Source organism: Dendropsophus ebraccatus, chromosome 13, assembly GCF_027789765.1.
Source record: "Dendropsophus ebraccatus isolate aDenEbr1 chromosome 13, aDenEbr1.pat, whole genome shotgun sequence".
Taxonomy (NCBI): domain Eukaryota; kingdom Metazoa; phylum Chordata; class Amphibia; order Anura; family Hylidae; genus Dendropsophus; species Dendropsophus ebraccatus.
This window is the reverse complement of record NC_091466.1, coordinates 47,230,689-47,302,777: the sequence shown is the minus strand read 5'-3', so window position 1 is coordinate 47,302,777 and position 72,089 is coordinate 47,230,689. Positions and strand designations below refer to the sequence as shown.

The following is a 72,089-nucleotide window of genomic DNA, read 5'->3' as shown; positions in this document are numbered from 1 at the left end:
AAGTTCGAGAATCAAGGTACCACTGTACACTCACCGGCCACTTTATTAGGTACACCATGCTAGTAACGGGTGGTCCTCTGCTGCTGTAGCCCATTTGCCCCAAAGTTGGAGGTACTGTGCGTTCAGAGATGCTCTTCTGCCTACCTTGGTTGTAACGGTTGGCTATTTGAGTCACTGTTGCCTTTCTATCAGCTGGAACCAGTCTGCCCATTCTCCTCTGACCTCTGGCATCAACAAGGCATGTCCGCCTACAGAACTGCCGCTCACTGGATGTTTTTTCTTTTTTGGACCATTCTCTGTAAACCCTAGAGATGGTTGTGCGTGAAAATCCCAGTAGATCAGCAGTTTCTGAAATACTCAGACCAGCCCTTCTGGCACCAACAACCATGCCACGTTCAAAGGCCCTCAAATCACCTTTCTTCCCCATACTGATGCTCGGTTTGAACTGCAGGAGATTGTCTTGACCATGTCTACATGCCTAAATGCACTGAGTTGCCGCCATGTGATTGGTTGATTAGAAATTAAGTGGTAACGTGCAGTTGGACAGGTGTACCTAATAAAGTGGCCGGTGAGTGTATATTGAAAACCAAGCTGGAAGCACTTGGCAGCGGATACTTGAAAGTATAGTACTCCTGTAAGGTAAAGGTGCTCATATAAGTTAAAGGGGTGGTTAGCTGATTTTAGCAGGATAGGCTACTCTTTACCAATATAAGATGCCAGGGAAAATAAGAACGTGAAAAAAGAATTTTTGGCAGTGGCTTGATTCCCTAGCCACATTGGCAGAGGTAGTTGGGAAGAACAGCTTTTAGCTGAATCACGCTGTAGTGAAGACTATTGATAACAAACGATGACAAAACCAATGAAAAGCAATCATCTACTATAAGCGGAATAAAAAGTTCCTGGAGACCCTAGCAACAGGCCCAGCACCGTGCTGTGGAGGAAAGAGCACCGGCTGAGGTGATTGGTTGCTGGATAATATGCACTACCCGGCTGTAGTACTCAGAAGGCCAGCCTGTTGTCACGGTAACTGACCACTCAATACAGTACTCAGGTGAAAGGATGTAGGAGACGAGAGCAAAGGTTCCTGTGTAAAGCATCATTCTCACATATTGGCATTGAAATAAAACAATAAAACACTCTCACAGATGGGGAGAAAGCAGAGCGCCGACCTTATTAATAGCAGCGAACAAATACAGGAGCTTAGGCCGTAAATTTGCAGAGAAAGCAATGTCTGCACAGTCCATTGGACGATTTTATTGCTCCGCACATAAAACATTGATTCTTTACACACCCATTGACTTTATGGAGAGAGTGTAAGTGAGCGAGGACTGTGTCTCTATTCACATCTAATGGTCTTTTCACACTCATTGCTAGATCTGGGACTAAGGCCCTGTTGTCAAAACGTGTCAGTTTTTTTTTTACATTCTTTTTATTGATAGATACATCAGTCTCAACTTACAATAAAGGGGTATTTCCATCTCGGACAATTATGGCATATCATCTCTATGTCCATCCAGCCTGGTTGTGGGAGCCAAAGGTGATTAAAAAGCCAAAAAAACTGCTGAATGTACTGTTTTATCCGGTCCCAGAGACGTTATGTAAGCAGTGTAACATTGTGTCTGTAATGGGGAGAAAAATAGATTGTCTTAAGTCTTAAGGTTTGCGCAAACCCTAACTTATTGTAAGGGCCCTACTACACGAGACGATTATCGTGCGAAAAATCGTTATATCGTTTGAATTGAAACAATAATCGTTCTGTGTAATTGGAGGCAACGATCGAAAAATCGTTCGTATGTTGTTGATCGTTGATTTAGATCTGAACCTAAAATTATCGTTAATCGTTTGCTAATTGTTGGCTAATCGTTCGCTGTAATTCCATATTTGTTCGCTCAAGTTCCATACTTTTTCACTAATCGTTCAGTGTAATAGTCCATTGTCTATTGTTTTGCTGGCATCAGAAGGAATAAACGATCTGCTGAACTGTTTTTGTAAAGTCCTACTTTGTACTGATGTGCTAATGAGGGTGTTTTGTATACTGGTATGTTACCCTTTGCCCATCCCCTGCCTCTTATGTATATTCATATGGTGCTCTGCAGTGATGAGTTGCCCAAAGTTATGTCACTGCAGAACACTGTATAAATATATTTATAAAGAGTCAATGGGTGGTACACAGGTAAAGTGCCATCCCCAGTGCAGCAAATTCCCTAATTAGCATATTAGTAAAAATGTGGATTTTACAAAAATATACCAGCAGATCAAGATAATAAAACATCCCTTCTGTATAAGAACGTAACAGCAGGTTAGTTTCTTCTTCTTCTTAAGAGGGTGGTCCAGACTACATCAGACTACATCAGAGTTAAATCTTTGTTTATTTTACATTTTAAAAGCTATGGGGGGCATTAGTCAATGAGCTCCCCTGGAATCCGCCAAGGAAAAGGCGCAGATTTTTGCTGTTTAATCCTGAAGGGACTCTTTAGTATTTTTCAGTCTATATTTGCAAGTGCAAGTGAAAAGTATTTTCAAATTGTATGCAACATGTCGTTTCTTGCTAAAATCAAAGTAATTATTAGGAAATTTAAGTGAGGGAGTTAGATTTTCTTGCCATAGTGTTAATCATTCAAATCTGTGTATTGAATAATTTCCTGTTTCGCTTATGCTGCATAATGTTGAATATTTTGAGGGGACTAGATGGGATTTAAAGTGATTTTATGAGATTAGAAAGACATGGCTGCTTTCTTTCAGAAATAGTGTCCCTCTTGTCTATGGGCTCTGAGTAGTATTGCAGCTCAGCCCCATTCCCCTGAAGTGTATAATCACACATATATTATTGGCTGCAGATTTCATGCTTGAAAATCTTTATGTAATCAGCAAATTTTCGTGTGACTTTAGGAAGTGTATGAGGGTGCATTTCATGCTACATGTTGACATGCTATGAGATTACCTGTGGATTTTGATTCAAGTGAACATACTCCAATAAGGCAGAGCTACATTACCAGATACTGGCCATGAACAAGAGCGGTGTTTAGATGAAACAGCCATGTTTTTCAGACAAATACTGGGGAAAGATCAGTGATGACCAAGTAGGAAAAAAGAGGAAAAACATTGAAAAAAATTGAACAAAGAGAAGTCAGGTGGGTTTCTGGGCAATGACATCACTAAGGGGAGAGTTTTTACAATAAAACTGAATTGTTAGAGGTGGGTTGGCAAGGTGTCCTTCAGTGGCATTGGGTTACGTCTATAACATGTAGGCCTTTGGTTCTACCCATGAAAACCCCTGCTCAGTACGACCCAAAGGGTCCTTTCTATTTCCATGTTAGACAAAACTGCATGAGACCTTATTCACTTTACTGATCATCAGAGTATCCGTCAATAGTTCTGTCACATTTGACAGCATAGCATGTTATTCTTCATGTCAAAATGACAGACATCATGATACCAAACTATCCACCAACCTACTTTAATACCTTGGTGCCGGACAGTGCCACTTATCAGCCACCAGTTGGGCATCTTTGGTCTAGTTACTGGAACAAATGTATTTATAGCAATTCATCCCTTATGGCCTAGATACACAATACAGGCAATATACCATAGACTGATGTCTAATCTGACCCTACAGTATGTAAATAGTGTCTGGTGCTCTGTTATCATACAGTAAGAATAGGAAAGAAAACTTGTTTGGTCAGTTCTGAGCTTTACCTGTCGGCTGACATTCCTTATGTGATTGCCTTCTTCTACCCCATGTGCAAATATTCTCAGCGCCTTGTGTGACATGCACAGTACCACTCCCCAGCCTCTGCGGCCACACCACTGCTGAGAGATCTCACAGGAAGGAAGGGAAATGGGAGTCAGGGACGGCTGTAGCACTCACTACAGAACGTGAAACCATGAAATGGAAGTGATTAACCCCCTATAGCCTGGGCTGTCCAGTGTGAGCAAGGTAAGGCAGGCTATTTTATTGTCTTATAGTTCTTGTAATTGGCAAAGCTTTCAACAAGTAGCCATTTATGTGATGATTATTGAGATTATTGGGCTTGGGATGGGAAGAAGTTGTAAAAGTAGTTGTTACACTGTCCTTATAAATCATATAGGGACTCTATAGTCCTCATGGGTGTTGTAGGGTCACCATATTCCTCATAAATGACAGTCTTAATGAATGATAAAGGTTTTTCATAAATAATATAGGGACACCAAAGTTCTCCTGAGTTATACAGGGACTCTGTAGTTCTTATGAGGTATATGGGGACGTTGTTGTTCTGATAATTGATATACACCCGATAGTCCTTATTAGCTGCATCTACTTCATAGGACCCATGACTGATAAAGGGATTTTTTATTGATCATAACGAATGCCCAGTAACTCTGACTCTATGTTATTCAATGTAATGTAATATTTAATATAAAACTGTGAATGGTTCCAAAGCACAGAAGAAGGTGGAAAGCCTTGTATTGTAGGATTTATCTGTGTCAGTTCCTGGTTATGGCTAAAAGACTGATCAAAATAAGCTCCAAAATGAGGACCAAATACCAACACACTACATGTGAATCCATCCTTAGGCTATGTTCCCACTTTGTATGACACCGGCCATTCCGTGACTCAGCCAGGTCACGGAACGGCCGGTGTCAGAGATAATCATCCCGAACGTTACTGCAGTACCGTTCAGGTGATCTTTACTACCGCTGAATTCTGATGCAGCCGCATCCGTGTGTACCCGCATCCGAATTCCATGCTGTTCCCAATGAAGTGTGTGACCGGAGTGTGAACTAAAAGGGTTTTCTGCTGCCGCTATTCACTGAATAGGGGATTCAGAAAACTGACATTTCAGTTATACTATGTGTATACACTCCAGCCGGAGTTCCCTTAGCAGTAGCACTACATAAGTTCGGTACTTATGTAGTGTAAAGATAGCCTTAGGCTTAGCCTATTCCACAGGAGCGATAATCGGCCGAATCGGCCCGATTCAGCCGATTATCACTTGGTGGAATAGAGACAACGATCAGCTGATGATCGTGTCATCGGCTGATCGTCTATTTAGGGCCAGACCTAAAATCATCGGTCCCCCACCGTACATCGCTACGGTGAAATAGCGGTGCGTGGCGGGCGAGAAGCACCATACATTACCTAGCAGGGCTTCTCCTCCACTCTGTCTTCCTCCCCGGGTCCTGCGGCACATCAGCAGCAGCTTCGGAGCGGCCTGACTGAGCTGTCAGACCACTCAGCCAATCACAGGCCAGGACCGCCACGGCCAGTGATTGGTTGAGCGGTCTGACAGCTCAGACAGGCGTCACAGGAGTTGATGCTGCGCCGCGGGACCCGAGGAGGAAGACGGAGCGGAGGAGAAGCCCTGCTAGGTAATAATGTATGGTGCAAGGGCTGCAAGGACATAGTGGAATAGGCCCAGTAAACGAGCGTCGATCTAGTAGATCGGTGCTCGTTTACATTGTTGATCAGGCCCTGCTTGGCCCGTGGAATAGGACCCTTAGAATGTATTCACACATTGTGTTTTTGTATGTGTGTGGAAGGGGGTGCAGCAATATTCATTATTCATGTAAACAATGTATATGTAATGTATTGCTGTAATGGGGCCCTGCATGGTCTAAGCACTTTGTGAGTCAGGGCCACAACATGTCAGAGCAGCAATGATGCATAAATGATAACTTCCTGGCTGTCCAAGAAGGACTTGACACGGATATAAGCATTGGTATAACATTGTGGCGATGGAATGCAGGTAGGAGGGGGCATAGGAGTAATTATTTTAGAGTAACCCATGGCACCTCATGGGTATTGTGGTGCAAGGAACTCTATGAGATGCCTTAGAAAGCTTTGTTGTCCTTAGTGGAAGAGTAGGCATGGGCTTGCTTGTCATGGAACTGGCTATTTTGATGGAAGCTGAGCTGAGTTACCCCATGCCAGGGCTATGCAAGGGGTCTCCTAAAATTGTGACAGGGACCAAGAGTAACAGAGGTCAGTAAGTAAGTAAGTAAGGCCAGAGTATCGTCATGGGGAGACAGTCAAGATCATTTGGATTGTGTGAAGCTTCAGGTCCGAGCAAAGTTATAATGACACTGATATAGGCTAAATGTGACTAACCTACCAGCATATATAAGGGACAGTGGCTGCCCTGTGGCCTGCTATTTCCAGTCTTGTTGGCGCATAGTCTAATGGAGACAAATGAGTCAAAGCTAGAGATGAGTGAACCTTAAGCACTCTCAGGTTCTTCCAAAGCTGAGCATGCGGTGTTTAAGTACCGGTGGCTGAAGAAGTTAGATGCAACCCTAGGGAGTCTGGGAAAGTCCTGGAAAACCTATGTCTGTATCCAACTTCTTTAGCCACAGGTAATCAAACACTGCAAGCTTGGGTGCAGATAAACCTGAGCGTGCTTGAGGTTTGCTCCTCTCTAGTCAGGACCCAAGGATGTTCATGGAAGACAGTCATCTGAGATAAACCAGTGCAAGTTAAAGAGAGACTGTGTAGCTCACAGGACACGGCTGAGGCCTGTAATAAAGTTCTGAACAGTAGGACAAGGGCTCCCTGAATGGCCCAAGGGGTTAGATTAGTAATCTACCCCCTGCGTACAATGAAGGTGCAACTGATCCTCTGTACTAGAGGGATTGTCAGAAAGAGACTCACACCTGTTTATGGATTGTGTCAGGGATTCATTACTAAAATGAATGGGAATATGGACTACCTCTTTAACCTGTGCAGGCACCAAGAGGAACATTGACCTATAATATATGGAGAGCAGATGTTTGGTACTTAGTGGAGCACATGTATAGGACGTGGAAATTATTGGAGGGAAAATAGTGTAGCAGGTGGTGAAGTCCTTGTTCACGTGCATCAGCTGAACCCTAGACATATGCTACCATGAAACGTCAATGACCTTGTTATGTGGAGCATTCTTAATGTGAATGGTTGTCCAGTGTTGCCTGGAAAGTATGATGATACTGAATGCAGATATGAGATTGTGCGCAGCTGTCATGGTATCCTTGTAATAGAGGCCATAGCTAATGGATCGCAGTCAGGGCAAGTGCCCTATGTGCCAGCAAGCCACTGTGCCTTGCCCCAGGTGAAGGAAAGCCTAGCTATATGAATACAAAATGTTCTCAGCTTCCATTGTGGCTTACTAATCTGAACCTCAATGAAGGTATTTTGGGCCTTATGTAGAGGTGAATCATTTTTCCACAATATAAGAGTGGAGTTGGTGGATTATTGGAGCTTTCCATCCACTCATTGTGCAGAATCAAAAGACTTAAAGAATCAGACAACGGGCAAATAACCGCGGCAGGCGTTCCATTTAGATGTCCGCGTCAGTGAATACTAAGTACCAGTTGTCCCTTAGCTTGTGTGCTATATTGGATGCATAATATATTAGAGGGAACTATTAACAGATTAAATAAATGGTTTAGACAGTCTGCGCATGTAGGGAAGAAAAGATGTGTTGTGTAGGCTGATATTTTCGAGCCCAGCTTGCTTTCATTTTAAGATGAGTAAAAAGAGAGTAAAAAGAGTACATATATATCAATATATATGTATACTGTGTATATATATATATATATATATGTATATATATATACATATACAGTGATGCCTTGGATTACGAGCATAATTCAGGCCGGGACCGTGCTTGTAATCCAAATCACTCTTAAACCAAAGCAAATAAGAAATTATTGAAATGGAGACAATTGGTTCCACCCCCCCAAAATAATGATTTTTTTATATTGAATAACAGGTAATATAAACATTTAGAAATCTGGATGTCATATTATAAGTTACTGTACAGTAAAGCAATCAGCATGTGGAGTATAATGTACAGTAAGTGCATAAGAATAAAAAAAAACAGCAGCAGTTTGTAGATACAGGATGGAGCTGCATCTCCCCATAATGCAGGCTAGAAAAGAGAAACAAGGCTGCTGTCAGAGGTCTGTGTGGTCACATGACAGCAATGGGGATAGTATACGCTCCGGCCAGGATTTCATCCGGCCACACGTCAGTTTTCTGCGTCCACTATTCATTGAATAGCAGCCGCAGAGAACATGTCAGTTCACACAATGGAGTGTGCGGCTCTGGCCGCACACTCCATTGTGTGCAGTGGTAAATTGGGATGCGGGAGCACAGGGGTGCGCCCGCATCCCAATTCACTAGAAATGAAGATCATCCGTCCAGTACTGCAGTACTGGCCGGGATGATCTTCAGAACACTGTCCGTTCTGTGAGCCGGCCAGGTTACAGAATGCCTGGTGTTATACGTAGTGTGAACCTGGCCTTACTCCGTGTACTCTTATAGCATCCATTGCTCTTCGCATTTTCTGTAGGAGAAAAACACTATACATTAAGCATGTGATGGAGCACGACACAATTTTTTTTTGTTGGGTTTGTACAGAATCTGTATACCTTTTTATGAATGTTAACGGTTCATATGCTGCCATAGTAACCAGTATGGCACCATACAATATGAAGATATAATACGTCCATGTACATGAGCCCTATGTTGCCCATTCCCATTCAAAAGCTTGTTGTTTGACAGCTGATCCCCCATACACATAGACACATGTCTTGAAAGTCTCATTCGCAGTGGTTTGTCTCTAAAGTGAATAAAAGTATTGGATGCGGAGCTCCAGCCTGATCCTTCTCTCCTCTGATACCATCTGTCAAGTCAGAAGGCCGCCATTCACACTTATTGGCTGGCTAGTCTTTTCTCTGATGTGTAGGTTTTGGGATTTTTGCACTCTACTGTACTTCTGTATACCTTCTTTCATTCGGGTAATTTTGTTGTCAGATTTGTGGCATACTTCATTGGGTGACATATGTACAGAGGTATTCTCTCCCAAAGCATTGCTTCTGGGGATCAATATGTCTACACGTATGGCACCTAACAGAACCTGAAGTGCAACACCTGAACGTCATGCGGCTGTGCACAGGGAGGACGCACAACCTCCATGGACCGCCATATACTCTATTACCATACTGCTCATCCATGTGCATGAGCCCATAGACCGTGGACATGAAAAAGAATTGCAATTGGGGAAAAATGATATTTAAGTGATGAAAACTTATATTCACGACTACAATCTTGGTCAGTATGAAAGTGAATAAGAACTTACTGCTTCAAATAAATGATTGTCGTGTATAATATACATTTACGGAAAATAACAGCATTTCACACTTTCCCATGGGCTTTGTAAGACCTCAGTTGCCACCTAAGTGATTACTTAGTCACATTGATATGTGATAATTGCTGATCGTACTGCACATTGCAGATGGTTCTGGATGCCTCTCTGCCCAGCCATTCTGATAAGATGGATACAATGCAGTACAAAGTGTGGGCGTACGAGTGGGTGTGAACATTTCAACGAGCCTCGCTGATAATCGCTGACTTACTTTCTCTGTATGGTTTTCTTAAGAACGTCTTCCTACGCAACAGCCCCTCCCCATCATCCTCTATGCAAGTACCATCATTATGATCTGGTAATGAAGGATGTCTTTTGTACCAGTGGGAAAATCATAGCTTGTTGCACATACGTTTAGAAGGTGTAATTGATTAAAGTAATAAAGCATAATATTTTGTCATTTGGTACCAAACATTTGCATGGAGCAAGGATTTAGAGGCAATTATTTGACTCGGCGTCATAGGGGGAAGCAAAAAAAGACAGACTCCAGGGGTCTGCTATAAAGAACAATGTAACTGATTATATACTATTACTCAAGAAAACTTTATTTCTATAAAGATGAAGACTAAAGATTTGGCTATCATCACACACCAGTAAAGAATTTACATTACAGATACCCTAGGAACAAACAAAGTACCTCTCAATTAAACAAATTGTCCAAGATTGTAGTAAAATGCCCCATTATATAACTTGTATATTTCTCTATAGTGCACCCTCAGAAGCAGCAGCAGCATGGAGGATATTATATAGCAGTACTGAACAGTGTGAGATGTGATTGAAGTACTAAGGTGAACTATACACAGCAGCTTCTCTATGTCTCTCTGAGTCTATGTCTTAGAATATGTTCACACTATTTAAAAACAACGTCCGTATTTTTATTTTTAAATTAACGGGGCAGTTATTTGCACAACAATGGATGTTGTTATGGAATACGGCCGTTGTTTTTACATAGTGTGAACAAAACCTTAATGTGCAGTAAATTCCCCTCCTCTCCATAGACTTTTAAGGGAAGCATTTAATCTGATCCCTCAGTGAACTGATATCACTCATCTATAAAATAGAGTTGACTGATAGATTAAGAAAGATACATTTTCTCTAATAAGATATATTTTTTAAAAGGTACTTATATTCACTTGTACTATTGAGCTATACAAAGTTTGTTAAAAATGTAGTTACCACTTATACCTGAGAATTGTCTGCCAAATCTTACCAATGCAAATTATTATCTGAGTTCTACATAGATGTGTTATTTTAGTACAGTATAGCACTTACATGTTTTCTCTTTGACGTTATTAAGTATTACATGGTGCCATTAATTTACCGCTGTACAATATACTCTCCGGTTTGCTCTTTCCGGCCGTAAGCGAACTGCGAATATACGCACATAGTTTTGAGGTTGATGTGTTAACAAGCTAACATATGGGTTAACAAAGAATATAGGAACAACAGTAATAACATTCAGTATATTGAGGATTTGCAACTGCTCTGGACAGTTCATGTCATGCACAGAGGTGGCAGCAGAGAGCACTGTGTCAGACTGGGAAAAAACAACACTCATGATCAAATCAGAGACTTATCATGAATTCTTCTGTTTATGTCTCAGACACTTAGGGTCCTATTACACGGGGCAATTATCTGCCCAACCAGGCAGAATCGGGCACATATTGCCCCATGTAATGATGACAATGATCAGCTGAGGAGCCGACCATCAGCTGATTGTTTTCAACAACTTTATAAATCATCAGTTGCCAACCGCGCTTTGCTCTGTATAATAGGAGGTGTGCAGTAGGCTGCTGATGAAAGTATATAGAAAATAATATACTTACCTATTCACACCCTGGTGTCCTGCTGCCTTTTCCCCACTCACCGCAGCCACCACTAACACTTCCTAACCCATCTCTGAAGTAACAGGAGATTCAACCAATCACTGGCTGTGGTGTTGTCCCGCCTTGGTCAGTGATTGGCTGATCAGCCTGTTACTGCAGAGACAGCTTCAGAAGCTTCAACAGCAAGCGGTGCACTGGGAACAGGCAGGAGGATACTGGGGAGTGTGGACAGGTAAGTAATAACTATATTATTTTCTATGTACAGCAAAAGCTGCACGGACATTGCTAGCAATGTCCGCCCAGCTCTTGCTGCACGATTGGCAAGCTGGGTTACGAGTCTCAAAACACGGGACTAGTCAGGCAACCCTACATGGAAGGACCTAGCTAGGTCCCTGGAGAAATATCTGACTGCTCCCGTGTTTTGAGACTCGTAACTCCGCTGACTTTTATGCCTACTGTGTGTAGTAGGACACTGCTAGTGATGATGACAGAGTATAAAAAAAAATTCAAATGTACTAAAACTCCCCAGGTAACAATAGTTCAAATCAATCCTTTTCTCATTTTCCAAATAGAAAAAATCATATATTTGATGCAAAATTCAGAATTCTTCTCGCCAAATAATTGAAAAAATGCATATACTATATTCTAAACCATATAGGCGGAGGATGCAGTTAAATAGTTCATCAAAAGTTTTTACAACCTGCATAATTGTAATATTTACATAAAATGGCTTTCTGCTGTCTGAACCGATGTCACATTGGGAGGTGTGAATAATCATAGCACTTATTCCCATGTGACTTGTCATCTGATCGGGGTGAGCCAGACACTGATGCAGTCTGTGTGCTCATTTCACTGTCACCTTCCTTGCTTACAAATAACTCCTTATTCTCCAAACATACAGAATTTAAAGGGAAATTGTCCCCAGCACAGACCCCCTTTACTGCTACTAATATGGACAGAATATGAACCTGTAGTGCCGCTTTTTTTCTTGTTACAGACCCCCTTTAAACTGGGGTGTGTAGAAAAGTCAGAATTTGATTCAACTGGAGAAAGGTGTATAGGTCCTTATTTTATATTTCCAACTGTTTTTGAATCCAGCTCTATTTTATTATAATAGTAAGCATACGGTATAAAATATTACGAACTTTGTTTCTCCCAGTGACCCCCCTAAGGGCTGTCATACTCATATTTTCATATTTAAGTCCATCAATTTTTTCTATTCTTGCAGTAAGATACATTACACTTTCACATTACTTGTTACATTACATTGTGATAAACTTTTTATAGGAGTGAGGAAAGATTGTTTACTTAAAGGGTTTGACCTGTGTGAGTGGATGTAAATCTCTCTGTATAGGTCAGGGCCGATGACTCTTAAAGGAGAAATCCAGCGAAAATTTTTATTAGAGTATTGCATTGCCCCCCCCCCCCCCCAAAGTTATACAAATCACCAATTAACACTTATTATGGTAAATGCTTATAAAGTGATTTTTTTCCTGCACTTACTACTGCATCAAGGCTTCACTTCCTGGATAACATGGTGATGTCACGACCCGACTCCCAGAGCTGTGCGGGCTGTGGCTGCTGGAGAGGATGATAGCAGGGGGATGCTCAGTGTCCTTCCAGTGCCCTGTGTCCCTCAGTGTCCCCCTGCCATCATCCTCTCCAGCAGCCACAGCCCCCACAGCTCTGGGAGTCGGGTCGTGACATCACCATGTTATCCAGGAAGTGAAGCCTTGATGCAGTAGTGTGCAGGGAAAAAAGCACTTTATAAGCATTTCCTGTAATAAGTGTATATTGGTGATTTGTATAACTTTTGGGGGGCAATGCAATACTTTAATAAAAAATTTCACCAGACTTCTCCTTTAAGGATTTTCTTAAAAGGGTTGTCCCACCATTAAGACTTTTTTTTTCAGCAACAGAATGTATAATCACAGGAGGTGCCATGAATGAAGTGGCGGTGTACACTAGGCAGTTGCTCTACTCCAAAGGGAGATCCAAGACCCTGTTCTCGAGATGGTGATGGTGGGGGAATGTGCCAGCAGTAAGGCCTCCCAAGATGATACACTTTTTTATCCACAGATTAAAATTCAAATCCTAACAGTCCGACAACCCCTTTAAGGTCTCCATACACCAGAAGAAGACTGGACTTCTTATTAGAGATAAGCGCAACTCGAGCATATTCATGTCCAATTGTTCAGCATTTCAATAGCGGCGGCTGCAAAGTTTGATGCAACTCTTGAGAGTCCAGAAAAACTGGGATATACTGTATGGCGGTATCCATGTTTTTAGGACTCCCTGGGCCTGCATCCAACTTCTTCGGCCATCAAGCTAAATGATCAGACTTAAGCATGCTTGAGTTGCGGTCAGCTCTGCTCCTTATATATCCATTGATCTTTAGGAAAAAGACAGTTGGGAGAATTTCAGTCTTCCATTCTCCCTAAAGATAAGCCAGAGGTGTCTAGCTGCGATTTTCTCTTCTCCGCCCTTTGAAAACACATACATGCTCCACTGGGGCATGTCTACCAACTAGGGTAGGATTGCCCTGTGAACAACAAGTGAGTGTGGCAGTGCTTTTTATACAGTACTCTGTAGCGTGTCTAGAGACTAGAAAATAATTCCTAGGGGAGTAGTACACTTATTCGCTTATATTGGTTCAAGGTATACTGCTATTTGTAGAAGATGTGGTTTGCCACTGTAACTTCAGATTATGACTTGATGGTGTCACTGGTCAAAGTTGTAGACCTAAGGGTTCACATTACAGTTCATGCCTCTGATACATTAGCAAAATGTCACAATACAACGCCAAAGTATTTGTGCTCAAATTGAAACAGGTTCCATTTAATTCAGTGATCTGAACGTAGTCAGCTAGCGACCATGTTTAGGCCATTTTATACAAGTTCTGCACTTTTTAGTCCAAGCCAAAACTCGGAAGTGCTTAGAAAATAACCCAAATGTTGTCAGAAAACGTTTAGGTCACTGAAATCAATGAGGCCCATCATGATCTGCATCCGATGATAACATTTTGCATAAATTATGATTTGAACCTGGCCTAAGCTGCCCATAGACATAAAATTATTCATCCACTCAGCCTGGTTCATGTAAGTAGGGAGATAGGAGGCTTCTACAGGACCACTGGCCCACAGACCAGAGGATCTTATTTCATATACCCCTTCATCATTGTCAACATATCATACATTTTGGTAAAATTAGTTTCTCAGTTCTCCGTCAGTAATTCTTTCTTTTTTTTTTTCTAGTCACCCCAGAGGCCATTGGTTTTCTATCTGCAGTGGGTGTATTCATTGTTCTCCTGGCAATTCTTTTCCTCCTTATAAATAAAAAGTTGTGCTTTGAAAAAGTTGGGGACTTCCCATGTTTGGATCAACGTGGAAAGAGAAAAAGGCCAAAAGAAAAATCTGGCGTTCTACAAGGACTTGGTAAGTTTTGCATTGTTGAGAGTGAACATTGGCAATGTTTTATTAGTTTCTTCTATTTTACTGTGACCAAATCATGGACTGACTAATCTTTTACACTGTGTCTAACCGTTACCCCCTAATACGTTCCTTGTGTTCTATCCAATTCATTAATGTTGTGTATATATCTCTCTGCATGCTTTCTAATACATGTAAGTAAAGCTATATAAAGCCGTCTCTATGTGCTTTGTGTATGTTACTAATATACATGGTGTTTTTTTTTTTTTTTTTTTTTTACATGTTTTCAGTTTCTTCCTTTGTACAAAATGATGTCAGGGCAGAGAAAAATCAGACATGTTGAGTTTCAAAACCCAATCCTTCTGTTGTCCTAAAAGAAAAGACTTTACCAAACGTGACTGGCAGGGGCTTTCTCTTCTTGGCTAAGCCAAGTGTGCACTTGTATAAGGCGTAAGGTGGCATAGCTGTCAGCTGAGCGAATGTATGGCACCAAATGTCATTCTCAAACGTATATAAAACACTAAGATACACAGTTAAAGGGGTAGTCCATGGCTGCTTTGCTCCTAATCAACATAACACCTGTCCATAGTTTGGTGTTGTAGTTAGCTTCATCAAACTGTAATTTATTTTTGTTGCTTTTGCCAATTCCATAGATGTTACGCGGTTGGATTGGAACCTAAGACCCCCAATGGTGTAAGGCAATGATGCTAACCACTGCGCTACTCTGCTGCAGTGCGGCATCCATCTATGGACAATTATTGAGCGGTTTTAGGAATAGATCAGCCATGTTTTTCTAATCTCAGATGCCCCATTAAGGAGCAGTAAGAATAATAATTTCAGTACTTACATCACTCAAATCAGTCCCCGTTCTCTAGTAGGGCTCACAGTCTGTTTTGGGTAATACTCTATTGAGTCTACTTTGAGTTGTATCTATATTCTTGTATTAGTAGTGTTACCAAATAAAGGCTTTTCAACCCTTGTTTCGATACCTTCCTCACTATCTAGTTTTCTCTGCATGAACCTTTTGTATGTGTGTTAAATCTAACAGACAACTCCGAGAATTTCATTCCTATCCATCCGTTTTGTGTCATTGAGGTGTAATTGTTACTAACATCTGTGTCACCTAAGTTTGCTTTCCGAGTGCTGGGACTCTTGATGTCTATATTGTCTTCCTGTTGTACCATCTGAGTATTTATTTCTGACCTGCATTCGTCAAGAGGCAGTGAGTCTATTGTACCTTATTTCTTATTTGCTGGATAATGTGATAGATAAGACTCAGGTTCTCAATACTATCAGAAGGATCGGTACGTGATACTACCGAACGGTACTCACAAACACTTCCTTTGATGACATCCCCCATATTTGTGGTCATGTTCTATTTTGGGGTAGGAAATTGATTTTATCCCTCCGACACTACTGAGAACATTAAAAAACACAGCTTATTATTATGTAAGAGCTGGTAGTATACAATAGACCATCAAAACCCCATATTATTCCAAAAATGCTAAATTGTTAGGAACATCAGGAGATAAGCTCTACTCCAGAAGGAAGAAAACTACCCCATACTAGACAAGCAATACTATCGTCCTGGAGGAAGAGCCACCAATATCACGGAGCTGAGCAGCCTGATAAGCTGAATGCAGATAGGAACAAAGCAATTCGCATTGTTCCTACTGGAAATTCACGCATCTATAGTTTGGATGATACAAGAAGAGCAGATATCCCAAGTCAGGTTGGTTTTGTGAGGAGAATTGCCCTTATATGGTCCAGAGTTCGGTTTCAAAAATTTTCAAAAAGAAAATTCACTTATTTCTTGCTATGTGATCTTGTACTCTGGAAAAAGAAAGTATTTACTTAAACCACCAATTTAGAAAACCTGAGAGGTCCTCTTTAAGTGATTCCAGGTCTCTGCTAGCCTGATGGCTTTCAGATAATGATGGATACATAGGGCACATTATGAGACTAAGGATTACTGGTTAAGTAGCGGAAAATGGTTTATGTAAAGGGAGTAAATCTATAGATTAAAACCTTATGAAAACATATGTCTGGATAGACGTTGGATAATGTACAAAACACAATTAAGGTAAAATATTAGAGCAGGATTATGTCATTATGAAATGTATATCTTACATATGCAGGTCAGTGTACAGTATAGTCTAGTTGTGTAGAATAGGAAGGTGTAGAAGGTGTAGGTTCAGTAGTGTAGATTAGGAACTTATATAATATTTACTCATCCTAAAACCGAAAGCACCTTAATTTCAATAATGCTTATTCTGTAGCTCGCGGACATAAAATTCTGGAGAACAAGCAAATTTGAATACTCGACAAACAAATTCTGGTCATGGTTTTAGACATGGCTGGCCAGAATTTCTTCCAGCCGGTTTCTTCTTGGATATCTCGAATGTGTGAAGCTGTTCATCTTACCGGAGGGCCCATATCCGAACCAGTCAGAGATTTCCCTAAAACAGACTCAGCAGTTATCAGCGACCAAAGTTCGGAAGTGAATGAATATGATGCCAACCTTGAAGAATTTCCTGAAGAAGACGAAGAATTTCTGTGTGAGAACCCACCACTAGTTCATAACTCAGATGCCGAGTCCTGGACATCTGAAGAAGAGGAAACCAATAACCTAGAAGTCATTCCGGAATTAGCGAAAGGCTCTGGAGAGCAACGGAGCCATGAAATGTCCAGATCTATCCCAAAAATCCAGGATGACAGCCTGTTACTAGATACACTCCCAACAATCCCAGAAGATGAAGAATATTTGAATAATCAAATAGAAACTCTCATAAGAGACCTTGAAACGCCAACTTTTAGCACTGTAGGAACAATTAATGGTAAGAAACTCTTCAGGTAAGATCTTGGTCATTCTTCTTCTACTCAACACCTTGTCTCCCCTGGAGTTTATGAAATTGATGTTCTAGTTGACACAGTTACATAACGAAAAACTATTTTTCCAAATAATAATCTCTAAAATGTTTATATGCTGCAGATTCAAAGCACATAATAATGCTTTGGAGTAAAGCCCATAATTGCCGTAAGATGGATATGTTCTTTTTACACATATCTGTAACTCTAACCAATAGCGTACATGAAAAGTCATGGAACTGGAAGAACTAGCCTGTATGAGAAGACAAGTATTTCCCAGCTACTAGCTAGGGTTCTCTGGTTTCTTTGGTTACTTGTCACTTTTATAGATTGGATAGATTTCTTTTATTCTGTCCCGGGAGGTTTGGTAAAGCAGGTAACAAATCCAGACTATATTGCTGGGTAAGAATTATAGAATGTTTTACCTGCTGCACCAAGCACTTTCTCTTTCTCTAGAAGAATTATATTTGGTAGAAATTACAAAACATATATATTTTAGTATTGACTTTAGCATTGATGTTTTTCTTGGGGATCTAACGCCATTGATCAGTTGACCAAATCTGTGTCCATTATTGTATTGTGCACCAGGAACGGATCTAAATTTGATAGTGGCTGTGCTTGGTGTTGTGACTCATTTTCATTCACTAGAATAGGGAGGAGCAAAGTGAAAAATTTGCTTAATTGACAAAGTGAATTTTTGCATGCTTCATTTTAAAATTCATAAAAAAAAGAAAAAAAAAATATGCTCACCTGTCCATATTCCCCCAAGGTCCTCTTCTGTGTCCCTGTGCCTACAGCCCCATCAGCCAATTACTGACTGAGACAGGACAGCTCCATGGCCAGTGATTGGTTAAGCAGGATATCACTCTCCAGACAAGAGTGACAGCCTGCTCAGCCAATCACTGGCTGTGGTGCTGTCACATTTCATTCAGTCACTGACTGGCTGAGTGGGCTGTCACTCTCATCTCTGGAGTGAGGCTGGAGACACAGGGACACAGAAAAGGACACTTAGGGAGCGCGGACAGGTAAGTTGGGCACCAAAACTGCACTAAAACAGCTAAACAAGCTTTAGCTGTTTTAATGAGGTTTGTTAAGGTTTGGTTCGCAAATTTTTTGCCAAAATTGTACAAACCTGGCAAGCCAAATTTTTCAAAACTTTACTTATCTGTCTATACTTCAATAGGAGCTAAAATGCCATTACCGAAAGTACAGAGTTATGTCTGGTTAATATTAAAGGGGACACAGTAGTTGGTTTAAAAAATAAAAAAAGTCAGAAATTAGGGCAGCACAGCATTCATCTGAGTACTCCCCCTCTAGATCTTAGTGATCAGCTGTCCAGGCATAATGGAAATTGTAGTTTTGATACAGGTTAAGGGACACTGGCATATTTATTTAATAATACAATTAGAAGAGTGTAAAAAATGCTTAAAATGATAATGTCACCCTCCTTACTCTATGTGCTGTTCTCTGCACCAAAACTTGTCTGTGTCTTTCTCCCTAAATTAATTTCATTTCATCAGTGGACACTGTCACCTAGGCGGGGCTTAATAGTAAGTGGGCCCTCACCTAGGCGGGTCTTAAACTGTCATTAGCCCCCCTGTCTAGGTGACACTACGCACACATGAAAGAGTAAGGGGCGGGGTGTGAGAGTATCACTTTAAAAGTAATGCATCTTCAAGACAACCCTTTTCTGTATGTTCTGTTAAGGCTTTTGGAGGCTATAGTAGGTGGAGGCCTGCTCTGGCGGTTACATTTTATCCTTGTATCTTAGGATCAGCCATTCATTTTAAAGGGTGGCAAATATTACCACATTTATAGTCAATAAACATGTTTGGAGCTATTAGGAAATAGGTTGAGTTAGTTGAATATCCCCTTTAAGAGCTTTTAAATGTAGAAAAATTTAAGCTGCAGCCTACCAGCAGTTGTGTGCACTACAACTCTCAGCATGGTTGTGAGGACTATGGAAAGGTAGAGTTAGACTTTTCCCTTTAAAAATTATTTCTCATTGACATAGAATCCCTCTACCACCAAATTGGTTAATAGTTACCTATTTTATCTCCTCGTCGTTGCCACATGAAGCAGGATAATTGGCCTTTATCTAACTAGAACTCTATGGATATTCTCCTTGTTACATTGGAGGCGAGGTTTTGTCTTCCAGAATAATCACATTTCCTGTAGATTAATAGACCGTTATGTCTACAGACCATTTAAACCCACTGGCCCATTTTCTATTATTTACAAAGGCCGCTTGTAAGATAAGTTGTCACAAATGGAAAGTTATGTCGAATGCTTTTTGTTTCCATGGAAACAATTCTGGACACTTATTGCAGATACGGTTTTCCGTGGCGCTATAACAGAGAAAATAGATACACTTCACTTAGCGAGCGCTGATGACATAGGACAACGGGTGCTCCGGGTGCTCTCAAAAGCCGGCTTTTCAGTCCACTTTATTTTTACTAATTGATATAAATGGTAATTCTTTTTGAATGAAGACTTTATAGTTGATTGACTTCAGAGCAACCTCATCATATAGGTCAGGTCCACACGTGTTTGGTGATAGTTGCCCTCCAGATTAAAAAAGGAATTTTGTGATCCAGCATAGATCGTCCGTAAATCAGATGCTATGCCCTATTTCAGACTATGCTGCATCTTAGTAGTTTGTAAACCTTGGACATATTGTAAGTGAACCTCACCTAAAGAGAAATTACGTTACTCAATGTTGCTCAATATACTATAAAGACTGCTTTTAAAAAAGGTTTCTCCATGACTTCTTCCCTTCATTGTATAAGTTGGGGGCTGAGCTCTAGGGACCCTCAAGGTCATGGAACCATTGTACGTCCATTGTTCTTCAAGGCACAGTCCCATACATACATATGTGGCTTTGGCTTAGCCCTATACACTTAAAAAAGCTATGCTGCTGTACCAGGATAGCCACATTTGTATTTGTAGTGCTGTGCCTAGATAGGTTAACCAGATAGTGAGGGTCCTATAAGATGGACCATAGGATTGGCAATTGGTTAAAAAAGAACTGGGACAAAACCTGAAGAAGATCAGAAGACTGGTGTGAACTTCATCAGTTCTAGAATTTTTCTTAAGCGTTCTTTAGGGTAGCTTCACACGTACCGTATCGCAGCAGATCTGCAGCAAATTTGACTAAATGAATGAACACAGCATTAAATCCGCACTGTCAAATCCGCTGCAATATGGTACATGTGAATCTACCCTTAAAGAGAACCAATCACTAGAAAAATTGATACTAAACTAACCAACTGTGCTTATACAGCGCCTTACATCCTTCTCATACATATGTATTTCGCCTGGCCCTGTAAAAGCTGCAAATGTACTTTGATAAGCCCCGCACTGCATGCAAATGCGGGTCAATTAGTCACCTAAGCGTTTCCTGCTTATGAAGGAGTCAGGGCCCAGCGCTGTAATCACACCCCTCTGGATGTGATTCAGAGCGCTGTATCTATTAAATGGACACCTGAGGGCAAGCAATGCCTTCCGGAACTTGTAGTAATGAGCAACTGCTCAACCAGGAAGTTTAAAGGGAACCTGTCACCCCCCGTGCTGGGGTGACAGGCTCCCGACGCCCCGCTACAGCCCCCTATACTCACCTGATCCCGCCGGGTCCCGCTTCTCTCCGTCATTCTCTATGAGCGTTGGACTCATCTCTCAGCACGCGCGCCGGGCTGCAGCGGCTGATATCTCCGTGACCCGACCGGATCCAGAAGCGGGACCCGGTGGGATCAGGTGAGTATAGGGGGCTGTAGCGGGGGGTCGGGAGCCTGTCACCCCGGCACTGGGGGTGACAGGTTCCCTTTAACCACATAATACAGAACTAAGACCTGCGGTTGCCCCACCCTTTAAGCCCACATGGAGATGGAAGGTGGAAGAAAGCCGTTGTCTCTTTGTATGGATATGTGTGTTGGGAAGATGGAAATTTTTGATGCTTTCTAGAGATGAGCGAATCGGGTTCGGGTTCGAGTCCATCCGAACCCGAACGTTCGGCATTTGATTAGCTGGGGCTGCTGAACTTCGATAAAGCCCTAAGGTTGTCTGGAAAACATGGATACAGCCAATGACTATATTCATGTTTTCCACATAGCCTTAGGGCTTTATCCAAGTTCAGCAGCCACCGCTAATCAAATGCCGAAAGTTCGGGTTTGGATCGACTCGAGCGTGCTCCAGGTTCCATCATCTCTAATGCTTTCTTTTGGGTGATACTCTTAAATATACCTGCCTAAGCTTTAGCTTACCTTTTGACCTTTGGAAATAGAACTTGTAGACGAGTGAGCATTCCCATTGTAATATACACTCTGAGACTTATAGATTACAATTTCCTGCCGGCAGCAGAGGTTCGCTGTATGTCTTCGGCTAATGGCTCCCTGCTGTGCATGCACTCGCTCCGTATAACCACTTCACATCAATCCTCGTACTCCAGTCCCAGTATGAGTCTGATTTGATGACCAGATAATAAGTGCATCATATTCAGGAGTAATCAAGAGCTAAATCCATTCTACTCCCATTGTTGGTTTTTATGAAGATGTTTTTCTTGCAGCATGCAGAATGTATGGTGTAAATTGGCCTTTTATCTGGTGCAGGCTCTTCTGAAGTGCCCCTATTTTTCTCATTCAAGGACATAAAATGGCACTTCTGTACATACCTTTCTTATATTGCCTTAAGAGCCTCAAATATTCTCCCCAGTCTGATAATGTTGCGAGGGGTGATGGGGCAGAGATATTGATTTATCCTCTGATTTCTGATGAATTTTCCTTGCTGAAGAAGTTTTGTTTTTTAGTTTTTCACTAATAGCAACGATGACTGCCATTTTGTTGGCCAGATCAATTTTTGTGAGTTCATTTAGTTCTGTGGATTAGAGGCATTTAGAGCCTCATGAATCAATGTGGTAACGGGTTCTAATAGAATACATGGGGTGATGGGCCTAAGATGAGAAATAGGGTGCCCCCTTGGTGTGGTGGGGACATACCTAAGGATATGAAGAGAAGAGAACCTTGCAAGAGCCCAGGAGAAGGAGCCTTTATGGCAGCCCTCTGAGTGCTGAGCACTTCCCAGACCCCTCCTCTCAACTAGAGACCACTAGAATGGCGGCTCTAGGGGTCTCCTGATTGGACTCTAGAGCCATAAGAGGAGGGGCCAGGAAGCGCACATAGCTATGGGTACTTACTGATAAGGAAAGGGGAGATTCAGGGAGGACAGCCCGGTACTATATCCCCTGTCCACTGGTTGTGTATTTCAAAAATTACAGATTATATGCGAGTCCTGTGATAGAAAAAATTGCTGGATTGTCCATTTAAAAAATATATAATCTACAGGATTGGGCTATGTTCACACAACATATATTTTCCTAAAATCATGGCCTTTGTGGACGGCTGTGATGATTACAAGAATATACGTTGCATTGCTTTTTATGGGATCCCGGATGGAGCGTATACACATAGTATATGCTCCGACCGGGATCCCTAGCGGCGCCGCAAACAACTGACATGTCAGTTTTCTGCGGGCGCAATTCAGTGAATAGTGGCCATAGAAAACCATGTCAGTGCACACTGTGGCTCCGGCCACTCGCTCCATAGTGTGCTGTGGGGAGTTCTGATGTGGGTGCCGCATCAGAACTCTGCGGCCCGAAAGATCATCTGGCTGGTACTGCAGTACTGGCCGGGATGATCTTTTCAGAGACCGTCCGGTCTCCTACAACATGTGAACATGGCCTCAGGCTGGGTTCACACTACGTTTTTGCAATCAATTCATTTTTTTCATCCGCTTTTGTAAAAAATGGATGGAAAAACTGATGCATTTGTGTACATGACTTCCATCATAAAAAAAAAATGGATCGAACAGATATGTTTTTAAAAGAATGAGGTCGACTATGTCTTTGAATCCGCTAAAAAAAAAACAAAAAAAACAAATCCGTTTTGATCCTTTATTTTATAATGGAAGTCAATAAAAAAAACGGATGCACACAAATGCATCCGTTTTTTTTTTAATCTGTTTTTTTTTTTTTTTTAAACGGATTGCAGAAAGGCAGTGTGAACCCAGCCTTAGAGAAATTGTTGTAAACTTTTGTTCTCATTTGGAAGTTCTAATCCAGTTAAATATAAAGTTCAACTCACATTTCTACAAAACATCTAAATTTTTCACGTCATTTGTATACATATAAATGCTTAGTGAAGTGAGGACATATTTTTTTAAGAGCAAAAGGATTGGGCATTAGAAATTCAACATGTCTGATCCCTCTCTCCCCCTGGAAAGTCAGGAGGCTGTCCTGCAGAGTTCTGTGGGTTTGGCTGCTACATGTTGAATGTGTATGGGGGTCTTAAAGTTTTCTGATTAGCAGGGTGTAGGCACCCAACACCCCAGCTTATCGGTTTAGCAGATGAGCAGGGTTTGAAGCAGATGGCTCCACTGATTGTTTAGTGGCCTGCCAGGATACTGCAGCTTGGCTCCAATTAAAGGGAATGAAAGCTACACTGCAGTAGCCAGGCACACATACAACCATCTGCTTGTGACCATGTTCATTGTGTATATGCCATCTGTGGCTCTGCCAAACAGCTCAAAATAGACTATTAATGTCTGACAGTCATCGCCCTGCCGACATTGATGGCCTTAAAACCCCTTTATGCTGTATAACCATGTAGAGAGACATTCCGGCTTGTCAGACTGTATTTGTTTTAGTTCTACTGTGTGTCAAGTATATCAAAGTTTATATCTTAAAAAAGGTTATTCTGTATATCAAGATTATTTCTTTATGTTTAAAGCGACTCTGAACGCAGAATCTGCCCTCCCCAAACCGCTTGTACCTTCGGATAGCTGCTTTTAATCCATGATCTGTCCTGGAATCTGTTCGGCAGGTGATGCAGTTGTTGTCCTAAAAAACTACTTTTAAACTTGCAGCCCTGTGTCAAATTGGTGTCGCCTAGAGTGTCTGTGCATCAGGCTTTCACCACCCCTCCATCCCTCCCCCACCCCCCCGCCCTCTTCATCATTAGGAATGCTCCCAGGCAGAATTTTACCTTTTCATCACTTGTCTGAAAACTTCACAGGTGCCTTAATGATCCAGCATATGGGCAGTGTTCAGACAGGTGATGATTAAAAGAAATCCTGCCTGGGCCATTCCTAATGATGAGGAGGGCGGGGAGGAGGGAGGGAGTGGCAATGCAAGCCTAATGCACAGACTCTCTAGGCCACACCAATTTGACTCAGAATGCAAGTTTAAAAGTAGTTTTTTAGGACAATAACTGCATCACCTGCCGAACGGACCCCAGGAGAGATCTTGGATTAAAATCCGACAGTACAAGCGGTTTGGGGAGGCAGATTGTGGCTACTGAGTAGCTTTAATACCTGCACAGATAATATGTTCATTATCATAGTATATCAGTTATCTGCAACCTGAAGCTCTCGATGAGCAGCAAAATAAGTCCCAGGATTTTGAAGCAACCGGAGAGCCACTGGTAGTCACTGATATATTTACTTGTCCAGAACAATCATACAAGGATCTCAGCAGGTTCCTACCATCAGTGGAGACCAAGCTGTGAGGTTTGATGCGGTCACCAAGTACTGAATTAAAGTATGATGGGTTCATTGTCTTCTAGCAGCTTGGAAACCATGGGATGCAGGCCTCATCCTGTTACTTTTAACTGGGCCAGAAGGAAAGTCTAGACCCTGTATTTTTCTTTCCTAGTGAACAGTTATGGGGAAGACGATGAACTAACTACATCTTCAGACAGTGATGAAGAAGTTTTTAAGCAGTTTCAGATATCAGTGTCGCGTTCTCAGAGCTTTCGCTCTATGGTGTCTGAAAAGGCGACACAGGCCGGCTCTGAGGGCAAGCCAAAGTTCAGCCGTCTGTTGTCAAACCACGAGGAGCTGAGCACAGAAGCCTCTGAATGTGAAGGTATTGCCAGGAAGTTGCAAATTGTTCTGAATCTGCAGCATTTTGACATTTTTGGAGCATGGGAAAAAATCACAATATTTTTCTCTACGTTGAGCTTTTTTCTTTTGACCCCATTGGCTTGTGTTACCTTATTTTAGTCATCTTTGTTTCCATATGCTTTGAATGCTTCATACATTTGTGACTTTTACATTTCATTTCATATTTACTCCAGCATTGCAGTTATGATTTATGTTTTATTTGGCTTTTTATGCATATGTATATGTTGTGGGATACGTGCATGTAAAGCAATAGCAGTTTGTATAGTCTCTTTTTTATTTGCTATTTTAAATGGATCATGATATTTCATTTTATATAGACAATATAAGCACCTTTACTTCAGTATGAGAAATGCAACTAAGCTATGGAGACCCTATTACATGTACTACAGCCTCATTAATATTGCAGTAATACAAGAATAATGATTAGTTTCAGAATCCATATCCATTCTCTTTGATATTTTATGGTATCAGACAGAGCTTCAATTACTTTATTTTCACCCATGGACACTGTTATAGGGTAGTGGGGGGTAGAGTAATAGGGTAGTGTTTTTACATCATAAAGTGAGAAGCCGCCCTATCATTTTCATGTAATGATAGGTACATTTTAATAAATAACAAAGTGAATAGGAAAATCAAAGTATAAGGCCCCTTTCACACATCAGTATTGTTCTTACCATCCATTGTGTCCAATTTTTTTGTCCTCAGTCGTCAAAAAGTCATTTGCAATGCATCTGTATTGTATCGGTACACAAAAAAACGAAGTTGCCTAAAAAAAATGGATAGGGAGGCAATAGATCCTTACATTACGGATGCACACAGATGTCAGTATTACCGTTTCTAGGGCTGCATCCATGTTATGGACCTTACATTGCCTTATCAGTATTTTGTTCTGTAAAGATCACCAGCATGGATCAATAACAAAGACTGATTTATGTGCGAGGGGACACAGAAATCAATGGATACAATACTGTCCATTGATGTAACCTGGGGTTGCTAGTAGTGATGAGCGAATACTGTTCGATCGAATAGATATTCGATCGAATAGTGAGATATTCGATATTCGGACGAATATCCCGCGAATATTAGAGAAATATTCGATATGCGTTCAAATCCCCCAGCTTCCGGTTTCACCCTCCAAATGGTCAAATAGATGTTTTTCACTAATCGAATACTTGTTCCCATAGAGTTTAATGGGATCGAATATTCGAATATTTGCGGGATATTCGTACGAATATCAAATATTCGAATATCTCACTATTCGCTCATCACTAGTTGCTAGGTGTTGTTAGCAGTGGGCCAGGAATGATGATGCCCACCCCCAGGTATACAAGCACTGGGCTTTGTAAAGGTAGAACCAGGTGTGTAGGTGCAGGTGCGGTGCTTAATAAGGAGCACAGAGTCCAGCACTTAACAAGAACTTAACAAGGATCTACAGTACAATACAGTGATAGGAAAACATAGACATTCACCAAAAATACGGTATAAGAGGATGCTTTATCTTAGAGGATAACGGAAGCTATAGCTTGGGTGCTTGTAGTATAGACAGTAAGTAAAGTAGTAAAGTTGAATAGGTTAGGTAGTGCAGTTGAGTTGAGTTGGTTAGGGGGGCCTTACCTAGGTAGTGCAGTATTCTGCTGGGATAACTGGTAGTGACTTGGTGAGGAATCTCGGTTTAAAAAAGAAGAAGGAAAGAAGATCGCCTCATACCAAACAGGTCAAGCGAGTGTCAAGTTTGGCAGTATCAGTCCCAGGCTTGAACTACTGGGTGAAGATAACCACTCAAGGTTCCCAGAGTAGGCTGAGCGAGTTCTAATGGAGTACTTCAGCTTATGCTATTTGCTCCACTGCGGACAAATCTGGGCTCTGGATTGTCCAGACTGGTGTAAGTATCCTTGCCTTAGGCAAGGTAGAACCCTGGTGACCCACGTTTGGGTTTAACAGTGCATAGCTTTTTCCTCACAGACTCTCACAAACAACTTCTGTCTCTCTCCATTTCCAACAACTGACTAGAAGCCCTCCCAGGGCCCTGGCCTAAGCCAGGCCTGGCTGTAAACTGCAGCAGCCACTCTCTCTTTTTGTGTCTTCTCCACTGTAGACAACTGGACAAAAAAGACCCTCCCACCAGGAAGTACCTCAGTACCTGAGGAAAGTGCTGGAAAGAGTGAGGTGTAAGAGTGTGATAGGTAAGAACAGTGTGTGGCACCCAAGCTAGTGATTGGCTAACACAGGACAGTGAAACAAATCAGGTTAACTCTTTTCTCTTCAGCTGTGCACAAAGAACAGGGGAAAGTGAGACACCAAGTGGTGATGGTGTGGAAAGGCACCCATCATCCCAGAGTGTGACACCTGACGGAGATACCTTTTTACAGGTGGAAAGCAGAACTTAGTGGCACACCTGTACTGGGACACTATGAGTAGGGATCAGTGTTTGCACAGAGTATTATACTGATGTGTGAAAGGAGTCTAAATGTTCAGTTCAGTGAGTCAGTTGTCTCCAGGAAGAAGTAAACTTGCATTGACCATTAAGGACCAATTATTTAAGGTGCGTGCTTCTGATTGCAGATAAAACAAATGTTCCCATAAATTGACATATTATACACATTATGCACAATGACCCAGATTTCTATTGCTCAGAAAGCATGATTTTCTTATATTATATTTATGAATAGTATTTATTGATCGGCAGTGCTTCAATGTTTGCTTGTAATTTGTGTTTTGGCCTTTAAATATCAAGATCAGATAACATTATTTAAAGAGGGTGACAGTGATATAGATTTGATAATTGTGACCATGTGATCTGTTTAGATCTGGATGTTATTAGTTACCAATCCTACAATGAAGAAGATCATGTATCTATACACTCCGCCCCGGCCTCCGTGGCTGGTGGGAATCAAAATGCTACCAGACTGGAGGCTGACCCCATCTGTAGTCAGCAGATCACAGAGGGAAGTCAGGAGATGGAGACAGCATTCAGCAACAATGGCTTTGAAGAACATGATGATACAGATAACTCATCAGGATGGACTCCAGAGGTAAGAGTTTCATGTCTTGTCTATCATCCAACATTGGACACTGACTAGCAATATGCTTAAGCCCTCCAGCTGTTGCAAAGCTACAATGATTGGACAGCTTTTGCACCATACATGTGATCATCCAGCTTAGCTGAGCACTCATGTATCCGATAGGGAGGGGAGCGTAATCCGTTGATAGACTCCTCTGGTGGCGACTTATCTCTAAAGTCCCTATTACACGGGGCGACATAGAGGAGCGAACAAGCGCTGTCAGCGCTCGTTTGCTCCTCGTTTCCTGCTTGCTGCTGCCACTATTACGCGTGGCAGCAGCGAGCGGGTAAGTGCAGGGGAGGCCGCAGGGAGCTACGGGGGGACTGTCCTGGGATTGCCAGATCGTCCGGGCATCCCAAAGAGGATAGCGGCGAGCAGATCACTGTCATTTGTCTTTCAACATGTTGACATCAACGATCAGCCGACATCGTTCATGTCAGCTGATCGATGCCTTCTCTTATGCTGCATTTACACAGAACGATTATCGTACGTGTAAACGCAGCGAACGATCAAACGACGAGCGAGAAATCGTTCATTTTGATCTTTCAACATGTTCTTAAATCGTCGTTCGCAAAAAATTCGCTGATCGTTCCGTGTAAACAGTCGTTCACCTATTTTACCTATGTGCGAGATAGGCTTAAGTGATCGCAAAATGAATTTTCTGTACGATATATCGTTCCATCTAAACACTGATCGTTATTAAAAGAAATCGATACTTCGAAATCGTTAATCGTACGATCGGGCGAATTGTCGCTCCGTGTAAACCCAGCTATACACGGGATGATTATCGGCTGATATTGGCTGATGATCGTTCTGTGTAGTAGGGCCTTTAGAAAAGTAAAAAGAATGGGCGTGGAAATTCAACACACCCTATTTTTTTTTTCTCCAACATCATCTTCTGGCGGGAATCAGGTGGCCCCCATACATAACAGACAGTCATCCATTAGCTGTTTTTTTCCATCCATCCGCAGGTTGTTTATGGTATTAAAGCGAATGTACCATCAGTAGGTTCACTTCAAGTCTTGGCCATGGATAGAACGGCGCCGGCGCGGGTTCCTACATACGTCGCTGTTCTATTCCTGGGCACCATCTGGGGGTGAAGCACTGCTCTTGTATAACCCCTTTAATAAGCTGGCCATGCAGATTATATTAAAGTCAGTGGGACCGGCCATCTGATATGAATTAGGCCTCCTAACCCTCTTGGGGGGAAAAAAAAGTATTGGGTATGTTGAATTTAAATGCCCTATCCTTTGTTTTTCCTTGCAATAAGCCCCTCTGGTGGAGTTTAACAGCAGATTTCTGCTCATTTAGAATACAAGAACGCATAGCCAAGCTGATCATGCATGTGTGTGTGAATTTTTTCAACAGTATTAAAAACAAAACTGAAAAAAATCGAAACCGGTAAAGCTGAGCCCTTATTCCATTAATCTAGCCTCATTTACTCTCTGAATGCGTCCTCTCTACTTCTTTCCTCCATGGCTTCTCCGTATTATTTTCATTTCATCTAATCTCATTCATTATGAATAGCACGCAGTGAATAAAGGCAGATAGGTCTTCTTGGAAAAGATGAGCTTTTAAGCTGGACTTCCCTTACAGAACTCGAACCATCGCAGCATCTCCATTTACTGAACAGCCTGCCCTCAGATCATGCTCACACATAATCCTATTTAGTCTACTTTTAGTAAAGTTACCCGTTATCCATGGAAACCATTACATCACTAATCTGGTGCCCGGTTAAACTTTCCAACTCGATAGCATGGAGGGAGATGATCTCCTACCTATAAATTTGTTTAATCAAGGCTCGCTTGTGTTTCCATAGAATTTTTTCTCGTCTGCATAATAACCCCCCCCACCCCTTTATAATTATAACACTAAGAACGGTCTGATTATCCCATTTACATTCAGAATAATATTACATTAGCATACACTTCAATTATTTTGGGTGTTATAATTATATAAGCAAATATTCTAAGTGGTTTAAAGACAGGGAATAAAGAGGTTTGTTCCAGCATGAACTGTACATTAGAGTTTCTTTTGCTTCTGAGGAATCCTGGAAGTGGATTAGTAATTTACCATAATAATGGCAATAAATATTTATATGATAGTACATGGAAAGATAGACAAGCGTATTCCTCTAGAATCAAGAGATCACTACTGTACTAGACAGCAGGTGCAACGGTTGTGCGCATGCGTGACTCACTGTTCTTTTCCAAATCACTACTTGCGTCCCAGCAGTCAGATCCCCTTCAATCTGACACTTATCTCCTATCTTTCTACTTTAACTTAAAATATCACTTTAAGAACACAAATGGTTTTCAAAAGGAAAACTTACCCTAAAACCAGACACAGCTCCATACACTGGATAGTGGCTGTACATGGTATAGCAGCTTGTTTTATTAACTTGGCCTACACCAACCTGATATTAAAGGCCAACAGGCCAATAATATTGAAGTCCCAGAAATTGCCCTTCATTTTATATGATAAACATATCAGCAGATAATAAAGTTGAACCTTCTTAGGATAATCTTCATGAAAGCTGTCACCACTCATGGCTTGTCTGTTTTATAAACTTCATGCAATGCCAAAAAAATAACAATTCAGGAACATCTTTTCTTATAGTTCAGTGATGTGTAATTATTCTTTTAATCTTACTTGAAATGTATGACAACTGGGCGTGGCTGATAGGGGCGTGTCCTTACAATGTCTTGCACTGTTAGCTCTGATTGGATAGTGTCAGACACTCCCCCAATTGGTAACACCGGGTTGGTTATTACATACATACATTTCTAGTAAAAATAAAAGAGCAATAGCACATCACAGAGCTATACAAATATGTGATCGGGGATTGTCATTTCATAGACATTGCCTGTATTTGCTACAGCAGTCAGTTTATGAGTTGTGACAGGCCTTCTTTAGTACTTTTTCTAGGGTCAGCAAGCTTGCCGATTTGGGTTTCCACCTAAAGATGCCCTTTATTACTTTATATGGCATAATATTGCATAGTGGATAATTATTTTAAACAAACTGTTGTTCGCCTTCAGGACCAAGAGGACAATCTCGCTCCTACCATCCATGAGCCAATTTCCAAATGTGGAGACCTGGATATTATGCTCAACTACAAAGCTGCAAGCCAAAAGCTGACTGTAACCATTGTGGAAGCCAAGGATGTCCCAGATAAGGATCGTAGTGGAGTAAACTCTTGGCAAGTCCATGTTGTGTTACTACCAAGCAAAAGGCAAAGGGGGAAGACCGCCATTCATAAAGGCCCTCAGCCTGTGTTTAATGAGACCTTTACATTCAACAAACTGGAGCCTGAGGAAATGGCGAACAATGCTCTTCGCTTCCGCTTGTATGCTGTACACAAGATGATCCGGGAAAAAATGATGGGTGAAAAGCTGCTCTCCTTAAAAAAGATTAAGTCAGATGAGGAAATCAGAAAGACATTGATTTTAGAACCAAGAAGTAATTTAAGTGTAAGTGTGTCATCTCTGGTTATTTACCTACTACAGTAAGATAAAGGTTTGTTATAGTGTGCAGTCACCGCATGTGGACAAAAACCATGTCCACATGTGGTGGCCAATGGCGTCAAGATTTATCAACCATTGGCTACCACTTGTGTACTGGACTGTACATCAAGCTATGATGGAGGCCACATCAAAAGGCCACTTCCTGATCTCAGGACTAGGGATGAGCGAGTTTACAGTACAAATGAAGCACTTCGCTAGCCTCGGTTGTTGGCTTGTCAGCCTGCTGCCTTTAAACTGCGTGCCGCTTCAGGTGCTGGGAAAAACCAGATCCAATCCTGAGAAGCTTGGAGAAGTTTCTCAGGACTGGATGCAGCGTTTCTGAGGCACCAAGAGTGGTGCATCATGGACTTTAAGGACAGCAAGCTGACAAGCCAACCACCGAGACCAGCGAAGTGCCTCACTTCATTTGTACTGTGAATTTGCTCACCCCTACCTAGGTCTAGTGAGGGTCACAAAGGTTGGATCTCTACTAGTGTTGGTCATGTCAAACTGTGCAGGTTTGGCAACGTTCTCCTAACCAGAACGCCCGGCATTTGATCCACCAGAAGATAGATGCCACCCTAGGGCTGCCAGGAAAACATGGATACAGCCCTATGGCATCCAATTTCTGAAGCCTCGGGGAATCAAATCTTAAAAGTTGGGTTTTGGAGACCCAAGGCCTCTTTATCTGGAAATCACTAAAAGTTGTCTAAAACTTATCCAGGGAGGCAGAAGATGTGCCATACTTATTACAATGATGCCTGCAATGTGGTAGATTAAAAGTCTTCTTATACACTTTCATCTTCCTTATGTAACCTCCTGGTTGGCACACTTTGGGAAATATTACAATTTTGCCACAATGATGTCACTGTTGATCAGGTGGTAACTCTAGATGAAGCTTTTGCACTACTACTTTAAGCTGTGGCTGTAGCCCAAGGCATGCATACCATACAGGCAGAAAACGAGGCCACTGCTGGGTCCTTGGAGATAAGGGACTCTCTGCAACGGTGTGACGAGAAACTGAATATGGCCCATTTCGCTAAAAGGAGTTAGATGTTTGACCCAAGGGTCATGAAGAAGGTGTAGAAAGACAAAAAAAGAAAGACAAAACTCAGCACCACTGCTGCGGCACTCGCTTCCAATCCAGTGGTGTTTGTTCCATCAACTGGTCACAGATGCAAACCATACAGGCAACAATCCCTTCATCATAGCCCTTTCTTACAGCAACACTGCCACGGATTATGTACCACGTACAACCTGTAGATAGGTGTGGTGCCTCAGTGTTTAGGAAGGTTGGTCATTTTTGGACAAATATATACTGTACTTTCCAGCTTGCTCTTCTATCAGTTTCGATTATCCTTCTTGCTTTCTATGTTGAGGTTTTCATGAAAATAATCCTTACCTAATCTCTTTTCTTATTTTCAGAGTGGTGAATCCTTGCTTAGCTTCTCTGCCATCTCTCGCAGTGACAGTGTCTCGTCCTCTCAATCCCTGTCACACGGCGGGGTGCCTGAGCTGTTAGTGGGGCTGTCATATAATGCCACAACAGGGCGGCTTTCTGTACAGATGATCAAAGGAAGTCATTTTCGCAACCTCGCCATCAATAGACCACCTGGTAAGAGACACTCAGCTTATTATCAATATGTTATGTAACAGGGCATGAAAGGATACATTGTTTACCTAACGGAGACAGAGCTTTCTGTGAGGACAATGGAAAAATAACATAGAGAACAGCAGCCTTTAAACTAGAGGACTGGAGTTTGATCACACGACCCTGTCATATGTTTATGGGACAAATTGTATCTGTAAGGTTAAGATCACATTGCGTTCCAACCTTCTGTCAGAAGTATATTTTTTGAGAATTTTACGATGTGTACTGACTTGGAAGGCTTCAGTGTAATCCACTGTATTTCTATCACCCATAGGCACCTTTGTTTAATTTTTTTTTAATTTTCTGCTACGCTTTTGCCTAGAAACTATGGACTATGCTTTCTCTCTGTTTGCTCTCTGTTGGAGGCCTATGGACTTGTTTGTGATATGTAATGGAAGCTTTAGTTTAAAGAGCCTATTAGAAGACTCAAACATTGTGCAAGGAGGGCCCAGCAAAAACGATTGCATGATTGGCCTGTTTAATAGGGCCCTTACACTGACTAAGGGCCGTATTAGATGGCCTGATGTCAGCGCTCGCTTCCCTCTCGTTCCCTGCTCGTTGCCTGTGCTATTACAAAATGGCTGCCTGTACGTTCCTTAGATCATTCGGGTGGCCTATTAAAGTCAGTAGCACTCTGCTGCAGTAGACTGTCGATGCACACATTGTGATCTTTCAACACGTTGGAAGACCACGATCTGCCAACATTGTGCATTTCAGCTCATCGTAACCCTTCAATGTGTGCTATTACACTAAACAATTATTGGCCTGAACGGTCAGTAATCTTCCAAGTAAGGCCCATAATCGTTCAGCGTAATAGGGTCTTAAGGATAGGTAAATCTGCCCCAAATTTCCTTCTAAAAATAATCTGAATATTAAGCTAGAAATACCAACTTTTTGGCCTTTTTGGCACTTTTGAGTGAGACTGAGACAGCGCATTTGCTTTTCACGCAGAGGTAAAGTGATAACTTGTAAAGAGTGTGAGGGATGTAAAAATACATCCGTCTTGTAAAAGAAAGGTGAGGTAACAGAGACAGGCTTTTATTTAATGTTTATTAGAATGTAACAAATTTCTTCCATATTCCTTTGGGCATTAATTATTGCTTTCCTTGGGTATAATATATGGCAAATTACAGAGCAATAGAATTGATTGTACAAAGCACAAGGTAACTGTGTAGGTCCAAGGATTTATATGTGTATAGCCAAAGCCTTATGAAAGGTTGTATAGTTGTGTAATAGCAAATGTGGCTTTGGTAGTAATATGCTCAGGGTCTGCATGTGACTCATGAGACTTCAGCTTGGTCTTTCTCACTGTCCTTGTACATAGATCATGTGTGAATACACATGAAAAATATATTACGCCTTGAAATGATCAAGGTGAAGTGTGTCGTAAGTGATTTCTTACTTAGTAGCCCATTATCTAGCAATCCTGGAACAACAATAACTCTATAGATGACTGCTATATCTCACTTCCCTCATATTTCTTGAACAACATTTTAGGAATGGAGCACTAGCTGTAAAGCCGGCCAAGAACTATTGATTTCAGACCACCTATCACAGGGGTGTGGAACTGGCAGCCCTCCAGCTGTTGCAAAACTACAATTCCCATCATGCCTGGACAGCCAAAGCTAAAGCTGTGACTGTCCATGCATAATGGGATTGGAGAGCCACATTTTGATACTTGTGATCTATTACCATTGATTTGATGGGATGACACATAGTATTTGGTTAGTAATAAGAATAATAATTAGTAATTTGGGACAAAACAGAGAAAAAGATTTTTCTTTTCCTTACTGTCTTTTTCTGTATCTGTTGCATTCCTGGTTTTGGTTAAAAATACCAACCAAAATATTATGGGGGACATTTATGAAGGGTCTGCCTGAGGTGTACACCAGGGAGAAGGTGCAGATTCGCCCCTTCTCCCTGGCGTATGCCTGCCATATTCCCCGCTCACCCTGCCTACAGGCGTAAACCATGACACAATTCCACACCTGCTGGAAGTAGGTGTAGATTTGTTGCGTGGGCGCAGGTTCAGGAGCTCTGCATACGCTTCTTACTGAATTTAGCCAGAGGAAAGGGGGCGGGGCCTAATTAAAGTCCAAGATATGATAACGACTGTCTTCATAAATCCCCCTATGTCTTCAAATAATTTTTAACATCAAAATCTCAACATCAAATTGAACATGCATCTTTTGTATTGGTGTGTATTAGGCCATGATATTCTCTGGTTGATCCAAGGTTTCCCAGATGCAACAAGACCCTGCAAAAAAAAAACATATAGCTTGATTCTAAATACTGCCCTTCTAAATACTATGGAATATAAGACTATAACAGCCCTGTTTTCCAGTTTTGCACTTAGAATACTAGAATATCCTTTCTAGACCCTACTTCACAGGTGTTATAGGAAGTGAGATGGGAAGTGTTTTCACACGCTTTTCAGTGCATATTTTACACTTTATACTCAAATAGACAAAGAAAAACAAAAAGACGTAAATCATTATGGGAGCTGTGGGTACAGAGAATTGAGATTCAAATGGTCTTTTTGTGTGTGTGCTTAGAGCATAAAATTTAGGTTTTATGTTTATCAACTCCATTGAACCATTACTCTTCAGGTCATATTCACAATCTGAGAAGATAAGGTTTGTAAGCGGTTTGGCAAGGCCCAAACTTTATAGAACATTATTAGCTATTTTTCTGCTGTAGAGTCTGTGCAACTCCTTTATATAGCTAGTTGCTATGCTGCTCCTGATGCCAACAGCTTGTTTATTGCTGTTAGTTTAAAAGGGTTATTCCAAGATAAAACTATACATTACCTATCCACAGGCTTAGCAATAACTAGCTGATTTGATTGGGTCCGACTGCTGGTCTGATTACAAAGACTAAGAGTCTGTACTTGGCCGATTACCGGACGTTCTGGTGTAACAGCGCATATTAAAAGACCACAATCAGCCAACATGTTGAAATGGCCTGATCAGGTCAATGACATCTACTGTATGTCGCTTGCAATAACTAGGGCTGCCTGGGCGATCCACCCGCAGTTCCCTGCAGCCCCTCCAGCCCCTCCAGCTTGCTGTCTGTGCTTGAAATAATAAAGGCAGCGAGTGGGGAATGAGGAGGAAGTGAATGTTGACCTGACAGGTCAGCGTTCGCTTCCTCCTCAACATCATGCCATGTAATATGGCTGTTATGGGGATATATGAGGCTGTAGAGAGGGAGGAGAGCACACTTAAAGCATACCTATGCAGGAGAATGGTAGGAAATAATATACTCCACCGGTATCAGCCTCTGTGGAAGGGCAAGAAGATCTATAAGGGTTTGTCCCATGAAAGTTTCTCCCTTACATTTATACTATAAGAGCACAGGCATTTCAATATCATAGAGAGGTTCGCTCATCTCTAGTTATAAACCATACTCCAATATCTGTCATCTAATCTCCAGATATTTTTCTTTCCACAGATACCTATGGAAAACTCTCACTGTTAAATTCCAGTGGTCACGAACTATCACGTTGTAAAACATCCATACGAAGGGGCCAACCAAACCCAGTCTACAAGGAAACCTTCATTTTTCAAGTGGCTTTGTTTCAGCTTACTGACGTCACACTGATGATTTCTATATATAATCGTCGCACCATGAAAAGAAAAGAGATGATCGGTTGGATTTCCTTGGGGCAGAACAGCAGCGGAGAAGAGGAGCAAAGTCATTGGTTGGAAATGAAGGACTCAAAGGGTCAAGAAGTGTGTCGATGGCATACTCTACTTGAAGCCTGATGAACTGTTTCATTATCAAGATTCATATATAGAAATATAGGGGTACAAATCGGCATGAGAAAAAGTAAAAAGGCGGGATATATTTTTTACCATACTATAGTTTCTAGAAGATGACTGAGAATTTGCACTTTACTCAGATGTTTTTGAGGGAACCTGTACAAACCAGTGGTTGACATCTAAAACCAAATAAAGTGAATAGAACTAAATAATAGGTTGCTGTAATAGAGGAGTAAGGTTTGTCCACTGTTTCACAACCAGTTAGACTGTTCACCTGTATTCAATAGTTATATGAATACTAAATTGTCAACTAGACTTTTAAAAATCCATTTGACATCAGGTCTGGCGGTGTTGCCCATTGCAAATATTGCAAATAATCAGATCCACCATTCAAGGGATTTTTTTTTTTTTTTTTTACATAGGGCCCAGTGTACTGCAAAAAGAACCAAAAAAAAGCCTACCTGCCCAAGTACCTGCAGCTGCCATTCCAGTGGATCCTGCTGCCTGGTGCTCTTGGCTTTTTTTGTTTCTCATAAAATGTTGATTCTTCAGCAACTGCCTGAATTAACCAATCACTTGCTTGGTGGGGGGTCACCACTGCAGGCAGTGATTGGCTGAGTGGGCAAGTCATGGAGGATTGGTATGTCATTGGGAGCTTGGAGACATAGCGCTTCTCGTTGTGTTTTATGGCATACCTTATACCCAATAGTCTGTTCTAGTGCCAAAATATACAAATTTGTCGTAATATGAAAATGAGGGGAAGTGTCCAGAGGGCGTTCCCCGATTTGGTCAGAGAGGATGCTTGTAAGATTTTTTTTTTATTGAGAGACATCCCTACTTATTCTAGGCTTATGAGTCCAGTGGGGGAAGTGACTTAGTAATTGACAGCCTTCCCTGTATACAATAAATCATACTACAATACTAAATCACAGAGAAAGACCGCCCACTGGACACTTGAACCCACAAACTTTTAACCTTATTCAACAGGATTATATATCAATTTACTAATCTGCTTCTGCTCTATGACATAATACTCGTAGGTTACATAATATGTTCAATGTGACTGGTTGCATCCCAACAACTTTGGAAACTGAATTAACCGGTTAATACAGCGCTCATACATGGACATGTATGTACATTCTAAATAGAAAAGACAACTCTAACCCCACTGTATTTATTGCTAGGAAACTATGACTTTGGGATTTTTTAGTGTACACCTGTTACACCCATTTGTCTCAGGTTGGCAGGGCCTGATACAGTATAGTGGCAAAAACAAATATATTATATTGTGGGTGGAAATGATTTCATTCTAAGACTTGAATATAAAAATTAAATGCTGAAATAGTAAATTCAAGCCACCCACATTAATGGGGTTTTTTAGTACACTTGCACTGTATGTGCTGTCATTCTACAGAGATAGTCTGCCCCAAATCCATCATATGTAAACATGGTCTTAAAGCGACTCTGTACCCACAATCTGTCCTCCCAAACCACTTGTACCTTCGGATAGCTGCTTTTAATCCAAGATCTGTCCTGCGGTCCGTTTGGCAGGTGATGCAGTTATTGTCCTAAAAAAATACTTTTAAACTTGAAGCCCTGTGCCAAACGGGAATTTCTGTGCCCTAACTTTGCACCACCCCTCCGTCCCTCTTCCCAACCCTCCTCATCATTAGGAATTCTCCAGGCAAATTGCTTCCTATTCCCCACCTGTGGCAGCCCGGCACATGGGCTGGATCGTTAAGGATGTTCAGCATGGAGAAAATGTTTCAGTGGCATTCCTAATGATGAAGAGGGTGGGGAGGAGGGACTGAGGAGTAGTGCAAAGTTAGGGCACAGATACTGCCGTTTGGCACAGGGCTGCAAGTTTAAAAGGTTTTTTTTTAGGACAATAACTGCATCACCTGCCGAACGGACCACAGGACAGATCTTGGATTAAAAGCAGCTATCCGAAGGTACAAGTGGTTTGGGGGGGTCAGATTGTGGGTACAGAGTCGCTTTAATGGCCTGAGTAGAGATGCCCATGATCCAGGTTAAGGCTGCGTTCACACTACGTATATATTTCAGTCAGTATATGTATATTTCAGGCAGTATATTTCAGTCAGTATTGCAACCAAAACCAGGAGTGGATTAAAAACACAGAAAGGATCTGTTCACACAATGGTGAAATTGAGTGGATGGCCGCCATTTAATGGCAAATAGTTGCTGTTATTTTAGAACAACGGCTGTTATATTGAAATAATGGCAGTTATTTACCGTTATATGGCGGCCATCCACTCAATTTCAACATTGTGTGTACAGATCCTTTCTGTGTTTTTAATCCACTCCTGGTTTTGGTTGCAATACTGACTGAAATATACTGACTGAAATATACATATACTGACTGAAATATACGTAGTGTGAACGCAGCCTTACACAGGGCAGTTTTGTTTCAGTTTTTGAAACTTGAATACTAAAGGAAGGAAAGCATTTAATTTTTTTTTTTTATTGAAAAGGTGCTCAAAAAATACAAAATGGGCAGCGTGGGGACTCTTTGGTCAGCTCTGTTGCCTTGCAGTGCTAAAGTCATAGGTTTGAGTCTGACCAAGAGCAAGATTTGCATGGAGTTCACATGTCTGCATGTGATTCCTTCAACACTCCAAAAATATACTGACAGTTTAAAGGGGTTATCCAACTTCAGTCCTTTGGATAGGCCATCAGTATCAAATTGGCGGCTCTAACACCCAGCATTCCCACTTTGAAGTCGCTGTAGCACTCATGCAAAGTACTTGCAATGTTGTCCCATTCACCTGAACAGTAGAGATGATCGCACAGCAGAAGATCTTAGGTTCTATAGAACTCGAACCTTGTCGAACCTTCCGCATATGATTCTCAATGCCTTCCTGCTCCGTGGGGAAGGAGGAGACAGCCCGGGTACCACCTGGAATTCTAGGATACAGCCTATGACCTAGGCTGAATCCCGGAATTCCAGGCGGTACTCGGGCTGTCTCCTCCTTTCCCACGGACTGGGAAGGAATCGGAAATCAAATGCGGAAAGTTCGAGAAGGTTCGAGTTCTATAGAACCTGAGATTTTCCGCTATTCGATCATTTCTACTGAACAGGGCGGAGCTGCAGTTTCTTGCGCTACTACTAACAGTACAGCACAAGTAAGGATAGGCCTGGGTAAACACTGGAGAGGCTGTTCGTTCAGTTGGTTAACCCCTTTAATTGGCTTCTTATGAAAGTTAACCCTAGTGTATGACTGCAATAGAGACGTTAGATTGTCCCATATGTGTCCTGTATGAAACAGGGAATAGGTCACCAATATACAAACTAACTCAAAATAAGCCCAGTTACCATTTTTAAGCCACAGGGTTAAGATAAGCATAGAGTCAATGGTCTAACATTTTCAGGACTAGCTAGCTACCCCGACATGCTGAGAGTTGTAGCTTTGTATCATCTGAAGAACCAGAGGTTGATGCTTTCTACTTCCAAGATGTCGATGCTGGTGGCTCTAAGGTAGGGATGGGGAACCTTTGGCCCTCCAGCTGTTGCAAAACTACAATTCCCATCATGCCTGGACAGCCAAAGCTAAAGCTAAAGGTAAAGCTGCTTACATTGCTTTTTTTTTCTCATCATCAAGTTATTCTGTTTTTATTAGTATTCTGTACCTTCAATTACAGTGACGTCAACTTGTTTTTCTATACATGTGTAAACCACTGTCAATATGCCCTCATTGCTATTTTTCTCTTATATAAGCACAATATTGTCCTGAGTGGCACAGAATATATTGCAGAACAAAAATAACTATATTGGTATGAAATGGTCCACGAGCGATACGTGTCGAACAGAGAGCTCCATGCCTGGGGTCTGGTCACACTGATTGCATATACATAGTGGCGATAATATTAGCTACTGTCATATAGTTGTATGATAGCGCTGCATATATTACTGCATGAAACATTGTCTCTACACCAGTATTTTTAATGATTTGGAATGTCTTTGATACTGATTTAGACTGGATTCTATATTTTCAAGCTGCATGGAAAGCAATAAAGAATATAATTTACAATCTGTTTTTTTTATGGCAATTCTTTTAGCTTTTCTTCTTGAAAGGGACAGTTTTCTATTTTCCAGACCAGAAGACCAGATACCTTTTTTCTTTGCATAAAGGCCACTCACTGCAGGGATGGTCTGGTTCTGCTAAGACCCAACAGATGACTATAGATACCCAGGACCCAGCGATCACGATTGCCAGAATAGAAGGCAGTGGCTATAATAATAAACCATCCCTGCCTTGTAGTGGCATGATCTCATGGGCCAATGCTGTACAAGGTTTTTTTGTAGAAGTCTGCTGAAGTTTAAGAGATTAAAAAGTCACTTATTTACACCCATACACAACAAACAAACCTGGCTGATCCGACCAATTTCCCATGGGACCAGCTAATAATCTAGTCATGTGTATGGTGGCCTCCAGACTCTCCTCCAAAAACATCTTTTGGATTTTAACTGATCCTTGATTTGATTCTGGGAGATATAAGCCACCACCAGAGAAGAAGAGTCTGGCAGCTGCTTTCTCTTGAGAACACATACACTGTGTAACGCTTCCAGATGAGACTCACCAGTAGTGGCACCATCATGTCCGCTCATCTGCTGTGCTCCATGTTCATCCTGGGACTGCTTCTGTCTAGGCTTTATCGAACATCGGGAAAAGCTAGGTTTGATCAAACTCGAACCTAGCCGGACCTTCTGCATTTAATTGCTGATGCCTTCATGGTCCGTGCGGAAGGAGGAGACATCCCGGGGACTGCCTGGAATTCTGGGATACAGCCTATCACCTAGGCTGAATCCTGGAATTCCGGGCAGTCCCAGGCTGTCTCCTCCTTCCGCACGGACCATGAAGGCATCAGCAATTAAATGTGGAAGGTCTGGCTAGGTTCGAGTTCGATCAAACCTAGCTTTTCCCGATGTTCGATCAAGCCTTCTCCTGTCTTCTGGCATCTTTTTCCCTCTTCTGCTGCAATGACACCTCTAGCCACTACGGCCAACACATGTGGCCAACTGCCCTGGATTTATAGAGGCAGCTTGTTTCTACCTGCTACTGCTGTCTGCCAATCCATAGCCATTTAAACCAGCTTCACCTACTGTGTTCTGCCTGAGCATTGTTGAATTGTTGCATTCCAAGTTAAGGTGTGTTTCTGCTATTCTGCTCTCTGTAAATTCTCACCTGTTCTTCGGATTATGCTTACTGCCTGACTTCTGAACCGTGTGCCTCATCCTGTTGCCGATTCGGATTGCCTGACCTGACCCTGAAGCCGCCTGCCCTGATCCTTCACCTGTCTGACTATGATACCCTTCTCATCCCTGGTACTGTGCTGTCAAACCCAGGTTGCTGACCACGCATACTCTGTCTGTTCACCTCTCTTCGACTCTGTCTTGTTCTTGGGAACCAGCTGCACTGGGACCACACTTGTGGAGTGAACTGGTGTTCTCTAGACCAACTTCCACTGCCTGAAGTGCGTTAAAGGGTGAAGACCTACAGGGCACTTGGACTCTGCTTCTTGGTGTGGCCCAATGCCAAACTAGTTGAGTAGCACAGTGAGTCCACACTTGCTGTCTGTTATGGTGTGTTTACACAGAAGGATTTCTTTGACAGATTTGCCAGGAATGGATTTGAGAAGAGGAGAAATCTCTGACTTTCCTTTATGACCTGTTCCTTGTATATAGTCTGTTCCTGGCTTTGGCTTCAGAAATCTGTCAGATAAATCTGTGTGAACACACCCTAACACACGCTTGGCATTTGTATGGGGTAATGATAAGACATAGCTTATTAGCTCATTAGCCAAATGAGCCATTGGCCAACACCTATCTAAAATGCTATAAGGTGTTTGAAGACATCAATTCTTTCCTCTACCCATTGAAAAACCCAAGATAAGCATGTGTGTTTATTGGGGGATCAGGATAAATAGTTCATGACAATGAGTGTATGGTAACTGTTACAAGATTGGATGCCATATTAAAGCGTAACTGTCATATTTTTTTTATTGCAGAAATCAGTAGTATAAGTGATTTTAAGAAACTCTGTAATAGGTTTCATCAGCCAAAAAAGCCTCTTTCTGTACTCAAGAAGCAATCTCCCAGCCTCCCCCCCCTGACTTCTTATCTGTGCATTATCAGGCAAACACGTCTTCATTACAGAGAAGCCAGTGAAGACGGGCTCTGCTCTCTCCATTGTAAGCCTATGAAGGGGGGAGGGGCTGAGGGAGATGAGGGAGCAGGAAGAGGTGACATGAAGGTCAGCTGTTTGTAGACTCTCAGGGCACCTAAAACGAAGGATTCAGTGGTCAGAAAGGTTAGTGCTTATCTATGAACTTACTGAGAGAAGATTGCAGGGTGTTGTGCTGTGCAGGACTGCTCCGTGCTCAGTCACTCCTAACAGCCCCTCCCCTCTCCATAGCCACATAATGGAGACAGAAATCCTGCTTCATCTGATGTGAGGGGGGAGGCTGGGAGATTGCTTTTTCACTACAGAAGGAAACTCTTTTAGTACATAAAACCTAATACAGAGTTTCTTAAAATCGCTTGAACTGTTGATATTTAATGTTTTCAGAAAAATAACAGTTACGCTTTAAGTCAGTCCTCCCTGATAACAATGGGACATTGAGATGATATAATGTACACCATCCCATCGCTCACAGTTTCCACAGTTTATCCACATGAATTTCAAGACAGAATGATGTGCAATATCAGACACAGCATATAGACAAGAGTGGAGCTGAAAGTGTGGCTATATCTATGGCTATATTTGTCAATGTAAAAAAGAGAATGCAGCGGCAAAGAAGAGCAATTGGTTACAGTCATTTAATTGAACAAATGAAATATCTCTTCAGGGTTGACTGATTTCTGGGCATTGACATCAGACAATTGACTACACCTTCCAAGGGATACACTCAACACGACACACAACAGTATACCTAAATATGGTACTGACCCCAGCAGGACAAAGCTACCATGTGCCAACGTATCCTTCTGTAATGCACCGCTCTTCTGAAAGGTTTCGGGAAGTCTGCTTGTCCAGCGCAGGGACCTGGGGCCTCGTACTACCCATATAGGACGTATATGTAAGTATGGGTTTTTCTTCTTCTCTCAACTACACTATCCCTGCAGAATACAAAGCTAAACTGAACAGGGCCCTCAAGACTCTCCTCTCACTTCTGTTGTTCCAGCTTCTTCTACCTCTCACCTGCACCTGCAGTTACGAAAGCTGCAACAGCCAACAGCACCCCACGCTGCTATGCTGCAAATGCCAGTGGGATCCGACATTGATCATGTAGGACAAGTTATTGGGCATCTCCTAAAGCCTAGGAGATTGCGTGCCGCAGAATCCAACTGCATCCCATCAGGAAATGGAGCCATAGCCTTACCTTCAATGCTACTCATAAGGTAAGTAAATATATAGGTTAGCTCTAACATTGAATAGCACTGGGTTGTATGAGTCATAAGATAAACAGTAATCCGCAGACAGTCAATGTTTTTTCAGAGCCATTTTTGCAGTGGTTTCCATGGATACTGAATTAGGCGTTCAATCCTTTTTTTTTCCAGAGAACCAAGAAATAAGAAATGGCATCAACAGAAACTGCTCTTTATTAAAGGCCATTGCATTTGTCGGATATGGTCCAATCCCAGATTTAAACTCTGGAATGAAAGATTCACTTGGGTGGATTGTTCCTCAGCCTTGGATTGACCATGCAGATTGGACAGAGCACGCGTTTGTCACTTAACAATTAGTTTTAGTTGGTTAATTTGCCGTTAGAACAGAAAGTTCTTTTCTATTTCAAACAGCGCCAGATTTGCTTACAGGCTGTGTTCGGTATTACAGCTCAGCCCTATTTAAATAAATGGTGCAGATTTCTGATACCAGTTATCTATCTAAAAGGAACCAATCACTAGATTCAGTTCTACATACATTGTTATAAACCCCCCAGCACTGTTTCCGAACATGTAATTGATTGCTATCAGCTTTTCCATCATAGCCCCCCCAAATTTCCCACGCCATATGTGAATTACCCTGATGTAGTCATGTGGGCGGTCCTCAGCAGTGAAGTAGTTATGGCTCTCTGAAAGAGGAGGGGCCTGCAGCGTTATGGAGGGGCCGCCCTGTAATGATCCCTTAATGCTGACGTCATCATTGGGCAACCAATCCCCGCTTGGTGTTTCCTGTACTGAGCATGTCCGGCCCAGATGTGCCATGCATTTACAGATGAAACAATTCTACCCATAAAATAAACTGTGTGGCCATAAGGGATGCTTTAAGGGAAATTAGAAATGGAAAAAATTGGGGTTTTATTTTTTTTTTTTTTTGGGGGGGGGGGGGGGGTTGGGATGGGGGGATATCCCCCAAATTTAAAACCATGACTGCCCAATAGTGCTGATAAAACAATACCGGTCAATGGGCCCATTATGTCCTATTTCAGCCTATAGGCCACCATAAACACTAAGGGCAAGCCAATTGCGTGGCAGAGGAGAATGCTGAAACTTCCGCCTGAGGTGAGATGCTCAATTCGCCTCATGAAAGATGCAGCCCTTCGCCTATGGGGCAAATAGAGGAAAGTCAGATGGGGCATGCAGCCTTCCCATCTAGAAAGACCCCAGACATGTGTGAGAACAATGAAAGCAGTTATAAGTACAGCTTCTATTCTCACTGGTTGGTGTAGTGCACACAGTGCTCTGCACAGGGCTGCACTCTCATCCTCAGGAGCGGTCCTTCCTCTCCATTTCCCACTCACATTGTGTATGAATAAATGATGCAGTTCCTGACACCAGGGCTGTGACTCACAGACACTTTCTCTGAGCAGCTGTGAAGGCTGCACCCGAGTTAAACTTGGCTAAAACCTGGGAATATCTTGTGAGAAAAAAAAAATCCTTTAAGCCTTTGGGGAAAACACCTCCCACGCTCTCTGCTCAGTGCTTGGTGCGTGATTTTTTCACTAGCAGCATCTGACAGCAATGCGCATGATTTCCTGCCGCACCGGTCACATCCTCCCGGCTGCTGCTGCTGAAGATGCTCTTGGGATGCGCTCAGCGTCACCGTTGCCTGGCAACACTCCCGATCGAACGCAGCTTAGCAACATTTGAGCGGCGGCCCCGCCCTGTGGACCAATCAGCTGTCAGGGAGCGGACGGCGTGCAGCTGCTGTAAGGTCGGGCAGAAGAGGAGCTGGAGCTGCTGGAGCTGCTGTCATCTAGAGCCGGGGAGACACGTGCGAGTCCTGGGGAGAAGCAATGAGAGGACGGGTGTCCTAGATCACATTACCAGGTACTTTTCTTACTGCTCCTCACCCTATAGAGCTGTGTCCCCCAACCTGCAGAACTACAACTCTCAGCATGCTGCAATAGAGCCACAGGTTGGGGAGCACTGCTATAGAACCAAGCGCTGCTGTCCCCTAACTTGTGGCCATTGCAAATGCCCAGTTAGCCCATTATGATATATGCCCATCTATATAGTACATGTCACATTGCCCACCACAGGCTGCTTACTACAGACCTAACTCAGCTGCTGCAGAACCTCTTGAATATGCCTCCATTTATTCAGGTGCATGTCAGCAAGTTATAAGTGATCATAAGTTATCTGTCTATATATTCTCTCTCTGTATATGTATATATATATATATATATATATATATATATATATATATATATATATATATATATATAATCTTCCCCTCTGGCACCAGTGCAGCTGCTGCAGAACCTATTGCCAGTATAGGTTTCTGGCCACTTTAGATAGCCTGCGCTTTCTTTTTCCAAGATGTTCTGCAGCAGCTGTTTTGAAGCTGACCAGTTGTACACAGGCACATGTGCAGTGCACCAGTGTACCCCTAACTTGTGCCAATTGCAAATACCCAGGTAGCCCAGTATGATTTATACCCATCCATATAGGAAATGTAAAATTTCCCACAGGCTGTATTCAGCTGCTTAGTAAAGACCTAACTCAGCTGCTGCAGAACTTCAGGATTTATTCATGGTAATAGTAGTTGGTTTACATCCTGAACATATCTATCTATCTATCTATCTATCTATCTCCTATCTATCTATCTATCTATCTATCTATTTCTCTATCTCCTATCTATCTATCTATCTATCTATCTATCTATCTATCTATCTCCTATCTATCTATCTCCTATCTATCTATCTATCTATCTATCTCCTATCTATCTATCTATCTATCTCCTATCTATCTATCTATCTATCTATATATCTATCTATCTATCTATCTATCTATCTATCTATCTATCTCCTATCTATCTATCTATCTATCTATCTATCTATCTATCTATCTCCTATCTATCTATCTATCTATCTATCTATCTCCTATCTATGTCTTTATCTATCTATCTATCTATCTATCTATCTATCTCCTATCTATCTATCTATCTATCTATCTATCTATCTATCTATCTCCTATCTATCTATCTATCTCCTATCTATCTATCTATCTATCTATCTATCTCCTATCTATCTATCTATCTATCTATCTATCTCCTATCTATCTATCTATCTATCTATCTATCTATCTATCTATCTATCTCTTATCTATCTATCTATCTATCTATCTCTCTCCTATCTATCTATCTATCTATCTATCTCCTATCTATCTATCTATCTATCTATCTATCTATCTATCTATCTATCTATCTCCTATCTATCTATCTATCTATCTATCTATCTATCTATCTATCTATCTCCTATCTATCTCCTATCTATCTATCTATCTATCTATCTATCTATCTATCTATCTATCTATCTCCTATCTATCTATCTATCTATCTATCTATCTATCTATCTACCTATCTCCTATCTATCTATCTATCTATCTTCTATCTATCTATCTATCTATCTATCTATCTATCTATCTGTCTTCTATCTATCTATCTATCTATCTATCTATCTATCTAATCTTGGCGGTATAGGTTTCTTTCTACTTTCTTTCTTTTCCAAGATGTTCTGCAGCAGCTGTATTGGTGCTGCTCCTGGAAGCTGGACAGGTGTAGTTTACCAGTGTACTTAGTGTGTGGGTGATTTACTGCATAATATCTTGATACCGATGAAAAACTACAAAAGAGCAGTTGTGGTGGGAGTAGTTGTCGCTGCTGTGAGAGTGGATGTAACCTGACAGTCATGTTCTATAGTGATCGCTGTCATCTTTGTGTAGTTTTTCTTCAAACTGAAAATAACGATACTTTTCCTAGGCGGGAGAGTGGAGCTTCTTTCTTCTAAAACAGCTGCTGCCAAACCATTTGAATGCATCCGTTTCAGAGTCTTCTTTACTAAGAGCATCTGTATCATTGGGGTTGGAGAAAGACATTTGCCCCACTCTATGCTTGTATATTTGCCCTTGGTAACTGTCCCAAAATTTCCTTAAAGGGATTGTCCAGCGAAATTTTTCTTTTAAATCAATTGGTGTCAGAAAGTTATATAGATTTGTAATTTACTTCTATTTAAAAGTCTCAAGTCTTCCAGTACTTATCAGCTACTGTATGTCCTGCAGGAAATGGTGTTTTCTTTCCAGTCTGACACAGTGCTCTCTGCTGTCACCTCTGTCCAAGACAGGAACTGTCCAGAGCAGGAGAGGTTTTCTATGGGGATTTGCTGCTGTTCTGGACAGTGCCCGTCTCGGACAGAGGTGGTAGCAGACAGCACTGTGTCAGACTGGAAAGAATACAGGACTTACAACAGCTGATAAGTACACGAAGACTGGAGATTTTTAAGTAGAAGTAAATCACAAATCTATATAATTTTCCGAAACCAGTTGATTTTAAATAAAAAGGTTTCCACCGAAGTACCCCTTTAAAACTTTGGTTTATGATCTGACTGAGGGTAACTATACATTTTAATATAGCCACATAGTAACAAAGTTAATAAGGTTAAAAAAAATCAGTTCAACTTACAACCCTTCTGTCTTGATCCAGAATAAATCTCTGGATCAACATCCTATCACATGAAATCTAATGCCCATAACTTGTAATATTATATTTTTCAAGAAAAGGATCCAGGCCTCCCTTGAACTTATTTAATAAATCGGCCATGACAACATCATATGGCAGAGAGTTCCATAGTCTCACTGCTCTTACAGTAAAGAATCTTTATCTGTGCTGGTGAAATCTTCTTTCCACCCTTGTCATGGGTATTGTGCTCTAATGTAAAGAAGATTGGCACTAGGGACTTGGATCTTTCATGCCAATGAGCAGGGCTAAGCAGAACTGAAAGTGTGTGACACCAGTGATGATATCCTCAAAACATGTCCTGTTGGTGGGCCATGAGGACTGGAGTTGAGAAACACTGTTCTACAAGTTGGCTCTCCAGCAGCTAAAAAGCTAAAACTCCCATCATGCCCATGTTGGAGAGTTGGAGAGCCGTAGGTTTAAGGGAACACTGCTGTAAAGCTTAATTTTCCACCCTTAGGGGACCCTAGATTATATTTCCCAATGTATAGGCAGTGTTGGGGGCACACAGTAGACTTAAATAGATGTTATTGTTCAGGATTCCTTGAAGGAGAAGTCTGGTGAAAAATGTTATTAAAGTATTGTATTGCTCCCCAAAAGTTATACAAATCACCAATATACACTTATTATGGGAAATGCTTATAAAGAGCTTTTTTCCCTGCACCTACTGCTGCACCAAGGCTTCACTTCCTGGATAAAATAGTGATGTCACGACCCGACTCCCAGAGCTGTGCGGGCTGTGGCTGCTGGAGAGGATAATGGCAGAGGGATGCTCAGTGTCCCTCCAGTGCCCTGTGTCCCTCAGTGTCCCCCTGCCATCATCCTCTCCAGCAGCCACAGCCCGCACAGCTCTGGGAGTCGGGTCGTGACATCACCATGCTATCCAGGAAGTGAAGCCTTGATGCAGTAGTAAGTGCAGGGAAAAAAACACTTTATAAGCATTTCCTGTAATAAGTGTATATTGGTGATTTGTATAACCTTTGGGGGGCAATACAATACTTCAATAAAAATGTTTGCAATAAAATTCTCCAGTTGTGGCTACAAATCCACTTAGGTTTTAAGATCTCTGCTTGTAGACATTGAATGGAATCCTTTACTGTTTACCTAAAAATCACTCCAGGTCATGTGATGTTTACACACTTGCTCCGCTTCTTATGGTTGTGTTCACAGGAGGCAGATACACTGAGGATTTACCTACAAAAATACTGCAGATTTTCCGTTGTAGACAATGCATAGCACTTCAGTCCCATGTGGATGTACCCGTAGGGGATAGTCACACACAGCAGATTTGTTATAGAAATTTCAGTGTCTGTCCAGGTCATCCAAATGATTCTGGCAGAAATTCATGCTCAAACTGCCAATACAACTACATTCAGGGTTAAGGGAACTAATTTTCTATAGCAGAAATGTATCTGCAACATGTGAATACAACCTCACAGTGCAGTTATCCCAGATCTGTCTTTTTAGCAAACCTTGCACATGTGTGTCCATGAAATGACCAGGTCAGATCTTAAAGGGGTACTCCAGCGGGGGGCACTTTTTTGCTGGGAGGAGGTGGCTGAGGAAAAAGACACCCACTCACCTCCCCGGTCCCAGCAAAAAACTGCCCCCCCGCTGGAGTACCCCTTTAATCCTCTGGAAGTTAGCAATAAAGTTTCCCTTTCAATGACAGTAAGCAGAGATCTTAAAAATACTGTATACACAAAGGTAGACATTTATTGAGTCTGGCAGTTTTAGTGACGGGCTTAAAAAAATGTCCCGCAGCGCCAAAGCTCAACGGATTTATGTAGAGGCAAGGCTGGCGTAGGTTTCTTTAACATTTTCCCAGCTGAAAAATTCAGCCCATGCCTAGGCCACGTTCCTGCTCCGTCCCCTCTGGCACAGAGAGGCCCAATGCAAAAAAATGTATTCGAACAAGCGCGTGTGAAAAATGTATTTGCATATGGCCGCCCTGCGCTAGAATTTTCACTATACATCCCCCAAAGTGTATCACTATATACCATGAGTAAACTTTATTTGGTGTAACTGTAATGCCCCTTTAACTTTTGATTTCTAAAAATTCCCTCTTTCACATGCAGCCATCCCTTATAAAACATTGTGAGATTTTGCCACTTGCACGAGATAAAAAATATAAGGCCTTATTCACACAAAAGTTGTCCGTAATTGTGCAGTCATCCATCAAGTTAGTGCCCGTTGATTTAACTTTTCCACGGATACGCAATCCATTCCGTGAAAAAATAGGACATGTCCTAGTGTGGATTGTGATTAGTTAATAGAAATCTATGGGAACCGCATTTTTTATGGACATCAGGGATGTCACATTTGGGATGTCTGTGAAAAACACGGATCGAATCTAAGCAAACTATATATATAGGTTTTGCTGTACAAAAAATGTGGCACTGTGTGCACTAAGGAGTTAAATTTGTATCCGTGATTTCTTCTGTACATTGGGACTCCAGCGCTTGGACTATGGTTTGCTTTATCAAGATACAATCATTTGCACAGCTGCTGGTAGATTCAGTTCACACCAGGGTTGCTAAGCCTTGCTATGTAATAAAACTCCTGTATAAATACACACAGCACACTTATACAAGTCCATGGATGTAACCTGCTATCTGTGACACTTGGAGTAATCAGTAATCTCTGATGGGTATTGATGATACTCGGAGAAAGTTGCTTTATCATCATAGTTTAGCTTGTGATTGATTAGATATGGAAAAGGAGACAAAAATAAAATAATTTTAATCATAGATTTTAATAGAAAAGTAGTCAAACTTTTACATTTGTATTAGGAATTTTTACAGAAAATGTATAAATCTTACTTATTTAGACATAGAACATAGAAAGAGCCCATATGGCTAGGTGGGCCTCATACTAATACTCTACTTAAAGCGAATGTACCACCAGTACATTGCTTTTTTGTTTTTTTTTACATGAATATACTGGCGCCGATGCAGGGATGCTGGTGCTGTGGTCGTTTTTTAAACCGCCTCCTGGTTCCCCTCACGCCGCCGGTCTATTGCCGAGCACTGTCCGGGCATGAAGCACTGGAGGCTGGCTGGCCATCCCCCAGTGTGACGATCTGCCCTCCCCACTGTGACGCAGCTCCATTAGATTTAATGGATCTGCATCACAAAGGGGGAAATCTTCATACCGGGGGCTGGCGGGCCCATCTTTAGTGTTTCTTGCCCGGCCGGAGCTTGGTAAAAGATTGGTGCTGTGCGCGGGAACCTGCGGTTCAAAAAAAAAAAAAAAATGACACCAGCATCTCTTCTGGTCTATTTATGTAAAAAAAATAAAATAAAATGCGATGTACCGGTGGTACATTCACTTTAAGGAATGGGGAGTGTGGGGGCACTAGTCTACACAGAGGGCAAGGGACCCTATAACTAACTTGGAAATCAGGCTTCTTTTAGGTAATGCTTGACACCATCACCAAGTCCTAACCTACTTATTTTTCTGACTTAAAGGGGTATATTAGAAAAATACATATGCATTTTAAGTTACTCAGTTACTCAGTAAGATAATAAGGAAGAAAATACTAAAAGGGCAGACTAGATGGACCCAGTGGTCTTTTTCTGCCGACAATCTTCTATGTTTCTATATACCAAAATACTCACCTGCCATCGATCCCATGCCAATGTTGTTCTAACATGTTCCAATTCCTGCCGTCAGCGCTTCCTGTTCTCCGTCCTGACACATTGGAAGTGCCAGTTCAGCCAATCACTGCTACAGTAGGGTCAAGCCTCAGCCAGTTATTGGCTGGTTGTAGCAAAGTGTCAGGTTAGAGAAAAGGAAGCAGTGACAGCAGGGACTGGCACAGGGATCCAAGGCAGGTCAGATCTCCTTTCCTTGTGGGTGGTCCTCCAGTTAGGAACCAATCCAATTATACCATTGATCCCTGATCCAACATTGTAAGAAAAGTAAGAGGAGAAAATAAGCCCAAATACACCCCATATGGAGGAGTGATGGATCAGTAGTATCAGAGGGCTGTTCCATGGTGATAACTAGAGAGGGCAGCAGTTTGGGTATCTCCCATCCCCTATTATTCTCTTCTCACTCACAAGAGCGGGAATAGAAGAGCTGATAGTAGATGGCTATTGTGCTCCCTTCTTAAAGGAGATAATCTACCTAAGAAAATAATATTAATTACAATGCAATGGTTGTTTTCCCAGCCATAAGTCACATCAGGCACATGTGACCGCGCAGTCATTACCTCTGCTATTTCACAGGTAGAGATCAGCTTCACGGCTCATTACTGTTATTCTCCTGTCACACGGGGACTGTTGCATCACCATTTTCCTACCTGCTCTAATAGTATCTGCAGTTACCTCATTCTTATTCTCAGCAGGTGAGCTTTTAAAGAAATGTTTACTTGGCTATGCAAATGGCTAAGAGGGACCATTGATGATTTCTGCACGAGCCGTACTGCGGAGTGAAGTCTAACTTTCAGGTGGGTGATTTCTTGGATTCCTCGTCTTTGTGCTGATTGATGTGGAGCTTCTTTGTGTGTCTAGATTCATCTTCACTTATATTTTGGGATGGTATAAATGGATATTTCTTGAATATTATCAGATGTTTAGCTACAGGTGGTGTTTGGGTTACAGTTGCACCTGGGCCCTGGTGCCTAAGGGACCACATGACACTGATATAGATTTTGCATTGAAATCCACAAGTCATGGCGAGTTCACATATATATAACAATCTGGCATAGTATCACAGCGACGCATGCAATGTTTATGTCACGGGTCTGGCACGTGTCCCCTTTTATCCCATAGAGTGCTATGGCAGGTGCCACACATGATTTTGTTTTCCATCTGGTGTTCCAATACAGGGTTTTTCCAGATTTATGGACATATAGGAATAATCACTGACATCGCTGTATATGACTGTTATAGAGAGGTACTTCTCAAATACAAGGTTAAGGCAAGTCATGCATACCATAGTATCAAATTATAGTGATACATGAAGTGTCCTCCATCTAATGCTCTATATTTTCAGTGATTTCAGTGCTTTTGGAATAAACTGAATCAGTCAAATGATGCCTCATATGGGACTAAGCCTGCAAAATACGGTAAACAGCACTATATTACAGGCTTAGTAGCCTAGCCAACAAATGACCAACAATAATGAAACATGAACTTGCAATACATACAGATGTACAATTGAAAGGCTGTTATTATGACCCTTGTCAGAAAAGTACAATGGACTGGATGCTCAGTAGACAAGAGCCCTCCAAATAGAGCCCCTCCTGATCCACTCCCGACAGAAGATGTTGGGAAAGAGAAGTGCCTGCCTGATCTTTTTGTTCTTCTAGAGATAAGCTGCTACCAGAAGAGTCCCCATTTAGAACATATGTATGTTTGGCGGAACCAAACTTTCACATGTATGGATGGATTGGTAGAGATATCTAATGCAGCCAGCTATATTACATTTGGAACCAGTTGGGGGACTAAGCTTTCGGACAGGCTTACCTGATCCAGTAGGGCTAGATTCAGTCCTGTCATTGGCTAATGCATGGAGTTTTACAGTGTCCAGCTTCATTGTTTGCATATTTCTGGGCAAATGTACAAGACCACCCTTATGTCCCAATTAGCTTTCATTCTTCTATGAACTAAAACGATTGATCATGATTATAAAAATGTATCCTATATAAGTGAACTGGATTGTGTTTGCAGTGTCTGCATGATTTATACACCCCATTCACATGTATGAGACAGGGAAGGAAATATACAAATATGCTATATACCCTTTTAGTCTCTTTAGGTGTTGGCCTCAAAGTAACACTTGGTAAAAATTGGTAAAAAAAAAAATCCCAAAACTTTTCTATAAACCTCACATGACAATTGCATAGGCACAACTCAAACGATTTAGATGTTAGCGTGAAAAAGGAACCAAGTACTATGTAAATCAGAAAAGAAAAAGGATGTGGGTAAAAAAAGAGGAAATAATCATGTAAGAGATGGACTTTCAATAGGAATGTGGCAATTGATATTTTGGCCTGCCATCACATTATGTACTGTGAAGATTAGAAAATGCTGAAGAGAACATCAGATAGGCCAAGTGTAGAATTCAACAGAATAAGTTTAGTCATGTTTTGAAAAAATACATTTAAAAAAATTTATTTTTTTCCTTTATGATTCACACCAAGACAGGGGGTCTACCAGAATCATGAGAACAGCAATCCTAAGCACATCTTGTAAATGCACGGGTAGTGTGCTTGCATTGTTTAGGATGTCATGATATTTTGTGGAGCCATCACAATACAGCGTTGACCATGTAAGAGATGTTAACCTTCCTCTAAAAGATCGTCCACTGTAAACTACCTTGTCCTGTTTCCACAGGACAAGTAGGAAATCAGGGGGGCAGGCCTGACCACCGTACCCCCTGCCCATCTCCAGAACGGCCCTTGGCTCCGACCCGCAGCTCTATTCATTCCTATGGATCCGCCGGAAACAGCTGAGTGCTGTACTCATCTCTCTCCGGCGGCTCCATTCGTTCTCTATGGATGGTTGCTCCATTGGAGCTGTGGGTCACGTGCCGGAGACGGAGGCCGTTCTGGAGATTGGCTGGGGGTATGGAGGTCGGATTTCTTACTTGACCCCTGTCCTGTGGATAGGGGACAAATTAGTTTAAGGTGGATCAACCCCTAAAAGCTTATGTAAGTAAACACTAGTGCTTTGCAAGTAACTCTTTTCATACAAGCCTTATTAGAAGAATGCCCATCCCCAGGATATATATATACTGACTACTATCTTTAAACAAATTAGATCAACTTTGACCATATACGTGTCAATCTGATTCTTCTTCTATGTGCATGATAAACTTTTAACTTGTAATTTGGAACAGTCAATACAAAAGCACCCGTTGAGTGCTATTTATTTCAGCATGACCAACAATCTCCATCATAACAGAGAATGGGGTGGTAGTGTTCTCTCTTTACTGCTAAGAGACTGGGGGAGATTACCAGGTGCAATTCCTGTCAGTCCCACATGCAGTGAATGGCATGGAGGCCATACAAATGCTCCACTGCTCCATTAATGAGACTAACAGAGATCATTCCCATAGACACTGAATGGAGTTGCATTTTTATGGCCTCTGCTCCATTCTGCACCTATGGTACTAACAGACATTGCACTTCGTAATCTCCGTCATCACACGCGGCAGTCACTAGCTTCTTTTCTACAGATGGCTGGGGGGTCCTGGAGGCGAAACCCCCGCAATGACAGTTATCTACTATCCTGTGAATAGGTGATAGATGATTTTAACAGTGCCAGTTATGAGGCTGGGAAGTACTGGCTCTTTAAGGGAGCCTATAGGTTATTACCACTGGTTCCCCTTCGATAGGACAGTACAGTGTTTTGTTCTATTGCCTAAGACTTCTCTAGTGCTGCACCTGTGCCCTGGATGCATTAGATTTCCCAGTAAACATACATCCCCTAGGAGACGTCCTCCCTAAATACCCTTTCCCTTATGGGTTTACAGGGAAAATGGTTGTACTGCTGTAACATAGTCATTCAGAACCAACCATAAAACACATAAGGAATAATTCAATGCAGCGGCTGAATACTATAACTACAAAGTTTCCAAATGGGGCTACTATAAAATGCTCATATAACTGTGCCATAAAGTTTCTACATAACACCGCCATGCAGTGTCCAAGTATCAGTACCTTATTGTGACAAAGGATGAACATTGTATATCACATATATCTATAAACTGGGTGGTGGAGGCCCTTAGATGGTTGACATTTATTATTGGTATTACATATTGAATAATAATAATATTCATAATAATAATTATATATATATATATATATATATATATATATATATATATTCCCATTGTAAACCTGTGAGAGCTGCTATTCTCATAGAGTCGTAGTGTTATATGTGCATTAATAATGTGGTAAATATGCAAGAAAACCTCATGTGACCCCTCTTTCCTCCAAAGTACTATTCATAGTACTATAACTGATAGAGTGCCATAAAGCAGATGGTCCTAGATGCTGTTTGCACTGTATACAATGCCATACTGAGACATAGCTTCTTAACCTATTCCTGTTCTGGAGCCAAAATCAACAGCTTGATTTTCCAGGCTGATATATTCTTTGCTGCATCTCGGTTGTGCTGTCAGCCCTGTTCCCAACAGTATCTAAGTAATTCTTGTATTTTTGTATATTGTGTCAAGCAATACATATATCAACACTTGGGATTTTTTTTAAATATTGTGATGGGCCCCAAAGCGATAGGGCCCCCCACTCTTAGTACAGGATTATGCAATCACTAACAATAGCTGGACAAGCCCAATCAGCTTTTGCTCTTGAGGACCAGGTGCTGCAGCTATTACATAGTTGCATATTCATTTGAATGCATACAAATACTTTTCACTGTCAGCTTTCACTTGGTGACTATCTATATCATACATCAACATAAGGGACATGTCTGACAACTGTCGCGCATGTCCTGCATAACAAGCAGTGGGACATCTATCTATCTGTCTATCTATCTATGTATCTATCTCCTATCTATCTATCTATCTATCTATCTGTCTGTCTGTCTATCTATCAAGACTTCCACTGATCATCCACTCTCTTTGGAGAGAACAGGTTCATCCCACTCACTATAATGTTATCATGTCATGGGGCTATGTAAGTGAATAGGCTTTTTTTTTTCATTCACAGCCAGTACAAGCACAAAACAGTATTATTACATACGAGCAATATGAAATTGCAATACAGCAAAACACCAATATCATACATCAACATAAAGGAAATGTCTGACAACTACCATCTACATCTATCTATTCAGAGAGTGCACACCACCCCAAAGATATACAGACAAATCAAGGTTTTTGTTCGATCATATACCAAACTGAGCAAAAACAATGTTTTTATGTTAGAATAAACTCACTTTGTTTGTTTTATTTTTGGAATGTTGTGATTTTGTGAAGTTTTTTGTGTGTATGTCCTTTCTGTGGGCTCATGAGGACATCTAGTGGTAGCATTTAAGAACTGCAGCCAAATAGGACAGTTACTTGTAATATACCATCAGTGTGAATGGGGTCTGTGACTGCTGGGACAACAGCTATGCAGTTTTTTTTTAGACACCTTGCTGCTTTTATCAATGCTGAAATACCAGACAGTGTATTTAGATTAGAATTGGGCTCTGTAAGCTAAGGGGGATGAAGTTGTTATCATTCACACAATAATATAGGGTTACGCCATCAAAGGGAAGTGTATCTGGGTGCTTAGAAACCACAGAAATGTCTTGAAGTGTCCTTAAAAAAGTGTGACATGGTGAGTTCTTATCCAGGCCAGATGGCTACAATTCTGTGATGCAGCTAATTTAACTGAATTATCCACTTAAATTTTTTCTTGTTACTATAACTTGTTGTAACCAACAGTCGAAAGAAAGAGTCATAGCCCATGCCACATGTTTATACCATAGATACCATAAAGGCAACGCAGGGAGCTGGAAGTAGAACCTGGAACCCTAAGGAAGTCCTGGGTCTGTTCTTTCCTATGAGACCCTTGCTATACTCTGTAGCAAATCCAGTAGATTATGTCTTTCATCATGGCGTGTATGGAGTGAGTGCATGATGTGCAAAGGCATTAATGTTTCACCAGCTTTTATTACAGAATATACTTTATAGACTGACCGAGTTCTCCTTTTCAACAACAGGCACATCTCTAGAAAGACAAATTCATTTCAACAACGTCGAAAGTAGCCTACTTTAAGAGGAAATATGCAGAAGAAGAAAATTTACATCAGGGTTACCAGGGGTGTTTTCCAAAAGTAAGTTTCCTGATGAATATACTGTTGGGAGCTGTGATTTCCCACTCCAGCCACTAGGTGTCTCACTCTCACTTGTGCACAGCTGCAGTACTTCAAAGGGCTTTAAAGGGCTTATCCAGTGCTACAAAAACATGACCACTTCTTCCCCTACTCTTGTCTCCAGTTCAGGTGGGGTTTGCAATTAAGCTTCATTTACTTCAATGTAAATTGAGTTTTAAAACCCCACCCAAACTGAGACAAGAGTGGTGCAAAAGTGGCCATGTTTTTGTAGCGCTGGATAAACCCTTTTAACTGTGTGTTATGTTGTCCAATCACAGGTGCAGACACTCTACACTCTCCAGCTCTCTATTCTCTTCTCTTCCTGTCACACGACCCTATATAGGATAGGGGTCTTTCCTGTCTGCGGGATTGTTGTTTAGTTCTAGTTCAAGTGTATGGGAGACAGATCAAAAGCCTAGAGTTCCTGCTGCAGTGACTAAATGGGCCTGACAGGGACTACACTTATTGCTTTAGACTAAGACTACCAGTATGCAGTGCTAAACCCTAGAGGTGGAGTAACCTGTACCTCAAACTAGTTCTACCAAGGTCCGGCAATGCAAGGCATGTTTGCAATCAAAACAGCCTTTTGTTGTCTATTTAATTGTTGATAAAATATTTCCATTTTAGCTTTACAACTTATTATCAAGAACTGTACAATGTACATGTATTATAGATCATCAGAATTGACATGGTTTTTATTTTCCAGCACCTGATAATACCAGAAGACCGGTCCTGTATCCTCAAGCTGTCTCTGGAAAAGCTTCGCTTTCTAGAAGACCCAGAAATCTACTTACGGAGATCAGTGCTCATCAATAACTTGCTCAGGAAGATTCACCTGGAAGCTGATAAAGAAAACTATGACTGCTACAAGGGAAGCCCCAGCAGCAGGAGTCCGTATACAGAGACTAGAAAACGGGTGAAGCTCATGGTGAAAGGTTGTTATTCCCAATCTCTGCACTATGAGGAGTTGTGTTCATATCATATCGTGCCTTATGCTGCCGAAAATATTATGTATCCTATGGGCTATTCCAACAGTCACCTGACACAGAACTCTCCATTGCTAATATACAGGATGAAAGAGTGACCACCGACGTAACCGGGTCTTGTCAAAGTCAATGGCGTCCAGAAGTGGAAATGGCCATAATATACAGCGCAGCTTACAAGTAAAGTTATAGCAGATCAAAAGTGACCGGTGAAATTAGCAACACAAAGCAGTCTGTGGGCTGACACTTTACCTGTGTGATTGTACAGAGCCGCATTGCTTTTCATGACCTGTACGCATATGATGCACATGTGTCTATCGCTGACTATGCTAGATATTGTACGAGAGATCATTGGGTTTCTAGATATTTTCAGATAAGATTCAGCTTTATTCTCAGCAGTTTGAATCGAGTTTTTTCACCGGCAGTGTTTTTAATGCTACAAGTCTTTATAAGCTGATAGATTTCAGGTTTATAGTTAATCTTTATGTTAGGCTAAACTCACACTTGTATTAGAATACTCTACAGTGTTATAACACAGGTGGTTGGCGTAACTGATGCAGATTGGGCATGTACGATGCAGTGCGTCCTCTACAGGAGGAAAGGGATAAAATGGTGAGGGGCTTACCTCTATTTAGCATCGGGCATTTTAACAGGGTATACCTATTATATCAAAAGTATTGTCTCACTTTTAGCATAGAGACTTGATACTAGGATATGTCACCAATGTCCAATTGGCTAGGGGGGTCTCTTGTCATTGGCGTTGGTAATTTGTCTCCTCTAAAGAGAAATGAACAGCAGGCTAGAAGTATCTATCTAACCTGCTGATAGCTCCCTATTAGGCATGGGGTGCTAAGGATGAAGGCATGTTTTTTACTTCCATCCTCTGCCCCGTCTCCACAATATTAAAATTTTAATCCATATACAAATATGTAGTTTTGGTGCGCTATGGGCCTAGTGCACAGATCCGCCCCCTGGAAGGCCCACCCCTGCCAATGAATATCAGCGGCGTGGTCGGGGCGGATCGGTGCCGCCCCCAATGCAGCAAAACTACATATTTGCATATGGGTTTAAGGGGTATTCCACTCAACATAACTTTTGATATGTTGCTGTGCATGGTGAGACTAACAATTCATTCTATACTTGTCATTATCTATTCAGCTTTCTGCTGAAAACACAAAAATCTGTGTGTGAGCTTTTTGGCTCCCCCTCCCCCCAACCTTCTTAGAGACGGCTGATGTAAACAAGTCCCTGACAGGCTGTATCTGCAACAGTAGCACCTTTGCAATGCTGTGAGGGTTATTCTGAGGTCAAGTTGCTAATGAAATCATTGTGAGTAAACCTCCCAGGATTGCTTTAGTGTTGCAGATAAAGCCTGCCAGGGACCTGTTTACATCAGCTGTCTCAGAAGGGGGGGGGGGGAGACGGAGACAGAGAAAAGCTTATGCACAGATTTTTGTGTTTTCATTAGAAAGCAGCAGCTTCGAAATGAGGGAAGAAGACCGAATAGATAAGTATGAAAGGAATTGTCCTTCGCACTCTGTGCCCTAGGGACATGTCAGCAGGTGAGATACTTCTAACCTGCTGACAATTTTCCTTTAAGCTCTGTTTTTTCTTTTCTGTCTCCTTTATAGTCAGTGGCGACCCCGTGGCCACCTGAAAAGTGAAGAAAGTACCATTTTCCTAGTTCTGCTGATTTTGGCCAGGAATTACAGCTTTGGACCCCATAAACAAAGAATGCCTATGATGTCAGTTTAAAGGGGAAGTCTATTCATAATGACAAATTAGCACACTGGGGGCACCTACATTGACAAGAGGTATGGCCGGCTGTCAAAGGGGTTTAGTGGCAAACCAGTAGGTGGTATAAAGTTATAAAATTGAGTCTAAGTATGCGCCAAATTTATCTAACAGCATGAGCCACTGTGATAAAGTTGGAATTTCTTCAGACTGTCTAGTCCAAGTTTATGTTGTCTAAATATTACACAGAAGTAGTGAATCTCTCCTATGTGGTAAAAGGGCAGTACATATTAGATTAATGCCAGCTGATGTCTCTTATTTAGGAGGGATCTGCCAACAATCTAACTTGTATGGTGGCCTCCATCCTGTAGGGGGCACACTGTATAAAACATACTAAAAATATTTCAGTTATGCCAATGACCTACGTTACAATACCTTAAGGTATTCTAATACAAGTGTGCGTAGGGCCTTACTAGGAGATGACTCATGTCTGACTTGATTATGTATAGTATAATATGCCTCTATTTTCCTTTCTTCTAAAGAAAAGCAGTTATTTTTGTAAAAAGAGTACTTATTTCGAGAAACAATGTGTTCTGAGGGTTGATCCCCATTGATATCTTGTATACGTGATGGATTTTAATATAGCTGGGTGCTGCTGTGCTAATTTGATTTTATTTATTTCATATGACAGATGCTTGTGTTGTTTTTCATGTCCCATACATTGTATAAATTGGGGACCTACATTGGAAGTAGTTATTGCCAAAGGAGAGAAACCAACATTTTTTTTAATACCAAAGACATGTTTTGGCTTTCATCAACCATGAAAAGAATATAAGACTTCTTGAGTTGTCTTCTTCATTATACTGGTTCCTGGGTAAGCTGTGTCAGCCATTACACCTCCAATAAAACTGGCCATATGCATAATATAGTTTTCTCCCAAGTCCCTGATAGGTTCACACACCGTCTTTTTTTGGCTGTTGGACGTCTGTCTTTTTGGATGTCCGCCATTTTGAGAACAAGAAACATTTTTGGCCTGAAAATGACAGTGTGAACCTAGCCATAGACATGCCTTCTTAGCGTGGATGAGTATTCACATGTTCTAAATGGGGAGAGGAAAGAAAGCCACTGTCAGACTCCAGTGGTGGCTTATATCCTAGAGAACAACAGAATTAAGTCGTTAAAAACCAGTCCGGAGACCCCCAGACACATTAGATGGTTTGTTGGTTTGGTCCAACAAGGGCATAACTAAGGTTTGGTTATCTTAGAGGTTTTGTAGAGACACTTGCTGATCCTTGCCACTGATATTACTTGCAGAAGTCTATAAAATCTATGGTATGTGTCTGAAGAGATGCCTTAGGGCCCTTTTCTACCGGACGATTATCGTTCGCATAATCGTTTTAACGATTAACGATCTCAAACGACCGCTATTGCGAAAGACCTGAAAACGTTCACTCATTTCCATGGAACGATAATCGTTACTTATGATCGGAATTGATCGTTTTTTCTTCGCTATTGCGTTTGTATCTTCTGCGAACGACTGAACGATGTCTTATTCAATGCAAACGATTTGCGAACGAGCAACGATAAATATAGGTCCAGGTCTTATAAAGTGATCAACGATTTCTCGTTCGGTCGTTAATCGTTAACTGCATTTCAACCGACCGATTATCGTTTAGATTTGAACGATTTAACGATAATCTGAACGATAATCGTCCGGTGGAATAGGGCCACAACACTAGAAGACAACTCAAGTTCTGCTATTTACTAGTAATTTTCTAATGTTCGGATAAATGCTCTACAATGTGAAGACAATGCCAGGATGTGCGGTTGTCATTTGGCTTTGGAGCGTACTGCCATAATCTGAGCCGAGATTGTATTGTTTCATTAATAGAGGACAATACTTGTGGAGTTTACAGTTGATCTATTTTCATGTTGTAAAACTAAAATATATTTTTTTGTTTGGAGGCGCACTGGCTCGGTGTGATTCTTCTGTCATTCTGATGGTTTTAAATAGTCAAACTATTTAAGCTTAATGTACACCATTCTTTTAATCTAACATGAATGAGATATTACCATAGTATGTGTAAAATGTAAAATGGGTTCCAGAGCAAATGGAAAATGGGTCCAGAATCTTCACCTGCCCCCACAATGCACATCCCCAGACATCCCCCTACCATGTGTATGTCTTAAAGCGACTCTGTACCCACAATCTGACCTCCCCCCAAACCACTTGTACCTTTGGATAGCTGCTTTTAATCCAAGATCTGTCCTGCAGTCCGTTCGGCAGGTGATGCAGTTATTGTGCAAAAAACAACTTTTAAACTTACAACCCCAAATGGGGAGTATCTGGGCCCTAACTTTGCACCACCCCTCCGTCCCTCCTCCCCACCCTCTTCATCATTAGGAATGCCACTGCAACACTTTCTCAATGCTGAACATTTGCACAGGTGTCTTAACGATCCAGCCCATGTGCCGTCCTCTCACAGCTGACGAATAGTAGGCAATCTGCCCGGAGCATTCCTAATGATGAGGAGGGCGGCGAGGAGGGACAGAGGGGTTGTGCCAGCCTAATGCATACACAATCTAGGCCACTACTGTTGGGCACAGGGCTGCCAGTTAATAAGTTGTTTTTTACCTGATGAACGGACCCCAGGACAGATCTTGGATTAAAAGCAGCTATCCGAAGGTTCAAGTGGTTTGGGGGGGTCAGATTGTGGGTACAGAGTCGCTTTAAAGTGGTTATCCAGGATAAAAAAAAAATTAAAGCTGCCTTCTTCCAAAAACAGCACCACACCTGTCCTTAAGTTGAGCATGCTATTGCAGTTCATCTTCATTCACTTCAGGGTTGAACTGAGCTGCAATACCACAAACAAACTAAGGGCGAGAGTGGAGGGGTATTCCCACAGCCATTGACGCCATCTTTAAAGGCAGAACTATAGTAGTAAATCTTACAGTCTCTTTTGAGGTCTAAAGCCATGTTGCATCCAAGATGGCTACAGGCTTCTGTTCAAACTTTCCATGCATCTAACTACTATATCCACTTACCATAGAATGCCAATATTTGTGTTGTTGCATGACGACTTGTATATTATGATCCAGTGCTCCAAGTGCCACCATTTTCCAGAATCACCCTTTTAGCAAGATGTGGAACCAACACAGATGAAAACTATAATGGTCAGAGTTGCACCTTTTCCTGTGTTCTGGACCCATCCCTGGCTTTGGCTAAAATCAGTGACTGAAACACTATCATGCGCAGGAACCCAGCTGAACACTCTTGGTCTGATCCATATGCATTGTGCCTGTACCCATGAGACTCTGTTAATGATGTCATATTTTGTATATTTAGTGAAGCCATTACAATATGTCGCTGACCTTCTAAACATGTAGAGATGCTTGCATTCCTTTAAGCTTACGTAAGTAAACACTAGTACTATGCAAGTAACACTATTAGCACCTCAGCCAATGAAGTACTGACAGGAGCCTTAGCAGAAGAACACCCCCCCCCAGGGTATATAAACTTGAATAACGAAGATCCACCTTAACCATCAATGCGTCAGGGTGTTTGATTCTCAGTGCGCATAAACTTATAACTTGTAATTTGGAACAGACAGTCAATATGACAGCACGCTTGAGGTGCAACCAACAGTTGTCGCCCAATGGGGGCCAGGAGTGAGATATTCCGGATGAACAGCCACAATGAAAGCAACATTGGCGCCGACATGACACATACAGAGAGTAGAGATGATCGAGCAGCAGGAATTTTCAGGTTGGTTCGAACTCGAACCTTCGTCATTTGATTCATGATGCCTTCCCATTCTGTGGGGAAGGTGGAGACAGTCTGAGTATTGCCTGGAAAACAGGAATACAGCCTAGGTAATAGGCTGTATCCCTGTTTTCTAGGCGGTACTCGGGCGGTCTCCACCTTCCCCACAGAACGGGAAGGCATCGAGAATCAAATGACGAAGGTTCGAGTTCGAACGAACTTGAAAATTCCTGCTGTTCGATCATCTCTAACAGAAAGGGGAGACAACACCTTCCTACATCTCAGCTCTGTGCTGTGTGTGAGATGGCTGTCCGGCCAGGCAGCTGACCAGATAAGATGAGCCCTTGTCCCAAGAACCTGGTCAAAACCTGATACTAACTGTTTGTGTATAACCTGCTATTTACATAGCATACAGTGCTCTTCTGTTCACACTGTTCACTGAATATGAACAAGAAGCTTACATTACTTCTTTATTAAAGCGACTCTGTACCCACAATCTGTCCTCCCAAAACCGCTTGTACCTTCGGATAGCTGCTTTTAATCCAAGATCTGTCCTGGGGTCCGTTCGGCAGGTGATGCAGTTATTGTCCTAAAAAACAACTTTTAAACTTGCAGCCCAGTGCCAAACAGCCGTGGCCTGGAGTATCCGTGCCTTAACTTTGCAACACCCCCCTCCCCACCCTCTTCACCATTAGGAATGCCACTAGCAGGATTTCTCCTATTCCTCTGCAGTGAACACTGCACAGGTGCCTAAATGATCCAGCCCATGTGCCGTGTTCTCATAGCTAATGAATAGGAGACAATCTGCCTGGGGCACTCTAGGCCACGGCCGTTTGGCACAGGGCTGCAAGTTTAAAAGATGTTTTTTAGGACAATAACTGCATCACCTGCCGAACGGACCCCAGGACAGATCTTAAATTAAAAGCAGCTATCCGAAGGTACAAGTGGTTTGGGGGGGGGGGGGGGGGGGTACAGAGTCGCTTTAAGGTCCTTTAGAAGCAAAATTAGTCCTTTATTAAGGAACCTGCTAATAGTTCCCGGTAGCAGCTTACTTCTTCTATCTGGTGACAGTTTTCTGATTCTTGTCCCACCATTTTTGAGAAATGAATTCTTATAATAAAGCATTGTGGTCCCCTGGCAGTAAAAGCTTCAGCCCCCATGAAGGCATTGTCTCCTGGCAGTAAGAGCTCCTGCCACCCACATAGACATTGTTCCTAGTGTAATAAAAAAAAAATCCATACTCCCTGGCTGCAGCTGAGCTCTTCTGTCATCACTTGTGCACTGGGAGGGAGTGGCCTCTTGTGGTCGGAGGCTTACAAGAGTATTGGAGAGAGGAGCCAATGGCTCCTTGCTCTGTCTGTGACACTGAGAGCTGCATTTAAAGGGGTTACCCAGCGCTACAAAAACATGGCCACTTTCCCCCTCTCTTGTCTCCAGTTTGGGTGGGATTTTGAAACTCAGTTCCATTGAAGTAAATGGAGCTTAATTGCAAACTGCACCTGAACTGGAGACAACAGTAAGGGGAAAAGTGGTCATGTTTTTGTAGCACTGGATAACCCCTTTAACTGTAAGCAATCATCGACAGCAGCAACCATTGATGACGCAGGCGCAAGAAGGCAGAAAACATGGGGGCCATCCCAGGAGGTTAGGACATCACTCCAAAATCGGGAATGTTACACTGTTTTGAGGGTGGTTAGTAATATAGTAATAAAGAGTCCACTCATCAATTTAGTAATAAAGCCCCTGCTTTGCCCCCCCCCTCCAATGGTAATAATACCCCTGTCTGCAGCGGCTGAGAGCCAAACTCCTGGGGATTGGAATGGATCCTTGTGGAAGTAGTGGAAATGTTTTTGTACTTTCCTTCCAGGCAATCACAGGTACTAGACATCACTGGTATTCAGACTACCACAGATACGAGGCTTCAGCATACCTCCCAACTGTCCCGGATCCGGCGGGACATGTCCCGCCATCTCAGGACAGCCCCTATGTGTCCCGCTAACCCACCCAACCCCCCCCCCCCCCCACGCGCGCCGAGCCCCTGCACTCCACTTACTCTGGCAGAGCAGGAGCCATCGGCTTACTACCAGGGGGCAATGGATACCTCAGTGGGGGTTTACTACCAGGGGGCAATGGCTACCTCAGGGTGGCTGACTACCAGGGGGCAACGGCTACCAGAGGGGGGGGTGGGGGGCTTAATACCAGGAGACAATGGCAGCTGCATACTGCTCCACAACTACAGCCCCCAGCATGTCCTGACAGCTGCATACTGTTCCACGACCCCCCAGCATGTCCTGACAGCTGCATACTGTTCCACAGCTACAACCCCCAGCATGTCCTGACAGCTGCATACTGCTCAACTACAACCCCCAGCATGTCATGACAGCTGCATACTGCTCCACAACTACAACCCCCAGCACCCAGGGTACAGTGGCTACATAGAGGGGGCTTCATACAGGGGACAATGGCTACATGGAAGGGGGGATGTACTACCAGGACAGGAGGCAATGGCTACATGGGAGGGGGTTATTACTACCAGGGGACACAGAGTTTTAGCTACTATATGGGGAAGACAGAGGGGTCTTACTACTATATGAGGGCACAGAGGGCTGGGCCTCAATGGTACCTAGGCAACCACAGGTACTAGAAACACTGGTATCCAGGCAACCACAGGTATGAGACTTCACTGGTATCCAGGCAACCACAGGTACTAGGCTTCATTGGTATCCAGGCAACCACAGGTACTAAGCCTTAATGGTGTCAAGGCAATTGGTATTTAGGCAACCACATATGCTGGGCCTCAATGGTATCTAGGCAACCACAGGTACTAGAAACACTGGTATCCAGGCAACCACAGGTATGAGACTTCACTGGTATCCAGGCAACCACAGGTACTAGGCTTCATTGGTATCCAGGCAACCACAGGTACTAAGCCTTAATGGTGTCAAGGCAATTGGTATTTAGGCAACCACATATGCTGGGCCTCAATGGTATCTAGGCAACCACAGGTACTAGAAACACTGGTATCCAGGCAACCACAGGTACAAGGCTTCAGTGGTATCCAGGCAACCACAGGTAATAGGCCTTATTGGTATCCAAGCAACATGCTCGTCCATTCAGTTCTCAAAATCCCCCTCCCTACCCTGAAGCCCGCACTCCTCTGTTCTTTAGACTGGAGAAATGGACGCCGTCATGTGTGCGTGTGCTTATGTATGCACAATGTTAGAAAATACCATTCACTGCATCCCAACAATTACAAAGTCAGAGTACTAGGACTACTTATATGCTAGGCAGTTTTCAGATTTCATTCAACTAGCCCAGGCTTCCATATTCCTCCCAGTAATCCCAGTGCTATAACTTTCTACGGGTCCTCTGCTTCTTAATAAATTATCTTAAATCTTCTGCTGCCATCAAGTGGTGAGATCTGCAGAATGCAGCAGAATGCTTATTATAACAATATTCTATTAGGCTTCCTTCACACTGTCTTTTTTTCTTGGAAAAATAACAACAACGCCATGGAATTTTCTTTATTCCAAAAACACATGAAGCCAGATGTTAGCTGGGAATGAATGGAAGCTTATGATTCCCCTTGCACACATGGCCCTTTTATTTTGTGGCATTTTTGTAGCCCTGTGGCAGTTTTACAAAAACGCAGCAGGCTGAGAGTTTGGCGTTTTTTCGGCAAACTGCAGTATTTTTCTCCCATAGACTTCAATGGAAGTCTTCAGCTTCACAAAAAAATGCCGTAGACTATGCATACAGTGTTTTTTTTTAAGTTTTTTTTTTTACGTTTTTCAGAGAGAAAATCGCCACTGTCTAGTCCCCAGGGGGTTAAGTTAACTTCCTTGCTGGGATGGGTACATTGTGACATCAATGTGGCCCCCACTGTTTCGTCTGCAGGTATGGATAAGGTATGGATGTCATGCATGCAAACTTAACCCCTAGTGTGCCATATTGTAAGCAGCATCTGCTAAGTTCTGGGTGTTCTGCTCCTGGCATTTTTTTGTGTGTTTTTCAGATATCGTTATCCTGTGGATTACATTGGATTCGTTGGACTACGTTGATGACCAGCGTTGTTGATTTTTGTTAATAAAATAGTCAACGAATGGTGTTGGGTGTTCTTTTTTAAATAAAATACTTTTCTCTATTGTGAGGTGTTTTATTATTCTTTAATTTCAGACTTAGTAGTGGAAGCCGACGTAATCCGTTACTAAGTCGTGACCTAGTAACCCCCCCAATATTACTCCAGTACTAAATGCCACAAGGGGTACTGGGAAGAACCAGTTACCAGTAGTCTGTTTTTGCTATAGTTAAAGGTGACCTGTCACCAGCCGGCGCACGCTCTGGAGAGAGGTCCGGCGTCCATAGAGAATGAATGGAGCAGTGCGCGCGCATCAGAGATGAGTCCGGCTCCATTCATTCTCTATGGGCGTCGGACCTCTCTCCAGAGCGCGCGAGCCGGCTTCTGACCGGGATATCTCCGTCCCGGGACCGGCTCCGGCAGCGGGACTCGGCGGGATGAGGTACGTATAAGGGGATCTAGCTGGGGGTCGTGAGCCTGTCACGAGATCTGCAGGAGCTGATACTGAAGACGGATGAGGACGCCTTCATCGGGGAACTAAAGGCCAAGCGCCTGAGGCGGAGGCTGCAGATAACCTCCTTCCTGCACAGCAAGGGTAGCCCCCCATCCTGTGTTGGCTTATTGCTTTAAGGCAATGCCCTGCCTATACAGTAGCTGTGACATCATTCAGGCCCAATCCGAATCCTCGCAAAGGCTCTTCTGCAGCAAAACCTCAGCAGGGGGTGTCTTCGACTGCAATGGACCAGGGTGGGACGGGGCATAAAGACTGAAATGCCGCTCTGCCTCTGTGACACTCCCCCAGTGGATAGAGGCCCTGCACACAGAGGACTCGCATAGAGGGATTTGCCTATCATTTATATTATTAGCAACATCATTCTTCTGAAATCAGGGGGTGACAGGATCACTTTAAAGGGAACCTGTCACCCCAGCACCCAGGGCAGAGCCCGTCAGACCCCTCTGTAGAGACTCCGAAACGTACCTGCTCCTGCCGATCCCTGTCCCTCCGCAGAGAAATCAACGCCCGACAGCACGCTCATTATGTAAAGGAGAAAAGATGAGTCCAATGTCCATAGGAAACCCCTGCTCCAGTGATTACATTATGGATGTCGCACTCATCTCTTTTCATTTACATATTGGGCCTGCAGACCATCGGGCGTCGATTTCTCCATGGCAGAACCGGCTCTGGGGCTCTACAGAGGGGTAAGGCATGCTCTGCCCTGGGTGCCGGGTGAGAGGTTCTCTTTAATCTGTTGTGTGCCAGCAAGAACATGATAGATCAATGTTTCTCTGCTGCTCCTCCTGTCACGTTGATCTTCTGTCAGCTGATCTCTCCAGTAACCTGTGCCTTGTCTACTAGATGTCTTTATGCAGTAATGGCATACCTCCCAACGGTCCTAGATCCAGCGGGACAGTCCCGGTTTTAGGGTGATGTCCCGCCGTCCCGGGACGGCCCCCATGTGTCCCGCTGTCCCCGACCCAGGGTGGGCCCAGGCGTTCGCACCGGCAGCTGCTAGGTGCAGAGTGCGGCCCTTTTACTGTGAGCGCTCCTAATGAGCGCTCACAGCGACATGTACTGGCCGGGCGTTAGCAGCTCCCGACACTGAGGAGGCCATGCACAGGCTTCTGGTGCAGGCTTCCTCTTCCAGCCCTGCGGCGCCTGCACTCCTCTCCTGCTTGGCACAGATGATGTCACATCCGGTGCCAAGTAGGAGAGAAGAGTGCAGGCGCCGTGGAGCTGGAAGAGGAAGCCCATAGTTGCCAAGAGGCCCCGGTATGACTCGGTAAGCCCCGCCCCCATCGAGGTAAGCCCCGCCCGCGGCGCCCACCGCACACACACTATATACATACATACACACACACACACAGATCAGCACACGTGTATATATATATACACACACACACACACACACACACACACACTTACTTAGCAGCATGGGCCCTGGACCTTCCCTGCAGAGTATCTTCTCCTCCTCACACAGCGGCTCCGGCCCCTCCCCCTCCTTCTCCAGCACAGGAGGAAGCAGCTGGAGGAGATAGTGAGGGGCCCAGGGGGAGTAAGGGGGGGGGCCCTGTGTCTCTACTGCTTCCTGCCTGTGCGGGACACCAGTCAGGAGATTGAATGCAGGGAGGCTGGATGGCCGGGTCCCTCTGGATCCCTGATTGCCAGCATCTTCCTGTTTCCTCCCCAGCGGGCTGCTTTGAGAGTCCGCCCTCTTCTTCCTGGCCGATCAGGTGACCCTGCTTCTACCACTCCTGCGCTGCTGCTGCTCATAGATCCCTGGCTGAGCGGGCAGCTATCAGCAGTGACTGGGGCTTCCCGACTCCAGGCAGGGACCTCGTGCCTCACCAGACTACCGCCCACCAGTGAGACGCGCCTCACAGTTTGAGAAGCGCTGCTCTATGGGGACTGCTGCCCAGGGGGAGGGGAAAGATGGCAAGAAACACAAAATTAATGCAGAGAAGACGTCCCCTTTGAGTCACCGAATACCTACAAT

The 72,089-nt window shown here is 42.5% G+C and overlaps 1 protein-coding gene and 1 long non-coding RNA gene across 4 annotated transcripts; both read left to right on the top strand.

The window, feature by feature from the left end:
• Positions 1-14,344: 14,344 nt before the first annotated feature.
• SYT16 (synaptotagmin 16) lies at positions 14,345-37,745 on the top strand. Of its 3 annotated transcripts, XM_069950418.1 has the most exons (7): positions 14,345-14,424; positions 16,698-17,255; positions 24,989-25,201; positions 28,045-28,271; positions 31,343-31,774; positions 33,233-33,422; positions 36,912-37,745. In XM_069950418.1, exons 2-7 carry the CDS (start codon positions 16,760-16,762, stop codon positions 37,223-37,225), a joined length of 1,872 nt encoding a protein of 623 aa, XP_069806519.1. In that variant the 5' UTR covers positions 14,345-14,424; positions 16,698-16,759; the 3' UTR covers positions 37,226-37,745. The 3 variants fall into 3 exon arrangements, with proteins under 3 accessions (XP_069806519.1, XP_069806517.1, XP_069806518.1); XM_069950416.1 differs by lacking the exon at positions 24,989-25,201; XM_069950417.1 differs by lacking the exons at positions 14,345-14,424; positions 16,698-17,255; positions 24,989-25,201 and adding an exon at positions 27,353-27,422.
• An 8,555-nt stretch (positions 37,746-46,300) lies between these two features.
• LOC138770634 (uncharacterized) lies at positions 46,301-61,251 on the top strand. The gene is made up of 4 exons (XR_011359479.1): positions 46,301-46,514; positions 53,549-53,653; positions 58,884-58,997; positions 59,743-61,251. It is a non-coding gene; the product is annotated as an uncharacterized lncRNA (long non-coding RNA).
• Positions 61,252-72,089: the final 10,838 nt, after the last annotated feature.

Coding starts and splice junctions, on each gene's coding strand:
- SYT16 (XM_069950418.1), top strand. CDS start 16,760: ATGGTTTTAGACATGGCTGGCCAGAATTTCTTCCAGCCGGTTTCTTCT. Junction 28,272..31,342: donor CATCAGGATGGACTCCAGAG/GTAAGAGTTTCA, acceptor GTTCGCCTTCAG/GACCAAGAGGACAATCTCGC. Junction 33,423..36,911: donor CGCCATCAATAGACCACCTG/GTAAGAGACACT, acceptor TTCTTTCCACAG/ATACCTATGGAAAACTCTCA.